The sequence below is a fragment of the Rhineura floridana genome, chromosome 2 (assembly GCF_030035675.1).
Source record: "Rhineura floridana isolate rRhiFlo1 chromosome 2, rRhiFlo1.hap2, whole genome shotgun sequence".
In the NCBI taxonomy this organism is placed as follows: Eukaryota; Metazoa; Chordata; class Lepidosauria; order Squamata; family Rhineuridae; genus Rhineura; species Rhineura floridana.
The window spans coordinates 218,074,478-218,146,566 of NC_084481.1; the positions used below are offsets into that span (position 1 = coordinate 218,074,478).

The window sequence follows — 72,089 nt, forward strand, 5'->3', positions numbered from 1 at the left end:
AACTCTTGGTTTTTTTCCTTGCCATACAAATTTAGAGATATCTTTTTGCCATTGTTTAAAAGGTAAATCAGAGGATATTACAGGTATTGTTTGAAACAAAAACATCATTCTCGGTAATACATTCATTTTTATCACAGATATTCTACCCATTAATGACAATTGTAGTTTATCCCATCTTAGCAAATCTTTCTTAATCTCTGTCCATAATTTTTCATAATTATTATGAAACAACTTTGAATTTTTATTTGTCATAATGATACCTAAATATTTCAACTTTTTCTCTATTGTAAAATCTGTCTTGTCCATTAACTCTTTCTGTTCCCTTAAAGTTAAATTTTTCACCAACATCTTTGTTTTTTGATTGTTGATCTTAAATCCTGCTAACGGTCCAAATTCTTTTAATTTGTCCATCAATACATTAATTCCTTCCAAAGGATTTTCTAGTACAATTATCAAATCAGCAAATGCTCTCAATTTATATTCTTCTTTTTTTATCTTTAATCCCGAAATTCTTTTATCTTGCCTTATATCTCTAAGCAGCACTTCTAAGACCAAAATAAATAAAAGGGGAGATAAAGGACATCCTTGTCTTGTACCCTTTTGTATTTCACATGAATCCGTTAAATCTCCGTTAACAATTATCTGAGCCTTCTGAGATGTATAAATCGATCTAATCCATTTTATAAAATTGTCTCCAAAATCCATTTGCTCCAAAACCTGAAACATAAATTTCCAATTCAAATTATACTGTCTTACTTTCTCATGTTACTGTTGATGGGTGGCTATATACAACATCCTTTCCCAACCTGCTGCCCTTCCAACGTTTGGACCTCAACTCCAGCAGTCCCAATCGGCACAGCCATGCTACCTGGGGCTGATGGGAGTTGTAGTCCAAAACATCTGAAGGGCACCAGGTTGGTGAGGGTTGATATAACGTACAAGGAGGTCTTCTTTGGTGTCAGAAAATAGTTGCCCAGTTGCATATTTTCTATCCTTCAGGCAACACAACTTATTTATTTACATGGCATGGAAAAAGTGGATAGAGAAAAGTTTTCCTCCCTCTCTCATAACGCTAGAACTCAGGGACATCCAATGAGCTGGATGTTGGAAGGCATTGTTCACACAGCATATAGTTACACTATGGAATTCGTTCCCGCATGAGGCAATGATGGCTGCCAACTTGGATGACTTAAGCATAGAAGCATAGGATCAGAGCTTGGAAAAGTTACTTTTTTTGAACTACAACTCCCATCAGCCCAATCCACTGGCCATGCTGGCTGGGGCTGATAGGAGTTGTAGTTCCAAAAAGTAACTTTTCCAGGCTCTGCATAGAATAGTAGAGTTGGAAGGGGCCTACAAGGTAAGGCCATCAAGTCCAACCCCCTGCACAATGCAGGAATCCACATCAAAGCATTCCTGACAGATGGCTGTCCAGCTGCCTCTTGAATGCCTCCAGTATTGGAGAGTCCATTACCTCTCTAGGTAATTGATTCCATTGTCGTATGGCTCCAACAGTTAGGAAGTGTTTCCTGATGTCCAGTCGAAATCTGGCTTCCTGCAACTTGAGCCCATTATTCCATGTCCTGTACTCTGGGACAATCGAGAAGAGATCCTGGCCCTCCTCTATTTGACAATCTTTCATGTACTTGAAGAGTCCTATCATATCTCCCCTCAGTCTTCTCTTCTCCAGGCTAAACATGCCCAGTTCTTTCAGTCTCTCTTCATAGGGCTTTGTTTCCAGTCCCCTGATCATCCTTGTTGCCCTCCTCTGAACCTGTTCCAGTTTGTCTGCATCCTTCTTGAAGTGCAGAGACCAGAACTGGATGCAGTATTCAAGAAGAGGCCTAACCAGTGCTGAATAGAGGGGAACTAATACATCATGTGATTTGGAAACTATACTTCTGTTAATGCAGCCTAATATAGCATTTACCTTTTTTGCAGCCACATCACACTGTTGGCTCATATTCAGCTTGTGATCAAAAGAGCTTGTGATTTAAAAGAGCTTTAAACAAATTCTTGGAGGAAACAACTGTCAATGGCTACCAGCCATGATGGCTATATTCTACTTCCATAGTCAGAGGCAATATGCTTCTGAATACCAGTTGCTGGAAGTCACAGGAGGGCAGAGTGCCCTTGTGCTCAGGTCCTGCTTGTGGGCTTCCCATAGGCCTCTGGCTGTAAGACCCTCTCCCTGCTTGCTGGCCTCTTTCCACCTGGCCTGGAAGGGTGGGGCCTTGATTGACTGCAGCTGTAAAAGGTATCACTTCCTGAAGATGCCAGAGACCACCTTGACTGGGGGGTGTTGTTTAGGGGCTTCTGTTTCGGTAAAACTTTAATTTCTGATGGTTGGTTTTTTGTTTTGCTGTTATTGGGATTATGCTTCTATATTTTATTGTTGGGTTTTATTAGGAATTATAAGGATGTATCAATTTATTGTATGTTTTTTATGATATTTTTGTTAACTTATTGACCATTTGAATTTATTTCTTACAGTGAGTTGTGTAACTTTTTTTTTCTGTTCATGTTGTGAGCCGCCTTGTGCATAAATTGTTATGGAAAGGTGGCATACAAATAAACCGTGATGATGATGGTTGGCCACTGTTGAGAACAGGAAGCTGGATTAGATGGGCTACTGGCCTGATTCAGCAGGGCTCTTCTGTTGTTACTGACTTTCTTACACAAGTTACACTGCCCTTCTATAGATCTTAGCACTGCCCTTCTATACAACCCAATAACCACCGTTCTCTGGGCGGTTTGCAATAAAGGTTAAACCATAGACAATAGCTGCAGTCTAAAACAGAAAAAAACAGCACAATACAAAATCAGGATAAAAACGGCGACAGAAGATAACAGCAGAGTAAAAGTCCTAAGGCAATAGTCCCCAAGTCTTTTTTTCCCATGGCCCCCTTGAAAATTGCTGAGTTGTTGAAGACCACTTAATTATTTTTCTGCTTTTTGTAGCAATTGTAACGCTCTGTGCTAGAGGCAATAGGATTTTTAATTGCATTTTTATTGCTTTTTATTTCATATATCGTATTTTATTGTATTACAACCTGCATTCCACAGAATTCAAATTGTAATACAATTATAAGAAATAAAATAAGCAATACAAATACAATAAAAAAAAACAATATTAATGTTTAATGTGGACATGCTGTGGCACACCAGAATGAAGTTCATGGACCACAGTTTGGGAACCCTTGTTCTAAAGGACATGAATATGTTGTGTGAAAAGCAGTGGCTCTAGGGAGGGCCCAGTTACTGAAAAGGCCCTGTCTTTACCCACCCACTTCACCACATTCAGCATGGGTACCTCCAAGTCGATTATGACTTATGACGACCCTATGAATAGCATATGTTATAAACCACCTTGTTCAGATCTTGTAAGTTCAGGTCTGTGGCTTCCTTTAGGGAATCAATCCATCGCTTGTTTGGCCTTCCTCTTTTGCTACTCCCTTCTGTTTTCCCCAGCATTATTGTCTTTTCTAGTGAATCATGTCTTCTCATGATGTGTCTAAAGTTTGATAGCCTCAGTTTAGCTTCTAATGATAGTTCTGATTTAATTTTTTCTAACACCCAATCATTTGTCTTTTTTGTGGTCCATGGTATCCGCAAAGCGCGCCTCCAACACTACATTTCAAATGAGATGATTTTTCTCTTATCCCCTTTTTTCACTGTCCAACTTTCACATCCGTACATAGAGATTGGGAATACCGTGGTCTGAATGATCCTGACTTTAGTGTTCAGTGATACATCTTTGCATTTGAGGACCTTTTCTAGTTCTCTCATAGCTGCCCTCCCCAGTCCTAGCCTTCTTCTGATTTCTTGACTATTGTCTCCATTTTGGTTAATGACTGTGCCATGGTAACATTTTCACATCCCAACATCTCCAAATTTCAGCCAGTTGCCACTTACTGGTTTCCTGCTGGAAACAAAAAACCAAGTGGGGCATAAAATGTCCTAGAAATTTGGAGACGTTTAATGGATGACATCTTGTGACAATGTGGTAGAATTGTGTAGGTCTGCTTCTATGTAAATTACACAATGAAAACTGTGCCAGGGATACATTTTTGCCCCACAAAATCAGACAAAGGAGCCATAGGAACCTTTCTTGTTTTTATCATTTATATCTGATCTTTCAGGGGAGCGTGCCCGAGGTATTGACAGAGTCGAGAGAATCCCACGACTTGCAGGAGAAGGGAAAAAAATCTTGAGAACAAAAAACCCTAAAGGTTCAAAAAAGCCCTAAACATCCTAACAAGGCCTGAGCATGCTCAGTGGGCACAGAATGCTAATGGAGGGGGCAGAAATCTGGAGGGAGGATGAAATGGAATGGAGTGTAGTCCTGAACAAAGAGCACTCCACACAGCAAAGTTTTCTTGCCTTTGTATGTATACTAATAGCAATCTCAATTTTCCAAGTGCCAGTTCTTGGTCATAGCTATGCCATACATTAGCAGCACAGGTATACCACATTAACAGTCATGGCTTCCCCCAAAGAATCGTGGGAGCTGTAGTTTAAGGGTGCTGACTTCACAGAACTACAGTTCCCAGTGCCCTTAACAAACTACAGTTCCCAGGATTCTCAATGACTGTTAAAGAGGCATAACAGTGCTTTAAATTTATGGTGTGGATGTGGCCATCAGCATCATCCAAGCACAAAAAGGAGCCATCAGCAGGCTCAGGAGAACCTGCAAAATTTGCAGAAGTATGAAAAACTTAATGGGCGTCGGGGGTGGTGGTAATACTCCAAAACAGAACAATAAGGACTGACCATACAGGTGGCAGGTTAGGGAGAGGGAATGGAATGGAGTGTCATGGAAACAGAAGCACTCTACACTGCAATTGGGTTAGAGACAGAGTGGGGATGTCTGCACCACCCCAGATGAGGGGGGTCCTTGGATGTCTGAAGACTGAGTCTTGGATCCAAGCTTTTAGATGCAGGCGAATCTTCTGAAACATCGTGAACTTTTGTATGCTACTATTTAACATTTTGTGTTGCTGTTATTATCTCCCATTTAGTTTAAGCTATGGACTGCCAACATTCTGGGGGCCTGTGGGCACATTTGCAAAACAGAGAAACCAGAGCTTGGAAGATTACTTTTAAAAAGTAATAAATCACAGTTACAATTACTTGGCCGAAAAAGTAGTAATTACCGTTACAATTACAATTGCTCTGAAAGTAACTGATTAGTTTACTTTTTCTCAAAAGTAATCACTACAATTACATTTCAGTTACTTTTTAAAAAAAACTCCTACAAGGTGCTGGCCTTGGCTGCTGCACATCTAAGAAGCCTAAAACAATATTAAAAATAAACACACACACACAGGGGGTAGTAGAATAAAAAAAATTATCCATAAGATTAACATAATGGCATAACAGAATCTCACATCCCCCCAAGCAATGAAGATACCCCAACTCTTGAAATCAAATTTTACACTTGAAATGCTTTTATAATATGTTTCTGTTATGTCTCAAAAGAACAAGATGCTCAAAGAGCATGTCAGACAAGGAATGTCTTTTTACAGTCATTACGTTGCCACCAGTACTGAACAGGCGTTCTACTGCGGCGCTTGAAGGCATGCCTGTGTCGTGCTGCAAAAAACACCGCAACACACGTGGAAAGCCATGGAGTGATGACACTTCCCTGCTGGGAGACCTCAGGGTACCTCACCAGTTCCTCCTCAGCAGTGTCCACTGCTGACTTCTTGCCCTGGAGCAGAAAGTTAAAGAAGTCATCTTCTAAGTCATCTCCTTCCTGGTTTTTATCTGAAGACTGATCACTGTCCTCATTAAGTACACCCATCTTTATTTCAGCTTTCAGCAAGGCTTCCATTGTGTATCTAAGAAAGAGAGAGGATATGTTAACACATATATGTTAGGAAACCATCATCTGCTCTTCATTTCCTGATGCTTGTCATGTCCCCTGGTTCAGGGTCCAACCTGAGCCTGTGGATGATGACATGGAAGGTAGGAAGGTGACCAAGTCACCACACTCATGGGCAGAGCTTGGAAAAGTTACTTTTTTGAACTACAACTCCCATCAGCCCCAGCCAGCATGGAGCTGGCTGGGGCTGATGGGAGTTGTAGTTCAAAAAAGTAACTTTTCCAAGCTCTGCTCATGGGGCAGCACAGCAGACCCTTAAGGATTACCTGCAGCAACCCAAGGTTGTGATGAGGAGCCCCAGGAAGAAAAGGACCAGCCCCTGCCTACCACCTTAAGCCCTCTGATGCCTCCCTTGAGACATTTCCCTTGGAGTAATCCACCCAAAGGGCTTCCCTAATGTTCTTACTTGTTGGTATGGGTGGTGGCCTGACACGATTCCAGCCAATCTAGTTTGAAGCGAGGGTGTAGGCAGGCTGCCAGAAGAAGCCTCTTGTCCTCCCAGATAGCTGCAAACCGCTTTCTTAGGGCTTCGCGCACACCTCTCAGCAGCTGAAAACAGTATGTGTACCTCTCAGGTTTGTTTTCCAGTCCTTCTAACTTGCGGTCCAGATTGCAGAGCGTTGGTAGCAAATACCCCATGAACATGCCGTTCTCCCGTTGCAGGATATCTAGGGACTGGGCTAGTGGCTCCATAATCTCTGTGTATTCCTGTACCACTTCAATCTCGGCAGCTGTGATCCTGGACAAGGAGCAGCGGTCCATTATGGCATGCATTTTTAGTGGCACAGTTGACAGGAGCTCATGTAGTTGCTTCAACGCATCAAAGGTGGAATTCCACCTGGTCTTATTCGGTACCTTCAGATACACACCACATTGCGCATGGATATACTCAGCAATCTGGGCTGACTGGTTCTGCTTGGACCACAACTTGCTGCACTTTCCCATCAAGGAACGAAACTGTTTCTTGAAAGGACCAAGAAGACTACTTTTGGAGGAGTCAGAAAGCATGGCCTCTATGTCTTGTGTTGCCACAAGGTTGAGGGTGTGGCTAGCACATCTCTGGTGTGGTGGTAAAACAAAATCCTCTCCTGAGTCTGCAGCTTCTTCCTCTGCCTCAGGTCCTGGGTCCAGGATCTCACAGATAGGCACAAACTCCACCTCAGCCTCCTCCTCCTCCTGGTTATCACCATCATCGTCACTGGTGCCTGCAGCTTCCACTGGTTCTTTGGCCATGAAAACTCTGAACGCTTTCACAAAGTTGGAGCCATTGTCTGTAGTAGTGCACATAACTTTGTTGTGGATCCTGTACTGCACATGTACATCATGCAGTGCTTTTGAAAGGACATCGTATGTATGGCGCCCCTTCAGACGCTTACAAGCCAAGGCCCCGACCTCACGTTTCAGGGTAGTTGGGTTGATCCAGTGGGCTGTTACCCCAAAGTAACTCTTCTTGCCATTGGTCCAACAATCTGCAGTGGTTGCTATATATGCCACAGCACCCATTCGGTTTGCAAGAGTTTCTCTCATGTGGCATGCTCTCTTCTCAATTCTGTCTCTCAGAGTCTTGGCACATATGATGGTGAGATCTTTGGGGAATCCAATGCGAACCAGATTAATGAATGATGGTTTGTCCACAGTCTGAAGTGGTAATGTCTCCTCTACAATGAAATCAATGATTCTCCTGTCGAGATTGCTCTGGGTGACAGGCTCCCTGCCAGATCCCCACCTCTCAAGGGTTGTCTGCTGCTGCTTCAGCATTTTGGGAGGAGGGGTGTCATGCATTGGTTCAGGAAGGCCACGTCTCCTTGCCTTTATTGCTTCTTCAATTGCTCTCAGCTTCTCAGGGTGTGCCCTCTGAGGAAGAAGAACAAAGCATGAATCCAAGAAAAAATGGAAGAGGAACTTCACAATTTAAACATAAATAGACAATGGACACTCTTTGAGGACCAGCATGACAAAGGCTTACCTCAAAATGTTTCTTCACATTGGATGAGGAGGAAACAGCTGATCTCAGAGTTTTGATCCTTGGAAGGCAGTAATTGCATCGTACAACAACATTTTTCCCACTCTGGCTCACAAATATACAAGCTTTCTCAAAGCCAAACCATGGTACTTGCTGTTCTGCAGATGTGGCTGTGGGCAACTGGCACTGCTTCATGCCCTCCTCCTCCTCGTGCACAGGGCCTCCTTTCTGAACCTCACTTTCTAGTTTTGCCTCCTCAGGATCAACAAGCTGTGACTCAAGTGGCCGCACTAACTGACTGCTGCTCTCAGCAGCAAAACCTGCAACAGGCGTCTCTGTAATAAACAAGAGATAATGCTCCTATATGGGTGAACTTCAGCTGTGATGTGCCCCCATCTCTTCCCCATGCTGCAAGATGCCCCAGTCAGAGTGGAAGTAAGCAGGTCGATAGCACAATTAAAAGAGATCCTATTTGCATCATTTTTGCTCACTAAATAACCCTGCCTGGGCCAGTCTAACCTACTATCTCACAGGGTTGTTGTGAGAACAAAATGAGACTAGGGTTCAAATCCCCACATAGCCATGAAGCTCACTGAGTGACCTTGGGCCAGTCACTGCCTCTCAGCCTCATGAAAACCCTATTCATAGGGTCACCATAAGTTGGAATCAACTTGAAGGCGGTACATATATATTTTTATTTTGAATATGATGATTATGATAATAAATATGCAGCATTTCAAATTAATTCTGTATGAGAAGCATTCCATGCCAAGCTTGGAAAACCAAGGATGAGGTATAAAATGTAGACAAAAATACTTTTGACAAAATGCCGTTTATCTTTTATATTTTATATATATGAGCCTGGGTAGGGAACATTTAATCTAGCCTACTTGCTTTCAGCAAGAAGGGTTAAGTGCCTTCAGGCTAGGGCAGTCACCAGAAGGCCACAGCAGAGACAAAGGAGCCTAGTGTTGTAGAGATGTTAGATGGGAGCTTTGGGGAGTAAAGATGGAGGCTCCTGAAGGCTGCAATTCTAAACACACTTACTAAGGGATTAAGCCCCATAGAACTCAACAGGACTGACTTCTAAGTAGATATAGTTTGGACTGTGCTGTTGGTAAACCTTGACTAGGGTTCTTCTGCAAAGACATCCATATCCAAGCAGGGTTGGCAACCCCCTGCCTGGAATACCCTGCCCTTATCTTTTAATGTGGCTGCTCCAAATGTTTTTACAGATTTGACCCTTTACTTCAGAAAGAGGTCTGAAAAATGAGTAAGAGTAAGAAGTATCTTTTAAAATTGTTCTTTTCAATTCACTCTTGAATGAACATCATACCTAGGGCAGATCCACACCATTCCTTTAAAGCACATTCAACACCCATTTGAAGCACATGAATCCCACCACAGAATCATGGGAACTGCAGTTTGTTAAGAGTGGTGAGAACTATAACTGTGAGGGGGAAATGACACTTCCCAGAATTCTTTAGGGGAAGTCATGCGCTTTAAATGCGAGTTGGATGTGCTTTACACATATTGTGTGAATCCACTTAATAAATTTTGCCTGCATGTAAATTGTTTTAATTAATTTTTCAAAATGGAAATAAGCTATAAAGTGTAGTGGGTGACCATGGGCTACTCACCATTTCTCAGCCTATCTGCCCCTCAGGATGAAAACAATGGAGAACCATGACTACCCTAAGGCATACTTAAAATGTAAAGGAAGTATTGTACAACCATAGTATGCAATTGGATACTTATAGGGACACAGCATGACAAAACTGGGTGGAAGTAATGAGTGGGGTACCACAGGGCTCGGTCCTGGGCCCAGTGCTCTTCAACATTTTTATTAACTACTTGGATGAGGAGGTATACAGAGCATGCTTATCAAATTTGCAGATGATACACAATTGGGGGGCATAGCTAATACCGTGGAAGACAGAAAGAAAATTCAAAGGGACCTTGATAGGCTGGAGCATTGGGCTGAAAACAACAGAATGAAATTCAACAGGGATAAATGCAAAGTTCTACACTTCGGAAAAAGAAACCAAATGCACAGTTATAAGATGGGGGATACTTGGCTCAGCAGTATGACATGCAAGAAGGATCTTGGAATTGTTGTTGATCACAAGCTGAATATGAGCCAACAGTGTGATGTGGCTGCAAAAAAGGCAAATGCTATATCAGGCTGCATGAACAGAAGTATAGTTTCCAAATCATGTGAAGTATTAGTTCCCCTCTATTCAGCACTGGTTAGGCCTCATCTTGAGTGCTGTGTCCAGTTCTGGTCTCTGCACTTCAAGAAGGATGCAGACAAACTGGAACAGGTTCAAAAGAGGGCAACAAGGATGATCAGGGGACTGGAAACAACACCCTATGAGGAGAGACTGAAGGAACTGGGCATATTTAACCTGGAGAAGAGAAGACTGAGGGGAGATATGATAGCACTCTTCAAGTATTTGAAAGGTTGCCACACAGAGGAGGGCCGGGATCTCTTCTCAACGATCCCAGAGTGCAGGACACAGAATAATGGGCTCAAGTTGCAAGAAGCCAGATTTCAACTGGACATCAGGAAAAGCTTCCTAACTGTTAGAGCCATACAACAATGGAACTAATTACTAGAGAGGTAGTGGGATCTCCGACACTGGAGGCATTCAAGAGGCAGCTGGACAGCCATCTGTCGGGAATGCTTTGATTTGGATTCCTGCATTGAGTAGGGGGTTGGACTTGATGGCCTTATAGGCCCCTTCCAACTCTACTTTTCTATGATTCTATGAAAATATTTATATAAGCATGACTATCAAATATGTTTATTTATATAACCTGTAAAAATATTTATAGTGCAATCCTGTTTGTTTACTCAGAAGCAAGTCCCAATGTATTCAATGGGGCTTACTCAACCAGGGAAAACTGCAGCCTCAAGTGATAAGGAACTTGTTCTTTTAACAAGTCCTTTAAGTTGAGACCTTATCCCAGTCTGCGTCTGTGTTGAAATTGCTTTTTAATATGTTTTTAAACTTTTTCTTAAAAAAATGTTTTTAAAGCTTTTAAAAATGTTTTTAAAGATGTTTTGTTTTAATATATTTTAAAGTCTGTTTTTATGATTTTTAAAGTGTTTTTAGTGCTTTTGTTTGCTGCCCTGGGCTCCTACTGGGAGGAAGGGTGGGATATAAATCAAATAATAAAAATAAATAAATAAATAAACTTCATTCATTTTTTTAAAAAATGAGTATTAGTTTCCTACATAATAAAAACTGTGATAAACCCTGCCTAATTTCTTTAAAAATAGGGTTGGAGGGAGAGAGATTTACAACACAAACACAAGTCTGCACTATGTTTACTCACAAGTCCCATTAATTTACAGCACAATCCTAACCATGTCTACTCAAAAGCAAGTCCTAATGGAGTTCAATGGGGTTTACTCCAGGTACATGCTTTACTCCCAGAAATGGCTTTACTCCCAGAAAAGCAGATATTGGATTAAATACTTTTATATTTCATAGCCCAGGGTCTGACTCTTGGACAGAAGAGGAAAAAAAACATTAAGCCATATTACTTACGCAAACTGCAAAAAACTCAAAGCCACCATATTCTGACGTTCAGCCTAGGCATGCCAGGATCAACAAGTCACAACTCTGGCGTCATTGGCTACAATCATGAAAGGACAGGGTTACAGCCAGAGTTTTAAAAAGTTACTTTTTTAAACTACAACTCCCATCAGCCCCAGCCAGCATGGCCACTGGATTGGGCTGATGGGAGTTGTAGCTAGAGCATGGATCTGTTTAAAAAAAAGTTGTGCAGGGGGGGTTACGTTTTGGTGTATATCTCGGGAATTAGACTACCTAGAAACTTACTTTTTTTTTTAAATTGAAGCGGAGAGTCCGGAGAGTAAGGGGTGGTAGCCAGAGAGCCGGAGCCCCCCCCAAAAAACCAGAGACTCCAGCTGGAAACACACACACCGGGGCACACACACACACACAAATCATCGTCACTCACCTCCACAGCTCTTCACCATTCTGCTGCTGCCTTCCTTGCCCTGGCTTTTTCCTCCGGCGTCCATTTTTTCCTCTCAGAGTCAGACGGTAGCAGGCCCTGCCTATTCACCTCTTCCCTCATGCCTCCTAACACAGATCACGAGGGAAGAGAGAGTCTGCGCAGAGGTCCAATCAGTGTGAGGCACATGTCTTGTGTTAACCAATCACAGCCAGGAGCTGACTTCCCCTTGTTCCCGCCCCCAAGTAACATCCAACCTAACGTGGAAACGTTAAAGTTGCAGCTGAAAAGTAGGGAAATTACTAGTCGTTCCTTTACTTGCCAAATGTAATGGAATTACCCACTCGTTATTTAAAATTGTAACTAATTACAAGTAACTCGTTAAAAATAACGAGTTACTTCCAAGCTCTGAGAGAAACTGTCATGGGCACCGCACACACACACTAACAGCCAAGCACACACTGAAACCTATTCTATTGGCTACAATAGAATGTTCTTTCAAGCCTAATTTCAATGAAGGGAGGGGGCCTCTGCAAGCTCATGGGCACCACATTGGCAACCACTGGGTTAAGCTGTTAAATTAGGTTTGCTTACTTGTATTGCTTGATTTTTTTGTATTTATTTATGTATTTATAAATACAGAGCCAGTGTGGCGTAGTGGTTAGAGTGTTGGACTATGGCCTGGGAGACCAGTGTCTGAATCCCCACACAGCCATGAAGCTCGCTGGGTGACCTTGGGCCAGTCACTACCTCTCAGCCTCAGAGGAAGGCAATGGTAAAACCACCTCTGAATACCACTTACCATGAAAACTGTATTCATAGGGTCGCCATAAGTCGGGATCGACGTGAAGGCAGTCCATGTATTTATTTATTTCATTTTAATTTATTTGTTTCATTTATAGACTGCCCATAGCGAGTGGCTCTCTGGGCGGTGTACAAAAAAGTTAAAATACAAAATATCAATAATAAAATCAGACAACAAACAATAAACACAAGCAGCAACAAAATAAAAAATAAAAAATAAAAAATAAAAATATAAAATTATAACATAAACGCTTAAAATGCCTGGGAGCATAGCCAGGTCTTAACCTGGCGCCGAAAAGATAGAAGCGTAGGCGCCAGGCGTACTTCTTTGGGGAGGCTGTTCCACAGTTCGGGGGCCACTACAGAAAAGGCCCTAGATCGATGTATTTGGTTACAGCCTTTATATACCGCTTCATCATTAACATTTCTGCTCCATGTACATAAAAATAAACCATACAGAGAATAAAACAATAAAAATTCACTCTAAAATCAAACACAAACATAAACCCAAAGGCTACTGTGAAATGCCCACTTGTCATGCACCACAAGTTCAGCAAGGAGGGTGGCTGTCTATTCTCAGTCAGGAGGGAGTTCCACAGGCTTGGGCCCACAGCACTGAACAATGGCTTCTATTCGTTATGATCAGTGCATCTGAACCATGGGGGGGGACGACCACCAATGGAGACTTCCCCAAAGATCTCAGTGATCAGGCAGAGATATTGCTAAGAACATAAAAACCAACAACAAAAAATTCTATAAATACATTCAAAGCAGGAGACCATCTAGGGAGACAATTGGACCCTTGGATGATAAGGGAGTCCAAGGTGTACTAAAGAACAATAAGGAGATTGCAGAGAAGCTAAATGAATTCTTTGCATCTGTCTTCACAGTGGAAGATATAGGGCAGATCCCTGAACCTGAACTAACATTTGCAGGAAGGGATTCTGAGGAACTGAGACAAATAGTGGTAACGAGAGAGGAAGTTCTAAGCTTAATGGACAATATAAAAACTGACAAATCACCGGGCCCGGATGGCATCCACCCGAGAGTTCTCAAAGAACTCAAAGGTGAAATTGCTGATCTGCTAACTAAAATATGTAACTTGTCCCTTGGGTCCTCCTCCATGCCTGAGGACTAGAAAGTGGCAAATGTAACGCCAATCTTCAAAAAGGGATCCAGAGGGGATCCCGGAAATTACAGGCCAGTTAGCTTAACTTCTGTCCCTGGAAAACTGGTAGAAAGTATAATTAAAGCTAGATTAACTAAGCACATAGAAGAACAAGCCTTGCTGAAGCAGAGCCAGCATGGCTTCTGCAAGAAGTCCTGTCTCAGTAACCTATTAGAATTCTTTGAGAGTGTCAACAAGCATATAGATAGAGGTGATCCAGTGGACATAGTGTACTTAGACTTCCAAAAAGCGTTTGACAAGGTACCTCACCAAAGGCTTCTGAGGAAGCTTAGCAGTCATGGAATAAGAGGAGAGGTCCTCTTGTGGATAAGGAATTGGTTAAGAAGCAGAAAGCAGAGAGTAGGAATCAACGGACAGTTCTCCCAATGGAGGGCTGTAGAAAGTGGAGTCCCTCAAGGATCGGTATTGGGACCTGTACTTTTCAACTTGTTCATTAATGACCTAGAATTAGGAGTGAGCAGTGAAGTGGCCAAGTTTGCTGACGACACTAAATTGTTCAGGGTTGTTAAAACAAAAAGGGATTGCGAAGAGCTCCAAAAAGACCTCTCCAAACTGAGTGAATGGGCGGAAAAATGGCAAATGCAATTCAATATAAACAAGTGTAAAATTATGCATATTGGAGCAAAAAATCTGAATTTCACATATACGCTCATGGGGTCTGAACTGGCGGTGACCGACCAGGAGAGAGACCTCGGGGTTGTAGTGGACAGCACGATGAAAATGTCGACCCAGTGTGCGGCAGCTGTGAAAAAGGCAAATTCCATGCTAGCGATAATTAGGAAAGGTATTGAAAATAAAACAGCCGATATCATAATGCCATTGTATAAATCTATGGTGCGGCCGCATTTGGAATACTGTGTACAGTTCTGGTCACCTCATCTCAAAAAGGATATTATAGAGTTGGAAAAGGTTCAGAAGAGGGCAACCAGAATGATCAAGGGGATGGAGCGACTCCCTTACGAGGAAAGGTTGCAGCATTTGGGGCTTTTTAGTTTAGAGAAAAGGCGGGTCAGAGGAGACATGATAGAAGTGTATAAAATTATGCATGGCATTGAGAAAGTGGATAGAGAAAAGTTCTTCTCCCTCTCTCATAATACTAGAACTCGTGGAGATTCAAAGAAGCTGAATGTTGGAAGATTCAGGACAGACAAAAGGAAGTACTTCTTTACTCAGCGCATAGTTAAACTATGGAATTTGCTCCCACAAGATGCAGTAATGGCCACCAGCTTGGATGGCTTTAAAAGAAGATTAGACAAATTCATGGAGGACAGGGCTATCAATGGCTACTAGCCATGATGGCTGTGCTCTGCCACCCTAGTCAGAGGCAGCATGCTTCTGAAAACCAGTTGCCGGAAGCCTCAGGAGGGGAGAGTGTTCTTGCACTCGGGTCCTGCTTGCGGGCTTCCCCCAGGCCCCTGGTTGGCCACTGTGAGAACAGGATGCTGGACTAGATGGGCCACTGGCCTGATCCAGCAGGCTCTTCTTATGTTCTTATGTTCTTATGATATATGGGATTATGTGATCCTTAAGATATCCAAGGCCCAAACTGTTAAGGGCCTTGTACATTAATATAAAAACCTTGAACCTGGCCTAGTAGTGCCTTCAAGTCAATTCTGACTTATGGTGACCCTGTGGCAGAGCTTGGAAAAGTTACTTTTTTGAACTACAACTCCCATCAGCCCCAGCCAGCATGGCCACTGGATTGGGCTGATGGGAGTTGTAGTTCAAAAAAGTAACTTTTCCAAGCTCTGCCCTGTGGATATGGTTTTCATGAGGCTGAGAGGCAGTGACTGGCCCAAGGTCACCCAGTGAGCTTCGTGGCCGTGTGGGGATTCGAACCCTGGTCTCCCAGGTCATAGTCCAGCACCTTAACCACTACACCACACATACGGGCAGCCAGTGCAAGCTTTAAGCACCAGAGTTATGTGCTGGCAGTAGTCTGTCCCCATCAGCAGCCTAGAAGCATCATTTTGTACCAGCTGGAACTTCTGGACTTATTTACTGATATTATGATTATTTCTACTTGATTCTAATATGGTTTTTGAATCATTATATTAATTGTTCATTTGATATGCTGTGAGCCACTCTGGGCACAATTTTGTGGGAAAGTGACATACAAATAAACAATGATGATGATGACTCATCTGCAATCTCCACTACATCTTGTGCTGCTGGACGCTTCCTATTTTGAATCACAACCAATACCCCAAATAAACTTATTAAAATTTCACAAAGAAAGACCTAAACAAATGATCCTTCAAAAAGGCATCTCGCACAGCATGATGCAGCTGTTTTCATTAACACATGCGAGCAGACTGAGGGATGTGGGGAGCGCATACTTTCTTTGGCATTTTCTTTGGCAGCTATATTCTCTGTGAACTTTGTAAACTGTGTGAAGATGGTCATAAATGTTTCAGATGAGCCTCATTAACCAGCAAGCAAGGAATGGGGCCTGGTGATAAAAGGAAAGGTAAGAATCCTTGCTGTCGTATCCTCTTTATAGTACTCAGGTGGCTGCACACTTCTTTAACCCCATGATGCTAAAATATTTTTGGCCACTTATCTCTTTCTAAAACCCAACACCCCAAACCTATGAACCAGCATTGCCTCCTCCTCCTCCTCCTTTTCCTCCTCCTCCAGCTCATATCGCACATTACTCTGTTTTCCTTTATTATTCCTGGTTCAGCATTCATCTCTAGCAGGAGCGGTCCAAGATGTTTTGTTGCTTGAGGAAACGGACAAAATGGCATCCTTCCACTTCACAGGCAGAATCCAGCTCAAGTGGCTCTAGACTCTCACTTCTGTAACAGGTGTGGGGAACCTTTGGACCTCCAGATATTGCTGAGCTACAACTCCCACCAGCCCCAGCAGTCATGTCCAATGGCCAGGGATGATGGGAGCTGCAGTTCAGCAACATCTGGAGGGCCAAAGGCTCCCCCCACCATTGTCCATCACCTGGGGCAGCAGGCTAGCTTAGGAATCATACAATCATAGAATAGTGGAGTTGGAAGGGGCCTATAAGGCCATCAAGTCCAACCCCCTGTGCAATGCAGGAATCCAAATCAAAACATTGCTGCCATCAACCAAGATGGCGGCAAAGGCTTCAGCCTCTAGGGGAAAACTCGGCCGCCATCTTCATTGATGGCAAACCTGGGCGTGCAGTGCACGCAGCCACAAAAAACAGTGGAAAGGTAGGTGAAGTGGGGGGATGGTGGGCGGCTCGGAAGCTGCTGTCCTGCGATCCATGGCTACTTCTGTGGATCACAGAAGGGAAGCGGAGGGGCCCAGGGCAGGCTGGTGCCCAAGGGCCCCGGCATGCCTGGGGCCAGCCCTGGCTGGTACACACCTGACCTCCAGCCAGTTGTGTCGCTGCTGCTGACCAGGACGGAGGTCAGAGGTGGCAGCAAGTTTGGCTCAATGCAAATACTCCGGTGCAGCCAATCCAGTGCTTCCACTGGCATGTTTGCCGCCACCTCACCCCTCCACTTCCTGGTAAGCAGCAGCGATGGAGCCAAGCACAAGTCAGGCGAGTGCTGCCATCCCACCCCATTGTCCGCTACTGGAGTCAACCAGAATGTCAAAAAGCAGTGACAAAGCAAGCCTTAGAGTTCTCCAGAACTCTCCATCGGGCTGGATTATGCAAAGCTTGGGATAGGGGGAAGAGGGTAGGGGAAAAATAATGAAAAATCGGCTTGATGTTGTAGCAACACAGTCTGCATCTAGACTCTTTCCTAAGGTAGAGATTTCAGGCTCTGGTAGGTGCTGTGGATCTCAGGTCACACCTAGGATTATGGGGCAAAAAAAGCTGGCAGTGCTGGTAGGGATGGAGGAGAATTTGATTCAGTTCACATTTGAAACTGAATCTATCAAATTTTCACTTTCCAAAACAATGTGAGAACCAAACCACAGCCAGTCTTCAAAATTCGCACGTCTGAATTTTGCAATGCATTTCTCCAATTAGAGGAAAGCATGTTAGAAGAAATTGATTGCAAAAATACAGACATTAGTCAAAACTGCATATAGGAAAATGTATTCATTAGGAGAAATTTGCATTCAAATGCTGAAGAATTTTTGTAAACATTTTTTTAAAAAATGCAAATTGCTGCCAAAATGTGGAGAACTGAATTTAAGATTAGAGAAATTGAGAAAACCTAAATTGATAGGTCCTCCCATTCTTAAATGCAGATACATATTAAATACAATCTTAGAAAATGACAGGCAAGTGGAAATTTTAAATACCTGACTGCCACATGAAAATGTAAACCACACCAAATTTCTCCCCCATCCCTATTAGTACAGAATCCAAAAAGTCATTACATTTAACTTTACCGACATACCTTTACCACACTTCCTTTTTCAACCCAAAATTAAGAAGCAGCAGTTTCTGTGCCTAGCATTCTGGGAAAAAAGGAGTTTAAATTAATAGACTACAGAGTAAGCCTTGTAATGACTAGATAATATGACATGAAACATTGCCACTTTGCAAATTAGGGAGTGTCATTAAAGGCTGTGTAGGAACAAGTTCACAATGGGAACATTATTGCCTGCAATTCTTGCAAAAACACTGCCAGTTTGAAGAATAAGAGGTAGTTAGTTGGCAGATTAATAGGAATATATAATACTTTCTAAAGCATACCACCAGTGTGTGGATTTCAGTGCAGAATGTTTATTGTGGCAGTGCTACTACAAAATCACAAACTGCTGACTTTGTAATTCACATGAGTCATTAAAATAAAAAGACCACAGAAATGTTTCAAATATAATTCATTCCAATCTGTGCCAGTAGAATTAGGACCAATTCAATCTTACTTTCTCTTCCCCTCATTTTAAATGATGTACAGCTAAGATGTTTTGAAGTATAGACTTGAAAAAATTTAAGTTTCAACAGGAAGTTGAGTTAAACTCGCATTCATATCTGTTATATGCACCATGTTGCTGTGTGAAGTGCTCCTGTTCAGGGTTCCAGTCAGCCATGCCCTTTTCTAGGTGACTCCATTCCATCCTGCCATTTTCCATTCCCACCCACCCTGAACAGTCAGCCAGCATTCCACAGTCTTATTTGGTAAATGTATTAAAATGTTTACTCATGATCTTTCATATGTTCAGGAAACATAGGCTTTAGCTTGAAGAGAAGAGATAGAAGTAGGTAGTAGATTTTAGTCCATCATTGGGATGTTGTGTCAGAGAAGCCTCTTTAGATTCCTCTCTCCTGTGGCTTAATGGAGAATATGCAAAAAGTGAACAACAACTCTCAAGAAAGAAGAGGAAGAGAATGGGGAAATACACCTAGTCAACAGGAAATTACAGTAAACAAGCCTAGAGGTGTCCCCAAATTCTGGCTAGAGGAGACATTTCCCTACTAAAGCTTGCATATCCCAGCAAGACTAAGGAAGAGGAAGCTGACAGGCAGGCCCACCCTCGGACTGGATGGAAGTAAAAAGGCAGGCAGGCGGGGGACTGGCTGAAGGCTGACTGAGGTTGGTGGTCTGCCACCTCCGTGATCTTCCCTTGCCCTACCCCAGGTGAGTTTTAGAGCTATTGAGATTACAAGGAAATGGGGGAGATAGTGGCACTGGAAGGCACTTTACAAGTGCTCTCCAAGGTTTTGCGAAATGTTAAAAACAAACCTTGAGCCTTTACTAGTGACTCGAACACTCACAAAGGTTGAGCCCTTTTGAGGCTAGCAGCAAGATGTCTGTACGTGCCCATAAGAGGCATCCATTTCTCCCTTGGATATGGGGCTGATGGGAGTTGTAGTTCAAAAAAGTAACTTTTCCAAACTCTCTATCTGGGAAGAGAGATGAAACCTCCAGCACAACACTTCTTGCGACTCATGCGAGAAATGTTTACAAGACATCCTCAGACCAGCAAAAGTAGGCTCTGCTCTGGAAATAGGGACACTTCTAGCATGCGAAAACGGCACAGACCGGCTGCTTCCAAAACACATTTCATGAAACACACCATTGATTTATGCCCAGAAGGAGCAAACAAATGAATAGACACAGCTCTTCTAGCTGTTCCAGTGCTCAGGCAAGAAGCCGTTGGCTTGTGAACCTGACTTCCCTTCCCTCACCTGCTGAAACCTTAAGCCATCAATTTTTAAGTGTCTGCTTTTTCAAGTGGCGCTTATAAATATCATCTCACATGTCACGGGCATATTCATAGGAGTTTCGGTATCAGTTTTTCCTGCTTTTTCACAGTTTGGATAATTATACACTGCACTGAGCAAAGTCATCCGAGATGTGTTGATAGCACAAAAATAGCTGTTTGTTTCTAATGGAGTGTGTGAGAGAGAGAAAGAAGGGGGGGGGGAGAAGGAGATAAGGAAAAAAAGAAGAGGGGAGCCAATAATAACTGTACGATGGCTGGGCCTCAAGTGGTGCTGACCTTCAATCACATGAAGTGGAAATCGTTAGCAGAAACAGAATACTTCTATGCAAGGATTACATCACCTGCTGCAATGCCCAGTAGTGGCCTATAAGTTATCTGTGTAAATACATTTCATTTCCCACCTTTAGAAGTGAACAGCTTTTGCCAAACCTGTTGAGTCTTCCTAAGTTATTGCAACACTTGGTCACTCTCTGCTGATCAGACTTAGGAAGTCCTGGCGACATGTAAGGCTTCCACGTTGCAGAGAAACGCAGGGAACATTTTTGTTGGTGTACATTCAGCATGGTGGACAGTCCTCACCATGGCCTCCTGTAAACTGAGAGAGGACAGAGACTTTAAATATGTAAATCTTTGTCAGGACCTCATCCTGGAGAACAGAAAGATGAAGTGAAGATCAGCTGTTTGTTTTTTACAGATATGCGTGCATATATATCCTACAATAGGCATGGAAGGATCTGTCAATTTTGGTTCTCTCAGTTTCTCATTTTTCCAAGCTTAAATTCGGTTCTCCACATTTCTGTAGCAATTTGTGATTTTTAAAAAATATCCTCATGAAAATTCTCCAGGATTTTCATGAGAATTTCTCCTAGTAAACACATTTTTGTATGCAGTTTTAACTAATGCACACATTTTTGCAAGCAATGTCTCCTAATGCAATGCATTTTTGTATGTTATTCTCACTAATATATTCATTTTAATGCACACTTTCCTCTAATATATGCATTTTTGTAAACACTGCTTAGTTGGAGTACTACATCACAAAATTCGGATAAGCATGAATTTTGAAGGATGGCTGTGTTTTGGTTCTTACGTTGTTTTGGAAAGTGCGGATTTGATAAACTTGGCTTTAAATGCAAACTGAATCCAATTTCTCGACCATCCCTATCCTACAAGATCCCATACTCATTCTTGTTAACTTTTCACATTGCACATAGGCGACTGTCTTTTATCAGGTCTAGTCATCTAGCCTATAGGCACCCACATGTTGGCATGGACATCTGCACTGAAGAATCATGTGTGTGAGCAGGTTCCCCTCATGCAACTGATGTGTAAAGGTACCAATAACACAACCACTAGACAATTAATGCTCTTGGTTGTTCATCCAAAAGCCCACAAGGCCCTCAGGGGATTTGATTCAGTTTGCAGTTAAAGGCAAACCTACCTAATTTGCACTTTCTGAAAAAATAAAGGAAGTGAAATGCAGCCATCCTTCAAATTTTGCATTTCTCTGAATTTTGGAATGCAGTTCTCCAGCTAAGTAATGTGTACGAACATGAATAAACTGGGGCAAAGTGTGTGTGTGTATATGTATGTATGTATATATATTGTATTATGTATATATGTGTGTGTGAAAATGTGGAGCACTGAATTTAAGAGTGGGAAAATGAGAAACAGAAATTGACAGATCTTTCTATCCCTACTTTCAGTGTTCCCTTTAATGCAACTGGAAACTGGAAACATGGCATCAGAGTAAGCAGACATCAATTCTACTGTCACTTTTAAATTGCAACTTTTTGGGGGGGGAAGTTGTTGGGAGGCGGCAAAAGAGTAAACAGAGAATATGGCATATGAGAGAGAGAGAGAGAGAGAGAGAGAGAGAGGAACTACTCAGAGTAAACTGTTTTTATGTACTATAAGTCATAGCGTTATTATATTGTTGTCATATGTTCTCTGAAAGTTGGAATTGCCACTGTGTACGATCATATGGGACTATAATTACTTTTACAGATACGTGAAAGTCTTTTCAAGTCTATGAAAAACCATGATCGCTCTCCAGCCTCTATGTTGCTTGCATCCAAATTCAAGCCATTTTTATTGCAAGTCTTTTCTGTGTAGCAAGATAATTTATGGGAACTCATGAGCAAAGCCTTTTGGGGACACTTGTGCCAACTGCAGTTGACATAGGTGATATTTAAGCAGAAGACGCTAAAAAGATAAACTGAGATTGACAACATTGTGTCACCTTGGCAACAACCTCTTATGATTACCAGGATCAAATGCTGAGGGTGTATCATACAAATGAGTGACTAATCAAGAAACATTGTTGCTATCCCACTTCCCTCAACTTTATCACTGCCACTCTGTTCTGAAAAGGGGCATGGATGAACCCACAGAGATGTCAAAGAAAAGTACAGAGGAAGCATATTTAATCAGTCAAAAGATACCTTATCTCATATCCGAGTCTGCATCTGTGTTGAAATTGTTTTTAGGTTTTTTGTTTGCTTCCCTGGGCTCCTTCTGGGAGGAAGGGTGGGATATAAATTTAAATAACAATAACAACTACTACTACAATAATATGGTGGGTCATTTCCAAATAGGCTAGCAAGATTATCTGAGGTGGCACAGCAGATACCTGCAAGAAGCGTTCGTTCACCTGTGGTTCTCCAGATGCCGTTCTGCACAAACCACTGACCATGCTGACTGAGGTTGAGGGGAGTTGGACTCCAACACCATCAGGAGGGCCACAAGTTCCCCATCTCTGATGTTACAGCTTTAGCTGTTTCATAAGGTAGCGATGAGGAAACAGGAAGAACAAGGGACTCACACTTCTTCAGTACAATCCTTTAGAAAAGACAAAGTTGAACACCTGGATCTGTCCCTGCAGTCAGTGTTTGTCACAGGCCTGAGGCCTAGTTTGCACAGGCTTCTTTGGAGTTCAGGTGTGGCACATAGGGTTGCCAGGTTCCTGGCCTGAGACTGATCCTGTATCTTTAGGAGAAGAGAAAGTCAGCCAGGAGGTCTTCTGTATCTGTAACAGTTGTGCAGGGGGAAGGGAGAATTCCACCTTGTGGTTTTTCTCATTACAGTGTTGCAAGAACACCTGCACTTGGCTGACTTTCTCTTCTCCTAAAGATACAGGATCAGTCTCAGGCCATGAACCTGGCAACCCTAGTGGCACAAGAAATTAATTTCAGTTTGTATTTAAATCCAAATTTATCAAATTTGGTGTGTGAAGGATCTCTAAGTGGTTCAAAAAAAAATAATTAAAATTATTAATAAAGTTAAAAACAAGTAATTAAAAACATATTTAAAAAAATTACTACAGCTACTAACTAAATAAATTTAAAACAGATCAACATCTATGTGTTGGAGAGACATATTAGAGGACAATTTTTTAAAAAATGAATATATTCATGAAAATAACATACAAAAATGCATCGTATTAGGAGAAATTGTTTGTACAATCTGTGCACTAGTCAGAACTGTATACAAAAATGTGTATATAAGAACAAAGTTGCACTAAAATACAGAAGAATTTTCCTGAGGATTTTAAATTCTTTTTTAAAAAATCACAAATTGCTTCAGAGATGTGGAGGACTGAATTTAATTCTGGAAAAATAAGAAATTGAGAGAACCGTAATTGACAGATTGTTCCATCTCTAGACACAGGACAATGGGCATTTTGGCAGGAGGCATGGTTTTGAACAAGTTGTATGTAAGTGACTGGATCAGGCAAACACAAACTGAGGGCCACAGGCAGGAAATGTAGTCACAGACAGACTGGAGGTCCAATTGGATTGGACAAGGCAAGGTGTGTATAATTATCCAGCTGTAGCTGTATTTCCTTGCTTGCGTGTTATGTTTGCTAATCTTTATGAGCTGCCTTAGGGGCCTCTTTGACTGAAAGACAGCATAGAAATAACTTCAATGGGTCTACTCTGAGTTGGACTAACACTGACTATAACCCTATTAGGCTGCAATCCTAACCCCACTTACCTGGGAGGAAGTCCCATTAAATTCAATAGGGCTGAGTAGGCATAATTAGGAGTACACAGTACCTAGTGTCATGGCCCCGTCAGAGGACTCATCAGACGAGGATGACTCAGGAGTAACAGCAGCAGACCCAGAAGCAGCAGACCCAGAAGGAGAAACAGAGGAAACTCCTGAGAACCCAGCTCCTTCTCCCCCTCAGCTGCAGAGCACCCCAGACACAGCTGAAGCCCTTCAGCCAGACGCAGACAGTGAACAGGATACTCCCCCTCACCTGCAGAACATAGACAACAAGGTCAGGCAGAAGAGGGGCAGGCCTGTCCACTTAAGGCCAAAACGCTGAGGGCTCACACCTGCTGACAAACCTGCTCCTTAAAAGTCAAACCTTGGTTTCAGTTTGTTGCTGACTACAATGTCAGGTGTGGCTTCATGTGTTTCTAGTTTCCCTGAACCTTATCTTGTACTGACCCCTTGGCAATTGAACCCGGACCTCTACTGACCTCGCTTCTGGACTTCTGGCTTGGCATGTAAGCTTAGGACGGGCCTTGCCCTTATCATGCTTCATTCTTGTTAGCCTGGCAGATTTACAACCAGACTGCCAGCTAAGGACTTTCCTGCCCTGATAACTACCCAGGAATTTCCAGCCCCCACCGGCACTGCTGTCTCAGTGCAGAGCTGACACCTAACTCAATTCACATAGAGCATTGATCCAGCCTATTGAGTGTCACTGACAACTCTGTGTGATCTGAGAGTGTGCTCCAGAGTACATCCACCATTCCCTTGTGTGCCTGTGTATTGCCTGAAAAGATCAGCAGCGGTATGCAAGCTCCCTTTCACTGAGAAACCCCAATGAACTTCTGAGGATCCTTAGGTTTCCCTGGAAGACCACTGCACTTAGGCCCCATCTATACTATACATTTAAGGCAGTATCATACCACTTTCAACAGCCATGGCTTCCCTCAGAAAATCTTGGGAACTGCCATTTGTGAAGAATGTTGAGAGTTGTCAGGAGACCCCTATTCCCCTCACGGAGCTACACTTCTCAGAGTGGTTTTAACAGTCAGTCCCTCTTTGCAGGGAACTCTGGGAACTGTAGCTGTGTGAGGAGAACAGGGGTTCCTTAACAACTCTTAGCAGCCTTAACAAACTCCAGTTCCCAGGATTCTTTGGGGGCAAGCCTTGACTGTTTATAGTAGTATGAAACAGCTTCAGATGGATACTGCAGGTGGGGCCTTAGCGAGACCACCTTATTCTTCCATTTTTTTTGGTACCTTCCTGCCAGTGCAGTAGCAGCCAGTGGAGGCTGGCCCATTAGGGCAGATGCGGCATTGCCCCACCAACCTCAGTCTGCTCTCAGCCAGCCTCCACCCGCCTGCCTCTTTACTTACAACCTATCCAAGGAGCAGCCCTGCTGGTCAGCTTCCGGCTCCTTAGTCACAGTGTTGCCCTTGTAGAATTCAGGAGGGAGGAGGATGGGGGCAAACTGAAATTAGTAGGGTCTGCCTGTTGTTGCACCTGGCTCCACCTCTTGCTGGGTTCCCTGCCTTCTAACTTACCAGTCCCTAATGGGCACCAGTCACCACAGGGAGCAGCTGTTGATCCACCTTTCTGCCAACCAAAATTGCATGATTGTTATCTGCAAGGTGAGCAAATCTCTCTAGTTTTCCAGAAATGGAGCATCTGAGAGAGACCTCTGTCTCACTATCCATTAAACATCAGTATTGCTTTGTACTAGCCTTTCATCATCACTTTAGGAAGCCCTAGACTTTTCGTTTTACGGATGTATAAAGCAGTTCTGTGAAAGACATACTGATAAACACTCCAATGAACAGAAATATATATTAAAAACACTTTAATAATCAAACAAGCCCTTTCAATATTTGCGAACTAACGGTGTGGCTGTAAACAGTCATTTTGCTTTTACAGATTATGACACAGCTTCTGTCTTTTATATTATGGCCTTTGCCATTGCAATTGAAATGTGAAAAGAATGTTTTTTGGATCTCTTTTTTTATATAACAACATGTCTCAATACATTTAAACAGCTTCAGCTTAAATCCTAGATTCACTATGGTGAGCAGTATACCAGGGGCCGTCCCTCTCTGCTCTTCTGGTTCAATCCTCAGAAGATGATCAAGAACTTTGACTGCATTTGCCAATACTTCCTTTTCTGCTTTGGGGCTGAGTTTGCTGGACTAGATGGGCCACTGGCCTAACCAACAGGCTCTACCTATGTACAGTTCCAAGATTTCAGGCAGGGTATTTCTCCCAGCCCTCACTGAAGATGCCAGGGATTGAACTTGGGACCTGGGACCTTCCACGGGCAAAACAGATGCTCTACCACTGAGCTATAGCCCTGAGCTTTGATATGTATTTTGTAGAACAACAACAAAAAAGTTTATGTAGTGCTCAACTGAACCCTCCAGCAATTTTCAAGTGGCCCATGGAGGGAAATATAGGTTTGAGAACCACTGTACTGAACAACGGACTGATTCCAATGCTTGGTTGCACTGCTGGGATGGTTGCCACCCAAACCCACTTCTGTTTTGGACTTTACACAGGTGCCAGGTCCTCTGTAACTTGTTTCTCGAGTAGATCTGCTAGACTGCATTGCAAATCCCACACCTGCTGCTCACCTCTCTGGGACTGAGATCCCTCACCTGCAAATCCAATACCTGCCACTCACCTCTTTGGATTGAATTCCCATGCATATATACACACTTACTGATTTTCCCATTGTTGGTCCCGGGATGGTAACAGAACAACTAAGTTTCCCCCACAAGAGGATTGGTGTTACTGATGCTAGCAACAAGAATGACATTTTGTGGCACAGGCCAGAATATATATGTCATTCCCTCATGGTAGAAAAATGGCATTTAGTTTTGCATGTATTTGACCATTTGGTCCCTTCTTCACTATATGTTTAAAGCAGCATTAGATCACTATAAACTGCCATGGCTTCCCCCAAAGTATCCTGGGAATTGTAGTCTGTAAAGGGTGCTGTTAGGAGACCCCTATTCCCCTCCCAGAGTGGTTTAACAATCAATTCCTCTTCCCAGGAAACTCTGAGAATTGTAGCTCCATGAGGGGAATAGGGGTCTCTTAACCAGGGCTGGCGCCAGGAATGAGTGGGCCCTTGGGCACCAGCTTGCCCTGGGCAAACAGCTCCTGCCTGTTTCACCTACCTCTCTCTTGTCTCATGTTGCTGCATGCGCTGCACGCACAGGGCTGCCATCAACCAGGATGGCAGCGGAGGCTTCTCTAAGGATGAGTTTCAGTCTGTGCAGCTTGAGGATGTTGACAAGATCCTTGGACTGGTGCGGGCGACCACGTCGGTGCTGGATCCTTGCCCCTCTTGGCTGCTGAAAGCTGGTAGGACCGGAACCGCCGACTGGGCCAAGGAGGTAATCAATGCCTCTTTGCGAGAGGGAGTGGTCCCTGACTGCCTAAAAGCGGTGGTAGTGAGACCACTCCTGAAGAAACCCTCCTTGGACCCAGATAACCTGAACAACTATAGACCTGTGGCGAATGTTCCGTTCCTGGGCAAGGTTCTGGAGCGGGTGGTGGCCAGCCAGCTCCAGGGGCTCTTGGATGACACTGATTATCTCGATCCGTTTCAATCCAGTTTTAGGCCTGGGTTTGGTACCGAAACAGCCTTGGTCGCCCTGTATGATGACCTTTGTCGGGAGAGGGACAGGGGGAGTGTGACCCTGTTGATTCTCCTTGATCTCTCAGCTGCTTTTGATACCATCGACCATGGTATCCTTCTGGGAAGACTCAAGGAGTTGGGAGTTGGGGGTACTGCTTGGCAGTGGCTCCGCTCCTACTTGGTGGGTCGCCACTAGAAGGTAGTGCTTGGGGAACATTGCTCGATACCCTGGACTCTCCATTGTGGAGTCCCGCAGGGATTGGTTCTGTCCCCCATGCTTTTCAACATCTACATGAAGCCGCTGGGTGCAGTCATCAGGAGTTTTGGAGTGCGTTGTCACCAGTACGCTGATGACACGCAACTCTATTTCTCCTTTTCATCTTCTTCAGGTGAGGCTGTTAACGTACTAAACCATTGCCTGGCCGCGATAATGGATTGGATGGGAGCTAACAGAATGAAGCTTAATCCAGACAAGACCGAGACGCTGTTAGTGAGTGCCTTCTCTGCCCAGATGGTGGATGTTCACCCTGTTCTGGATGGGGTTACACTCCCCTTGAAAGAACAGGTTCGTAGCTTGGGAGTTCTTATCGACTCTTCCTTGTCTCTTGAGGCTCAGGTAGCCTCAGTGGCAAGGAATGCTTTCTACCATCTCCGATTGGTAGCCCAGCTACGTCCCTATCTGGACAGTGACAACCTCGCCTCAGTCGTTCATGCTCTGGTAACTTCTAGATTGGACTACTGCAATGCGCTCTACGTTGGGCTGCCCTTGAAGACAGTTCGGAAACTACAGTTAGTCCAGAATGCAGCAGCCAGATTGTTGACGTGGACAAGAAGGTCCGCTCATATTACACCGGTTCTGGCTCATCTGCACTGGCTTCCTATTTGTTTCCGGGCTAAATTCAAAGTGCTGGTTTTGACCTATAAAGCCTTACACGGCATGGGACCGCAATACCTGGTGGAGCGCCTCTCCCAATATGAAACTACCTGTACACTGCGCTCAACATCTAAGGCCCTCCTCCAAGTACCATCCCATCGAGAAGCTCGGAGGGTGGTGACTAGAAATAGGGCCTTTTCGGTTGTGGCTCCCGAACTATGGAATGGTCTCCCCGATGAGGTGCGCCTGGCGCCGACGCTGCTATCTTTTCGGCGCCAGGTGAAAACCTTTTTATATTCCCAGGCATTTTAATGCGTTTTATTATATGTATTGTTGTATTTTGCACCTGTTTGATTATTTTTGTTTACCTTTGTTGGCTTGATTTTATTGTATTATTGTATTTATATATTCCTGATTGCTTTATTTTATGTACACCGCCCAGAGAGCCCTTGGGCTGAGGGTGGTATATAAATTAAATTAAATAAAAATAAATAAATAAATAAAAATAAGGGGCTGATGTCCCCGCAGCCATCTGGGTTGATGGCATGCATGTGTGATACGCTATGTGCGTGCACATCCCTGCCATCAACCAAGATGGCAGTAGGAGCATCAGCCCCTTAGAGAAGCCTCCACCGCCATCTTGGTTGATGGCAACCCTGCGCACGCAAGCTCGCACAGCCTCAGACAACAGGAGAGAGGTAGGCGGAGCAAGCGAACGGGTGGGCAGCCTGAAAGCTCCCTCCCTGTGATCCATGGCAGGCAGCCTGCTGCAGATCTCGGAAGGGGAGCTCTACTTCCCCACTCTAATGAGGGGCCCTTCAGGGGCCCCTGTGGGCCACGGGACCTTCTTAACAACTCTCAGCACCCTTAGCAAACTGCAATTTCTAGAATTCTTTGGGAGAAGCCATGTCTGTTTAAAGTGGTATAATGCTGCTTTGAACAAGTGCAGATGGGGATGTTTTTCTTTAGTTTAGACAACATTTTTCTGCTTGGGGAAGGGCTGTAGAGCATGTGATTTGCATGCAAAAGGCCCCAGGTCCAATGCCTAGCATCTCAAGTTAGGTCTGCGAGATATCCTTGCCTGAAATCCTGGAGAGCTACTGCCACTCAGTGTAGACAATATTGAGCTGGATGGACCAATGGTCATGAGAAGCAGTTAGGGATGTTAGAGAATTCTGACAAAAACAGAAACAGGAGTGGAAATTTCCGATGTTCACATATTTGTCCCACGTTTGCAAGGGAAAACAATCTGGTGAATACAATTGGTATTTGCTGTTGTTGCTTTCAATCCACAAACGATATGACATTGATCATGGTTTCTCCCCCCGCCCATTTGCATTCCATTTCCTTTGCATTTAAATGAGCAGGGTGAACTAACATAATGACAACGCAATGTACATAATTAATTATGTAAATTACATAAGTTATGCAATTTTGTGGACAGTGAGACAAATTTTTTTTTTTTTCAATAATTTTTATTCAGATTTTCATAAAACATACAAGACAAAATCATAAAACATTCAAAGACAAAAAACAAAATCAAAAATAGTTAAACAAAAAGAAAAAAAGAAAAAAAAAAACAAAAATAAAAAATAAAGAGTAAAATATTGACTTCCCATTTGTCAAAGATCAAATCAGTTATAAGTCTATAATATATAACAATCCTGTCTCTTAAGTCATATTATAAAATCACTTTCCTCCAGTAGTTATCTTACTTAATCATCAAATCTCATAAACATTACTTTATTCTTTCCACAAAAAGTCAAAGAGAGGTTTCAATTCTTTAAGAAATATATCTATCAATTTTTTTTCCAGATAAGCATATCGATTAATCCATCTCATTACTAATTATGATAATCTTATTGTCATAACCATAGTCAAAATAAACATTTCAATTAATCCATCACATCAGAATCTGTTAAGTTCAGTAATTTCAGTAGCCATTGTTCTATTATCCCTATTAGTTCCATTTTCCATCTTCCATCTTCAGTAGTCTTGTTAAGTCCAGTAATTTCAGTATCCAATCTTCCATTATCAGTATTCCATAATAATCTTGCTGTCAAAGCCATAGTCATATAGTAAGAGTCTGATGGGAATTACCTCTATCCCAAATATTTTCTTGCCATCCATTCTGAATAGGTTGCTGAAATACTGCTGTAAAATCATATCTCTGTTCTTTTTTTCAAAATACACTGGGTCATCTCTTGAAAGTTTTTCCATTGTCACATGGCTGCAGTTAATTCCATAGATTTTCTCTATATTGGGCTCCATCACATCATTCCAGTCCAGAAGATTATCCATGCCATTGATAACTTTATCTCTAGAATCTTCATTAATTTCTTCAGAGATAACATTGAGTTCCAAACAATAGATTTTATTTCTAAAGTCCATAGACTCCAAGTCTTGTTCCTGTTCCACGTTTGTTCCAATCTCCGGGATCTCCTCTCTCACAGGGACCCCTGTTCCAGTCTCCAGGGTCTCCTCTCTCACAGGGACCCCTGTTCCAGTCTCCAGGGTCTCCTCTCTCACAAGAACCCCTATGTCTTTAATCTCCTGTGTCTCCAAACAATAAATTTTGTTTCTAAAGTCCATAGACTCCAAATCTTTTTCCTGTTCCACGTTTGTTCCAATCTCCGGGGTCTCCTCTCTCACAGGGACCCCTTCCAGGGTCACCTCTCTCACAGGGACCCCTATATCTTTAATCTCCTGCTTCATTTTACTCAATTCAATTTTCAGCTCCTTACAACCCTGTCGCAGGTTTTGTTTCGTTATCTCAATCTCATCCATTATTTTCTGAAACATAGTTATTTCCAGCTTCTCAGCCACTTTCTTAATTGCCATTTTAAAAGAAAAATATAGGAAAACCACTTCTTATTTCAGCAACAATTGGGTTAATACTCCAAACTTGGTGACATCACAGTATAAACAGAGCAGACAGCCTTATCTCTCCATGTTTAAGTAAACAAAATGCAGTTCCCAGGATCGAAACAATTAATGGCGGTCGTCAGAAAACAGATTCGTCAAAATAAAATAGACCAAAAAGAGAGTAGTCTCAGGCAATATAATATTCTTCAAAATAAAAATCTGGAATAGAAATCCCTCTTCAGTGTATATCTTTAGAATGCAAATCCAGGACAGCTTTTTGCAACAAAAACAGAGATAAGCTATTAATTAGTGAGTAGCAGAGAGAAGTTATGGCTCCCCAGTGAGATGTCAAAAACCGATCAATCTGGCAAATCTCTTTTAAACAGCAACAATTTAAGTCAAGTAAAAGAAAAATATAGAAAGAAGGGTGCTTGCCTGTTAGTGCGTTCTCTCTTAGAAGATAAGATGAACGTTCGCTTTTCCAGATAGAGCTTGTTGTTAAAAATCCGTCCCACCTTCGTCGGCTGGACCTCGTCCCATAAATTAATGAGATCTGGTCGTCCCAACAAAAATAGGCTTTGAGGTTAATCTCTTCGTTTCTCCCTACCCGGGAGAAGTTTAATCAGTCAAAAAAAAGAAAAAATCTGACTGATATATCTGAATAAGCTTCTTTTGAGGCAGGAGCCCGTCTCAAAAGCAGGCACAGGCTAAGTCACCCTTCCCGGAAGTCGACAGTGAGACAAATAATGTGGTTTGTGGTGGAAGACAAATTGCAGCAGAATAGAAACAGTGCTGCATGTAGCGAATACAAGGTGGAATAGAACACAATGCTTTCTTACATCCCTACTGGTAGCAGGCATTGATAGCCTTCTCTGTGAATATATGCAACCCTTTTAAAATTGTCTAAGTCGGTAGCCATTGCCACATCTAATGGCTGTGGATTCCATAATTTAATTATGTGCTGTGTGAAGAAGTGTTTCATTTTATCTCTCCTATACTGGCACGACTCCTAGAGGAGGAGGAGGAGGAGGAGATAGTAGTGGTGGTGGTAGTAGTAGTATTCTGAGGAATCTATTTATAGTACCTTGATGCATAGTGTGGGTCACCTTGGTGCAGGAGTTGAACATGTGTACACACATGGATGATGATGATGGTAATTAAATAGATTTATTAGTTGCTTGTTACCCAAAGGTCTCAAAGTGACTTACACCAAAATTAAAAACCAAAATAAATCTATCATACCATAAAACAAAATAATAAAAGAAGAACCACCCCCAAACAGCCACAGAAATGTTTGGCAGCATACTATATAAGTCTTTACCAGGCACTGAAAAGATGTCCATGATGGTGTCAGGTGGACCACACTGGGAAGCACATTCCACAGAGGCAAGCCATAACTGAAAAGGCCCTCTCCCTTGTCACCGCCCTCCAAGCCTCCCTCAGCATCTATCTCAGTCTTGTCTGGATTAAGCTTCAGGTTATTGGACCTCATCCAGTCCGTTATCACAAGCAAGCACAGGAATACATAAACCTGGCACCCATTAGCTGCTGGGCCAAGTTCAAGGAGCTGGTTTTGGTGTACAAACCCAATACAGTTCGGGACTAGGATACCTGAAAGATTGTCTCACCCTTTACCCAGTCAGTCACTGCACTCTGCAGGTGAGGGCCTCCTGCAGATACCATTTTATCAGGAGGTCCATTCCACACAACATAGGATGCGGAACTTTAGTGTTGTGGCACCTACCCCTTTGGAATTCCCTCCCCTTAAATATTAGACAGGCACCATCTCTGTTATCTTTTTAGCACCTACTGAAGACCTTCCTCTTTCAACAAGCCTTTTAAGTAGAGACCTTATCCCAGTTTGTGTCTGTTTTGAAATTGCTTTTTAAGATGTTTTGAAAGATTTTTTTTAAAAGATGTTTTTAAGATGTTTTATTTTTAAAATGTTTTTAAGATATTTTGTTTTTGAGACGTTCTTAAGATTTTTTAGTATTTTTTTGTTTGTTTGGGAGGAACGGTGGGATGGTAGTTTAAAAATGATGATGATGATTTACATTAGGGATGGGGAAGCTGTGGCCCCTCAGATGTTGTTGGGCTCCAGCTACCATCAGCTCCAGCCAGTGTAGCCAATGGATAGAGATGATGGGAGTTGTAGGCTGTGGAGAAATGCTGTATATATGTCTGTTTAGTTTCTGTTTAGAACAAAAAATATATATTCCGTGACCCCTGTGACTGTCATGAGGCCTTGTGTTGTTACGTTGTTACAAGGCTGCTTAGCGGTGGCAGCTTGATGACAGGTTCTGAGAGGAGGGAGGCATGATCACTTTGAGAATGTATTAGGTGGGGCCTGGATCAGGTAAATTCCTTCTGATTGGTCTGGGATTGGCTGGAAGTTCCAGTCAGTTGGAAGTAGGGATGAGATTGAATTTTGCAACATTTGAATTAATTTTATTCACTTTTCCCCCCCTCGCGGATCAGGTTTTTTTTCTAGTGGTTTTCAGCACCACCTAAAAATATTCATATTAATAATGATATTAAAAATCATTTTAAAAATCTATGAAGAATGATATTTTTAAAAACATCAACATTAATATCAATATTTTTGCAGAAAAAAACCCAAACCAGTATTTATCACAAATAGTGAACATTAATTCCTTACGAAGTGGTACCACTTCGAGGCTGGTGTCAGCAACGGCATCTCTTGGGTCTTTAGAAACTGTTAGCAAGTATCAGTATACCCTGATGGAAATAGTATCCCTTTAATAAACCTATAGTCTTAGTTTAAGGTTTATCCTGTCTCTGAAGCCTACTATGCACGATACTAGGAGGTTTTGCAAGCATTATTGAATGAATTGATGGCAGCTGGAAAATTAAGGAAGCCTGTATTTATGCAAAGTGAGGCAGAGGAACCTGGGATCCCTGACATAGACCAATGACAGCTGGAGGGCCATAGCCTCCCCAGCTCCAATTTGCATCATTTACAGTTCAGGTTCTGCTTGAGTCTGGTTGGCCACTGTAAGATGGGCCTTTGGCCTGATCCAGCAGGGCTCTTCTTCTTACAGCCTATGTAAGAGTAGCAGAAATTAGCCTGCTTGTTCCAGTTAACACTGTCCTTTATCCTCATCAGTTTGAGACATGGAAGCACATGTGATGTCCTTCCTCGACCTCTTCTTTTATCGTGCTGAGCAAAGGGATTGAAGAAGAGTGTATAAATAGGAGCCCAACACAGTAGAGCAGAGCATCTAAAATAAATGCTTAGCGACAGCACAAGAAAGATCTGGTCCCATCAGAGGAGCAGATATGTGTTCTGCCTCTATGCTACACAGCTGACAGATCACCCCAGATTGCTCCTTTTCATTTAATTCTCCCTGTCTCACAGAGGCACACAGGTGCTAAATTTAAAAAGATATCTCTGGGCAGAGTCAGCATTCTACCAGCAAAGGCTCATACTGGATTAATATTAATTATTTGTAAAGGACAAAATGTGAAGATTAAAAAACACCAATGTAAATATTTTCATGTCATAGTGGGGACAGAGGAAGAGGCGAGAAAGGATGAGTCTTTCTGTAAGGATCTGGGCGGTAACCCAAAGAGGCTGCCTTCATGCCCTACTGTAACTAATGGCAGAGCTTGGAAGTAACTAGTTACAATAATAATAATTTAATTTGTGGGTCACCTATCTGGCCAAAGGCCACTCTAGGCGACGTACAATTTAACAACAATACATTACATCATAATAAAATACATCATAAAATACAATATAACAATAAAACAATAAAACAATTCCAGTACAGAGTAGTAGGCTATTGGTCGTAAAAATTTAACCCTCCCTGTAAGTCCCAAAGGCCTGTCTGAAGAGCCAGGTCTTCAAAGCTTGGCGGAATACATTCAGGGAAGGGGCATGCCGAAGGTCATACGGGAGGGAGTTCCAGAGAGTGGGGGCCGCCACTGAAAATGCCCTCTCTCTTGTCCCCGCCAACCTAGCTGTTTTAGTTGGCGGGATTGAGAGAAGGTCCTGAGTGGCTGATCTTGTTGGGCGGCATGGTTGGTGGCACTCCATCAGGTAAACTGGGCCGAGACCGTATAGGGATTTAAAGGTTAATACCAACACCTTGAATTGGGCCCGGAAATAACTGGAAGCCAGTGTAGGTCGAACAACACTGGAGTGATGTGTTCCCGGCGGCGACAGTTTGTAAGTAGTCGAGCCGCAGCATTTTGTATAAGTTGTAATTTCTGGACCGTTTTCAAGGGTAACCCCACGTAGAGCGCATTACAGTAATCCAACCGAGAGGTGACCAGGGCATGTACCACCAGTGGGAGCTGATGAGCAGGAAGGTAGGGCTGCAGTCTACGAATGAGGTGTAATTGATACCAAGCTGTCCGGCTCACTGCCGAAATCTGAGCCTCCATGGACAGCTTGGAATCAAGAACAACCCCAAGGCTGCGGACCTGGTCCTTCAGGGGCAATTTCACCCCGTCGAACACCAGGTCAACATCTCCCAACCTTCCCTTGTCTCCTACGAGTAGCACCTCAGTCTTATCAGGATTCAACTTCAGCCTGTTCCTTCCCATCCATCCACTCACGGATTCCAGGCACTTGGACATGGTCTCCACAGCTGACTCTGGTGAAGATTTAAACGAGAGATAGAGCTGAGTGTCATCCGCATATTGGTGACACTGCAGCCCAATCTCCTGATGATTGTCCCCAGCGGCTTCATATGGATATTAAATAGCATGGGAGAGAGGATAGAGCCCTGTGGCACACCACAATTGAGAGGCCAAGGGTCTGAAACCTCCTCCCCCAATGCTACCTGTTGATGCCTGTCGGAAAGAAAGGAATGGAACCACCGTAGTACAGTGCCTCCTATTCCCGATTCCTCCAGGCGATGTAAAAGGATACTGTGGTCGACAGTATCAAAAGCCGCTGAGAGATCGAGGAGGACAAGAAAGGTGAATTCTCCCCTATCTAATGCCCTCCTCATATCATCAACCAGAGCGACCAATGCTGTTTCATTTCCATGTCCAGTCCTGAAACCCGATTGGTATGGATCCAAATAATCCGTTTCATCCAAGTGTGTCGACAACTGATTAGCCACCACTCGCTCAATGATCTTGCCCAGGAATGGTAGATTCGAAATTGGGCGAAAGTTATTCAAAACTTGGGGATCCAAGGAGGACTTCTTCAAGATGGGCTTTACAATTGCCTCCTTGAGTGCTAATGGCATTACACCCTCCTCCAAGGATGCATTGACCACCGCCTTAATCCCCTCGCCCAATTTCTCTTTGCAGCTCACAAGGAGCCACGATGGGCAAGGATCAGCTAGACAGGTGGTAGGCTTCACAGTCGAGAGCACCTTGTCCACATCCTCAGAAGGAAGAGGTCAAAACCGATCCCATTTGACCAGGTTGCAACTGGCCAACTCTGTTTCATTTACTGTATCCACAGCGTACGGAATCGAGCTCCATAAATGTTCGATTTTGTCGGCAAAGTGCTTTGCTAATTTGTCACAGGAGGCCTTAGACTGTTCCAAGGGTTCCTGAGCAACTGGACCGACCAGGCTTCGGACCACTTGGAACAACCTCCTGGGACAGCACTCTGCGGACGCAATAGAGGCAGCAAAGAACCTCTTCTTTTCTGCCTTTATTGCCACTTGGTAGGCAGTTACTGCTGCTCTAACCTGTGTCCGGACATCTTCGGAACGGGATTTCTGCCACCAGCGTTCTAGTCGTCTCACCTCCTGTCTCAGATTTCGCAACCGTGGAGTATACCAAGGTGCTAACTGAGTTCTATTCAGGGGGAGAGGACGTTTCGGCGCCACGCGGTCCAGAGCCCTGGTGATCCCCTCATTCCACTCCATCACCAGGGTATCGACCGTGCGGCCTTCAGCAGGTTCCAATTCCCCAAGCGCAGTCAGGAATCCTTCTGGATCCATTAGGCGTCTGGGGCGGTCCATTCTAATAGGTCCTTTTCCCCTACAGAGGGTGTGTGGTATCGAGAAGTCTATATTTACCAGATAGTGGTCTGACCATGACACAGGGGTGGAAGAAGCCACCCCCAACTTCAGAACACTTCCCTCCCCTCCCAGGACAAATATAAGGTCGAGAGCATGACCGGCTACATGGGTGGGCCCAATATTACTAAGGTGCAGTTCCCAGGAAGCCATGGTTTCCAGGAAATCCCGAGGGGCTCCTATGAGAGTGGCCTCAGCATGTACGTTGAAGTCCCCGAGAATTAACAGCTCTGGGGACAACGCATGTACAGCCGAGACCACCTCTAGCACCTCGGCCAGGGAGTCTGCTGTGCAGCGGGGTGGGCGGTACACAAGTAGGATCCCCAAACTGCCCTTCGGGCCCAACCTCCAGTTCATGCAGTCAACAAACTTAGTCCTATGAAGAGGAGGTCTGGTAAAAACTAGAGACTCCCGATAGATGACTGCCACACCCCCTCCCCGCCTTCCCACCCTCGGTTGTTGTGCATAACGGAAACCCGGCGGACACATGGCCTCAAGAATGGGAGCTGAGGCCTCATCCAGCCAGGTCTCCGTAATACATGCCAGGTCTGCTTGCCTATCCAAGATTATATCATGGATATGCGATGTTTTTTGTACTACAGACCTGGCATTACACGTAATTAACGAATTACTTGTAATTTATTACTTTTTTGAGTAACAAGTGGGTAACTTCATTACATTTTGCTGGTAATAGAATGAGTAGTAACTTCATTACTTTTGAGGAGTAATTGTAATGTTTCCAGCATTACTTTTGTGCATTACTTGGGGGGGAGCAGGGGAAGTCTTCTGCTTCTCTGATTTGTGAATAAAAATCATGTGCTTCAAATTGGACTTCTGTGCAGCGTTGTTCTTCCTTCATGCTCTATGGGTGCTTAGGAGGCAACGAGGGAGGAGGTGGAGAGTGAGACGACATGGAGAAAACAATTGTTTAAAAATTGACAGGAGTGGAAGGAGAAAAGAGCTGGATGCAATATATATATACAAAAAATGTGTGTTGGGGTATCATAAGAACATAAGAACATAAGAAGAGCCTGCTGGATCAGGCCAGTGGCCCATCTAGTCCAGCATCCTGTTCTCACAGTGGCCTACCAGGTGCCTGGGGGAAGCCCGCAAGCAGGACCCGAGTGCAAGAACACTCTCCCCTCCTGAGGCTTCCGGCAACTGGTTTTCAGAAGCATGCTGCCTCTGACTAGGGTGGCAGAGCACAGCCATCATGGCTAGTAGCCATTGATAGCCCTGTCCTCCATGAATTTGTCTAATCTTCTTTTAAAGCCATCCAAGCTGGTGGCCGTTACTGCATCTTGTGGGAGCAAATTCCATAGTTTAACTATGCGCTGAGTAAAGAAGTACTTCCTTTTGTCTGTCCTGAATCTTCCAACATTCAGCTTCTTTGAATGTCCACGAGTTCTAGTATTATGAGAGAGGGAGAAGAACTTTTCTCTATCCACTTTCTCAATGCCATGCATAATTTTATACACTTCTATCATGTCTCCTCTGACCCGCCTTTTCTCTAAACTAAAAAGCCCCAAATGCTGCAACCTTTCCTCGTAAGGGAGTCGCTCCATCCCCTTGATCATTCTGGTTGCCCTCTTCTGAACCTTTTCCAACTCTATAATATCCTTTCTGAGATGAGGTGACCAGAACTGTACACAGTATTCCAAATGCGGCCGCACCATAGATTTATACAACGGCATTATGATATCGGCTGTTTTATTTTCAATACCTTTCCTAATTATCCCTAGCATGGAATTTGCCTTTTTCACAGCTGCCGCACACTGGGTCGACATTTTCATCGTGCTGTCCACCACAACCCCGAGGTCTCTCTCCTGGTCATCATCATTGCTGGGGGTGGGGTGAGGGGATGTGAGATTCTGTTATGCCATTCTGTTAATCTTACAGATAAAAAAAATTATTCTACTACCCTCTGTGTGTGTGTGCTTATTTTTAATGTTGTTTTAGGCTACTTAGATGTGCAGCAGCCAAGGCCAGCAGCTTGTAGGCAATTTTTTTGAAAAAAAGTAACTAAAATGTAATTGTAGCAATTACTTTTGAGTAAAAGTAAAGTAATCAGTTACTTTCAGAGCAATTACTTTGTAATTGTAACTGTAATTACTACTTTTTGGGGGCCATGTAACTGTAACTGACTTTTTAAAAGTAATCTTCCAAGCTCTGACTAATCGCCAAAACTGCCTGGGATGCTTAACATGTCATTAGGAACATTGGAAGCTCGCTTATACTGAGTCAGATCATTGGTCCATCTCACTCAGTATTGTCTATGCTAACCGGCAGCGGCTCAGTTGGCTCATATTCAGCTTGTGATCAACAATTCCAAGATCCTTCTCACATGTAGTGTTGCTGAGCCAAGTACCTTCATCTTATAACTGTCCATTTCATTTCTTTTTCCTAGGTGTAGAACTTTACACACCCCTGTTAAACTTCATTACGTTGTTTTCAGCCCAGTGCTCCAGCCTATCAAGATCACTTTGAATTTTGTTTCTGTCTTTCAGGGTATTAGCTATCCCTCCCAATTTCATATCATCTGCAAATTTGATAAGCATTCCCTGCAACCCCTCACCCAAGTCATTAATAAAAATGTTGAAGAGCACTGAGACCAGGATCTACACTTGTTACTTCCCCCCAGTTTGAGGAAGAACCATTGATAAGCACTCTTTGAGTATAATTCTGTAGCCAACTATGGATCAGCATGGTAGTTGTTCCATCCAGCCCACATTTAGCTAGCTTGTTAGTCTGAATATCATGGGTCACTTTGTCAACAACAACAACAACAATTTATTTGCATTTAGCCATAGGCCATAGCACAACAAATTTCCAGAAAATAGAATACAATAATAAAAATGGACAATATAATATAATATGCAATTATATTGACAAGCCTAAACTATAGAACAGAGTGAAGTTCATTGCTGATCGGTCTTACCATGGAGGGCTCTAATATGTTTAGCCGCGAGAGCAAAGTTGGCTACCGCCATGGTAACTGTACTATAATTATCTGCCAACAAGTCAGCTATTATGGTATCAGGAGGAAGGTCAGCTCGAGGATTAATAAAGGGGGATAGGAATTTTTGTCTGGGAGCATTATATAAAGGACATTTTAGAATATAATGACCAAGATCCTCAATCTCCTTGTTTCCACAAATACAATAATGTTCACTTCTCGGCACCCCATTGTATCTGCCCTCCAAGAGGGCTGTTTTCATAGTTTGAAATCTAATTTCAGTGTAAACTTTCCGTATCTTCGGGTTAGTAAGAATGGTAAAATAGGAAGCGATTACATGATTTGGTTTAAAGGAAGGGAACCATCTCGAAAAAGGAGATGTTACTATGTGAAGCCTATCTTGTACCTCGTGAAAATTAAAGATCCAATTGCTCAGATCCTTTGGGGGAAGTGTTTGGAGATTACTGGGGGAGAGGTTATAAGAATTGATTAATGTTAGAGTAATTTGGGCCCATCCTCCGGATTGTATTTGTTCTTGCCAGCATGATCTAACGATTGAAGATTCATCAAGATGTATAATTTTTCTCCAAAACCTCAATGCCGCCCAATCCATTTTTCCTGACAGTGGGTAAAGCCCCGTTTCAGCCCTTACATGGGCAGAAGGCGTTCCTCGGGGAAGGCCCAAAATTTGTTTAAGAAATAAATTTTGAAGGGGTTCTAGGGTTGACTTAAGGGCATAGCCCCAAATTTCTGTCCCATATAATAATTTGGGTAGAGCTTTAGCACTAAAGATTTTTATCATCGGGGGAATTAACTGGCCGCCACGAGTATAAAAAAACCTTTTTAATTGTCCTGTTATTCTGGCATTTGCTAATTTGATATCCTCTGCCTGGGGTTTCCAGGAAAGGTTATTGTTCAGAATTATGCCGAGATATTTGAATGACTGGACCTGCTCTAGAGGGATACCATTTAAGGTCCAAGTACTTTTGATCTTCCTGTTCTTTCTACAGATCATGATTTTAGATTTTGGATGGTTTATCAGAAGATTGTTGATCCGACAGTACTCCTCTAGGCGAGCTAACATTCTATTTAAACCAATCTTATTTAAAGAAAAAAGGGCCAAATCATCAGCGTATAATAACGCGGATATTTTTTTATTACCAATTGATGGGGGGAAGAACTTAAGTGAGGATAGGGTAGGGATTATGTCATTAATAAAGAAATTAAAAAGAAAAGGTGCCAAGATGCATCCCTACTTCACCCCTCTCAGGGATGGAATTTCACGTGATAGCGCTCCATTTCTACCCAGGCGTACTCTTAAACAATTAGAATGATGGAGGGACCTAATTAGCCTAGCCAATCTTTTGTCTATATTAGATTTCTCAAGTTTGTGCCACAGAATCTCCCTGTCCACCCAGTCAAATGCCGCAGCGAAGTCTATAAACGCTATGTAAAGGGATGAGAATTTTCCTTTTTGGGCTTTAGATATTAAGTGCTGTAGTATATAGACTTGGTCTATCGTGCTCCTGTCTTTTCGGAATCCCGCCTGTTCCTGGTGGATGATCGAAAACTTAGTATCCCACTCTGACAGTTTATTTAGGAGGAAACGCCCATATAATTTTGCTGTGACATCGAGGAGACTAATAGGTCTATAGTTTCTGGGGTCTGCTGGATCCCCCTTTTTATAAATTGGTACTATAATACTAGTGCACCAGCCCCGGGGAAAGTCTCCTGTATTATTAATATGGGTGAATAGATTTGCTAGCAGTGGGGTCCACCAGGTAATTTCTGCAAGAAACATCTCAGGCGGCAGCATATCTTCCCCAGGAGCTTTATTTGAGTGGAGTGTTAGAATCAAATCCCTTACCACGGCACAAGTGACTGGAGGCCATATTGGCAAGTCTGGGCTCATAGCTGGTGGGCGGGACTGTGTCAGTGATGCTGGAGCAAAAAGGGCGCTAAAATGTGTCACCCAGGTATCAGGGAGGATTGGGGGAATGGGTACCAAGTCGCTCTGAGTAAATCCTCTCTGAACCAATTTCCAAAATTGGTGATCTTTCTTGTGTTGCAAGGCTAGGCCTAAGTCCCTCCAGTTATTTACAAAAAAGAGTTGTTTTTTCTTTTTAAGGAGGCCTTTATAGGCCCTCTTTAGTGATAAAACACTATGAATAACATCGTCTGATGGATATCGACGCATGATTTTGATTTGGGCTGTCAGCTCTCTTTTCTTGGCACGACATTCCCCATTGAACCACGAGTTCAATCCCCTTGAAGATTTAAGGGGAATAGAAGTAGACACTAGGTGTTTAATGGCCGTAACTGAACGATCGTAAATTGTCAGGATATCCTCCGAAGAGAGGATCGCTTGTTGACGGAGGATTAAGAGTGAATCTGATTGAAGGAATTGATTTACTAACATTTCGATATCTAGTGTCCATTTAAGACGTCGAGGCCCGAGGAGGGTGTCTAGAATAGGATTAAAAGTTTCTGGCCTATGTGAGGAGACAGGAAGCGATAGGCATAGACGAATTGGGAGATGGTCGCTATCTACTCTACTTAAGACTGTCAAGTCATTAATAAAAAGCACCAAGGTAGGAGATCCTAAGAAATAATCGACAACGCTGGCACCTCTAGCTGAGACGAAGGCGAAGCTTCCATGAGACGAATCAAGATATGTCCCGTTGAAGCAAATTAAGTGCTGTTTACGCAATAATTTAAATAGTGCTTTTCCATTTTGGTTTATGGATTTGTCTCTGGATTGTCGTGGGAGAACTGAATGGTCATCAAGAGAGATGCCGGGTAAGGTGCCTAAGAGCGGGTAACTCTGACCCAATCTTGCATTAAAATCCCCACTAATTAATAGCAAGTGTGACGGGTAATTAATTAAAAGGTTTTCCAAGTATATTTCAAAATTATTCCAACTTTCTGAGGCAATTTGGGGAGGAGCAGGGGGGAAATAAACATTTAAACAAATAATAGAAAGGCATGAAGAAAACGTAACAATTAGTGCTAAACAAAATTCTGGGGAGGGTTCAGAGGGGGGAGTAACCATCACATCCAAAGAAGTCGCTATAAATGTTACTAAGCCCCCACTTCCTCGGCCCCTTGGAGCATTTCTTGTTGCAGGTTTAATCCAACTTTTGAAGCCTTGCAACACGGGGATGTTAGAGTCTCGGATCCAAGTTTCTTGAAAAGTTAGAATATCAAATGATTATATAAAATGAAGGAAATCAGGGTCATCCACTTTGTTGTACCAGCCTGCAATATTCCACGAGAGGAAAGATAGATTAGAAGATGCAGGTTTGAGGGGCTTCTTGAAGGCAGCTACAAAGGAGGTCTCATCTTGGCGATCGGGGCTTTGAAGAGAAAAAGTGGAGATGACCTCCTGGGGCAATAAATTTGATTGAGACTGTCAGGTCTCTGTATCGCTTGATTCAAGGACTTCTATTGACTCTGGTATTAATGTACAGACATTTGATAAAAAAGGACCTTGTGGGAGACTTGCAATATGTGAAATAGGAATTGACTTTGTTGGTGTTCCTAATTCATCCGGGTCTAGATAGCGTCTTTGGAGCCATGTAAGATCTGATGGGTTCAGAGGCCTCTCTAGATACTGCTGAGGGCTATTTGGGTTTGGCCTATCCGTGCGAATTAGTGGCTTAAGAGAAGTTACTTCCAGAGCTTGGAAGTAACTCGTTATTTTTAACGAGTTACTTGTAATTAGTTACAATTTTAAATAACGAGTGGGTAATTCCATTACATTTGGCAAGTAATGGAACGAATAGTAATTTCCCTACTTTTCAGCTTCAACTGTAACGTTGCCACGTTAGGGTGGACGTTACTTGGGGGCGGGAACAAGGGGAAGTCAGCTCCTGGCTGTGATTGGTTAACACAAGACATGTGCCTCACACTGATTGGACCTCTGCGCAGACTGTCTCTTCCCTCGTGATCTGTGTTAGGAGGCACGATAGAAGAGATGAATAGGCAGGGGGAGCCTGCTAGCGTCTGACTCTGAGAGGAAAAAATGGACGCCGGAGGAAAAAGCCAGGGCAAGGAAGGCAGAATGGCGAAGAGCTGTGGAGGTGAGTGACGATGATTTGTGTGTGTGTGTGCCCCGGTGTGTGTGTTTTCGGCTGGAGTCTCTGGTTTTGGGGGGGGCTCCGGCTCTCTGGCTACCACCCCTTACTCTCTAGACTCTCCGCTTCAATTAAAAAAAAAGTTTCTAGGTGGTCTAATTCCCGAGATATACACCAAAACGTAACCCCCCCTGCACAACTTTTTTTTAAACAGATCATGCTCTAGCTACAACTCCCATCAGCCCAATCCAATGGCCATGCTGGCTGGGGCTGATGGGAGTTGTAGTTTAAAGTAACTTTTCAAAGCTCTGGCTGCAACCCCGCCCTTTCATGATTGTGAGTAAAGTGCAGACTTGTGTTTGTGTTGTAAATCTCTCTCCCTCCAACCCTATTTTTAAAGAAATTAGGCAGGGTTTACCACAGTTTTTATTATGTAGGAAACTAATACTCATTTTTTTTAAAAATGAATGAAGTTTATTTATTTATTTTTATTATTTTATTTATATCCCACCCTTCCTCCCAGTAGGAGCCCAGGGCAGCAAACAAAAGCACTAAAAACACTTTAAAAATCATAAAAACAGACTTTAAAATATATTAAAACAAAACATCTTTAAAAACATTTTTAAAAGCTTTAAAACATTTTTTTTAAGAAAAAGTTTAAAAACATATTAAAAAGCAATTTCAACACAGACGCAGACTGGGATAAGGTCTCAACTTAAAGGACTTGTTAAAAGAACAAGTTCCTTATCACTTGAGGCTGCAGTTTTCCCTGGTTGAGTAAGCCCCATTGAATACATTGGGACTTGCTTCTGAGTAAACAAACATAGGATTGCACTATAAATATCTTTACAGGTTATATAAATAAACATATTTGATAGTCATGCTTATATAAATATTTTTATAGAATCATAGAATAGTAGAGTTGGAAGGGGCCTATAAGGCCATCAAGTCCAACCCCCTGCTCAATGCAGGAATCCAAATCAAAGCATTCCCGACAGATGGCTGTCCAGCTGCCTCTTGAATGCCTCCAGTGTCGGAGATCCCACTACCTCTCTAGTAATTAGTTCCATTGTTGTATGGCTCTAACAGTTAGGAAGCTTTTCCTGATGTCCAGTTGAAATCTGGCTTCTTGCAACTTGAGCCCATTATTCTGTGTCCTGCACTCTGGGATCATTGAGAAGAGATCCCGGCCCTCCTCTGTGTGGCAACCTTTCAAATACTTGAAGAGTGCTATCATATCTCCCCTCAGTCTTCTCTTCTCCAGGTTAAATATGCCCAGTTCCTTCAGTCTCTCCTCATAGGGTGTTGTTTCCAGTCCCCTGATCATCCTTGTTGCCCTCTTTTGAACCTGTTCCAGTTTGTCTGCATCCTTCTTGAAGTGCAGAGACCAGAACTGGACACAGCACTCAAGATGAGGCCTAACCAGTGCTGAATAGAGGGGAACTAATACTTCACATGATTTGGAAACTATACTTCTGTTCATGCAGCCTGATATAGCATTTGCCTTTTTTGCAGCCACATCACACTGTTGGCTCATATTCAGCTTGTGATCAACAACAATTCCAAGATCCTTCTTGCATGTCGTACTGCTGAGCCAAGTATCCCCCATCTTATAACTGTGCATTTGGTTTCTTTTTCCGAAGTGTAGAACTTTTACTTCCACCCAGTTTTGTCATGCTGTGTCCCTATAAGTATCCAATTGCATACTATGGTTGTACAATACTTCCTTTACATTTTAAGTATGCCTTAGGGTAGTCATGGTTCTCCATTGTTTTCATCCTGAGGGGCAGATAGGCTGAGAAATGGTGAGTAGCCCATGGTCACCCACTACACTTTATAGCTTATTTTCATTTTGAAAAATTAATTAAAACAATTTACATGCAGGCAAAATTTATTAAGCGGATTCACACAATATGTGTAAAGCACATCCAACTCGCATTTAAAGCGCATGACTTCCCCTAAAGAATTCTGGGAAGTGTCATTTCCCCCTCACAGTTATAGTTCTCACCACTCTTAACAAACTGCAGTTCCCATGATTCTGTAGTGGGATTCATGTGCTTCAAATGGGTGTTGAATGTGCTTTAAAGGAATGGTGTGGATCTGCCCTAGGTATGATGTTCATTCAAGAGTGAATTGAAAAGAACAATTTTAAAAGATACTTCTTACTCTTACTCATTTTTCAGACCTCTTTCTGAAGTAAAGGGTCAAATCTGTAAAAACATTTGGAGCAGCCACATTAAAAGATAAGGGCAGGGTATTCCAGGCAGGGGGTTGCCAACCCTGCTTGGATATGGATGTCTTTGCAGAAGAACCCTAGTCAAGGTTTACCAACAGCACAGTCCAAACTGTATCTACTTAGAAGTCAGTCCTGTTGAGTTCTATGGGGCTTAATCCCTTAGTAAGTGTGTTTAGAATTGCAGCCTTCAGGAGCCTCCATCTTTATTCCCCAAAGCTCCCATCTAACATCTCCACAACACTAGGCTCCTTTGTCTCTGCTGTGGCCTTCTGGTGACTGCCCTAGCCTGAAGGCACTTAACCCTTCTTGCTGAAAGCAAGTAGGCTAGATTAAATGTTCCCTACCCAGGCTCATATATATGAAATATAAATGGCATTTTGTCAAAAGTATTTTTGTCTACATTTTATACCTCATCCTTGGTTTTCCAAGCTTGGCATGAAATGCTTCTCATACAGAATTAATTTGAAATGCTGCATATTTATTATCATAATCATCATATTCAAAATAAAAAATATATGTACCGCCTTCAAGTTGATTCCAACTTATGGTGACCCTATGAATAGGGTTTTCATGAGGCTGAGAGGCAGTGACTGGCCCAAGGTCACTCAGTGAGCTTCATGGCTATGTGGGGATTTGAACCCTAGTCTCATTTTGTTCTCACAACAACCCTGTGAGATAGTAGGTTAGACTGGCCCAGGCAGGGTTATTTAGTGAGCAAAAATGATGCAAATAGGATCTCTTTTAATTGTGCTATCGACCTGCTTACTTCCACTCTGACTGGGGCATCTTGCAGCATGGGGAAGAGATGGGGGCACATCACAGCTGAAGTTCACCCATATAGGAGCATTATCTCTTGTTTATTACAGAGACGCCTGTTGCAGGTTTTGCTGCTGAGAGCAGCAGTCAGTTAGTGCGGCCACTTGAGTCACAGCTTGTTGATCCTGAGGAGGCAAAACTAGAAAGTGAGGTTCAGAAAGGAGGCCCTGTGCACGAGGAGGAGGAGGGCATGAAGCAGTGCCAGTTGCCCACAGCCACACATGCAGAACAGCAAGTACCATGGTTTGGCTTTGAGAAAGCTTGTATATTTGTGAGCCAGAGTGGGAAAAATGTTGTTGTACGATGCAATTACTGCCTTCCAAGGATCAAAAATCTGAGATCAGCTGTTTCCTCCTCATCCAATGTGAAGAAACATTTTGAGGTAAGCCTTTGTCATGCTGGTCCTCAAAGAGTGTCCATTGTCTATTTATGTTTAAATTGTGAAGTTCCTCTTCCATTTTTTCTTGGATTCATGCTTTGTTCTTCTTCCTCAGAGGGCACACCCTGAGAAGCTGAGAGCAATTGAAGAAGCAATAAAGGCAAGGAGACGTGGCCTTCCTGAACCAATGCATGACACCCCTCCTCCCAAAATGCTGCAGCAGCAGACAACCCTTGAGAGGTGGGGATCTGGCAGGGAGCCTGTCACCCAGAGCAATCTCGACAGGAGAATCATTGATTTCATTGTAGAGGAGACATTACCACTTCAGACTGTGGACAAACCATCATTCATTAATCTGGTTCGCATTGGACTCCCCAAAGATCTCACCATCATATGTGCCAAGACTCTGAGAGACAGAATTGAGAAGAGAGCATGCCACATGAGAGAAACTCTTGCAAACCGAATGGGTGCTGTGGCATATATAGCAACCACTGCAGATTGTTGGACCAATGGCAAGAAGAGTTACTTTGGGGTAACAGCCCACTGGATCAACCCAACTACCCTGAAACGTGAGGTCGGGGCCTTGGCTTGTAAGCGTCTGAAGGGGCGCCATACATACGATGTCCTTTCAAAAGCACTGCATGATGTACATGTGCAGTACAGGATCCACAACAAAGTTATGTGCACTACTACAGACAATGGCTCCAACTTTGTGAAAGCGTTCAGAGTTTTCATGGCCAAAGAACCAGTGGAAGCTGCAGGCACCAGTGACGATGATGGTGATAACCAGGAGGAGGAGGAGGCTGAGGTGGAGTTTGTGCCTATCTGTGAGATCCTGGACCCAGGACCTGAGGCAGAGGAAGAAGCTGCAGACTCAGGAGAGGATTTTGTTTTACCACCACACCAGAGATGTGCTAGGCACACCCTCAACCTTGTGGCAACACAAGACATAGAGGCCATGCTTTCTGACTCCTCCAAAAGTAGTCTTCTTGGTCCTTTCAAGAAACAGTTTCGTTCCTTGATGGGAAAGTGCAGCAAGTTGTGGTCCAAGCAGAACCAGTCAGCCCAGATTGCTGAGTATATCCACACGCAATGTGGTGTGTATCTGAAGGTACCGAATAAGACCAGGTGGAATTCCACCTTTGATGCGTTGAAGCAACTACATGAGCTCCTGTCAACTGTGCCACTAAAAATGCATGCCATAATGGACCGCTGCTCCTTGTCCAGGATCACAGCTGCCGAGATTGAAGTGGTACAGGAATACACAGAGATTATGGAGCCACTAGCCCAGTCCCTAGATATCCTGCAACGGGAGAACGGCATGTTCATGGGGTATTTGCTACCAACGCTCTGCAATCTGGACCGCAAGTTAGAAGGACTGGAAAACAAACCTGAGAGGTACACATACTGTTTTCAGCTGCTGAGAGGTGTGCGCGAAGCCCTAAGAAAGCGGTTTGCAGCTATCTGGGAGGACAAGAGGCTTCTTCTGGCAGCCTGCCTACACCCTCGCTTCAAAGTAGATTGGCTGGAATCGTGTCAGGCCGCCACCCATACCAACAAGTAAGAACATTAGGGAAGCCCTTTGGGTGGATTACTCCAAGGGAAATGTTGTCTCAAGGGAGGCATCAGAGGGCTTAAGGTGGTAGGCAGGGGCTGGTCCTTTTCTTCCTGGGGCTCCTCATCACAACCTTGGGTTGCTGCAGGTAATCCTTAAGGGTCTGCTGTGCTGCCCCATGAGTGTGGTGACTTGGTCACCTTCCTACCTTCCATGTCATCATCCACAGGCTCAGGCTGGACCCTGAACCAGGGGACATGACAAGCATCAGGAAATGAAGAGCAGATGATGGTTTCCTAACATATATGTGTTAACATATCCTCTCTCTTTCTTAGATACACAATGGAAGCCTTGTTGAAAGCTGAAATAAAGATGGGTGTACTTAATGAGGACAGTGATCAGTCTTCAGATAAAGACCAGGAAGGAGATGACTTAGAAGATGACTTCTTTAACTTTCTGCTCCAGGGCAAGAAGTCAGCAGTGGACACTGCTGAGGAGGAACTGGTGAGGTACCTGAGGTCTCCCAGCAGGGAAGTGTCATCACTCCATGGCTTTCCACGTGTGCTGCGGTGTTTTTTGCAGCACGACACAGGCATGCCTTCAAGCGCCGCAGTAGAACGCCTGTTCAGTACTGGTGGCAACGTAATGACTGTAAAAAGACATTCCTTGTCTGACATGCTCTTTGAGCATCTTGTTCTTTTGAGACATAACAGAAACATATTATAAAAGCATTTCAAGTGTAAAATTTGATTTCAAGAGTTGGGGTATCTTCATTGCTTGGGGGGATGTGAGATTCTGTTATGCCATTATGTTAATCTTATGGATAATTTTTTTTATTCTACTACCCCCTGTGTGTGTGTGTTTATTTTTAATATTGTTTTAGGCTTCTTAGATGTGCAGCAGCCAAGGCCAGCACCTTGTAGGAGTTTTTTTTAAAAAGTAACTGAAATGTAATTGTAGTGATTACTTTTGAGAAAAAGTAAACTAATCAGTTACTTTCAGAGCAATTGTAATTGTAACGGTAATTACTACTTTTTTGGGCCAAGTAATTGTAACTGTAATTTATTACTTTTTAAAAGTAATCTTCCAAGCTCTGGTTACTTCTTCCAACTGTAGGTGTGTTTCCTTTTCTCTTTGTCGATTTTTTATAAAGGATGCAAGCCTATCCATTCTTGTTAGGATCTCTGTTTGTTCAAAAGGTGGAAGGTCCTCAAAAGATTTAATTAACTGTAGCTCCTCTGGTAAGAAATATTTATCCTGTTGGGTTTGAGAGGATACTGTCTCCAAAGATGGTAGAGTCTCCCGAATCGACTTATCTATATTCCTGGGCACCAACCTCTGTGTGTCTGAAGTCCATAAGAGGTTGGGGCTTGCTTAAGGAACAAAACTTCGAGGGGGCCAACAGATATGGAGGGGCCTTATTGGTAAAGAGTCTTGTAAATGATACTCCAATCTCCTCGAAGATCAGTCTATTTTCGAGAATATTCCTTACTGAGGACGAATTTGAAAAAGAGACCACAGTCCTTGAGAATCCTTGCTGAGTTGGAAGAATTTCGATTCTTTTGATGAGATCTATATGTGAGTGAGTCGGAAGCCAAGAGTCTAAAAATTGCTTTAGAAATCTTTTCTTTGCTGGATAGTTATGATGGCCATTAAATTTCGGGTGGTTTATTATTACCAACGTGGTTGTACTCAGTACTAAGTTCCAACAAGCTCCAACCGGACGTTTCGTCTCCTCCTCGCCGATTAAAAGACCATCTATTTGACTTGTAGTAAGTTGAATAGGATTCTGTATAAATGTTCGCATCGTGGGGGGGGAAGACTTTTTGTTGTCTTCCGTAATTTTGACAGGGACTATTCCAGATGAAGCTGAGGGAATTTTAATTTCTTTAACCGGCTTTGGATGAGGGCACAGAGGCAGGGTTACCGGTTTTACCTCCTTCGAAGATTCAAGTAATCTAAATAATGGTTTAAAATCCATTTTTTTGAATTTGCAACGTCTTGGGTTTTTTATATTTTTTGATTTTTTCACTTGTTTGCTGGCCTGTTTTTTATTCCCTCTTTTGGAGACTGGTTTGACCGCTTTTTTGCCTTTTGGCTTTTTATCTTTGATAGAAGTAGATGGTTCAACACTCTGTTTTAGATTGAGATATCCCACACCCTCAACTAGGATGGTGAGGAGATTATTACACTCCGAGATGAAGGTTTTAATTAGATCGAATTCTTTCAAGATTAGGAGAGACCACCCTATTGGAGAGGGGTTGACTGGAGTGGGAGTCGAGTCTAAAGCGATGTTCGATTTTGAGGAATATGATTTTCCAAGGGAATTATCAGGTAGGGTCTCACTCTTAGAGTCCTTTTGGTGAAGGAGGCCAGTTTCAGAAGCCTCAATTTCCCTTGCTAAATTTAAGGGAGCAGAGGAGTCTAGGACATCGTTGAAACTGTAGTTGAGGTTTTTATAATTTAGGGACCAATCGAGGGCCTGGGATGTTTGTATTGGGGAATGTAGGACCGCAGGCGAGGGAGCTTCTGTTGGGTCAGATTTCGGAAGAAAAAAGTGGGTAATTTTGGCTTGTCGACGATTTAAAGGGGCCAACTCTGTTTCTGGCAGCAAGCCAAGGTCTTTATATCTTTTCCTCGTAAAGACCAATTTCAATATCCCAGTTACAATAAGCTAATAATTAGGTTGAGTACAATAGAACTGTTCTTTCTTCTGCCAGCAGTTAAAAGATTAAAAGGTTTCTTGCAAACTTACTTGCTTGTTTGCTAGCTTGCTCTTTAATCATTAGACGCTGGAAGAAACTTCACTCCCGATTAAAACTTAATAACTTCTTATCTTCTTATCACTTTGTCAAAAGCTTTGCTGAAGCTGAGATATACTATGTCCACAGCATTCCCACAGTCTACCAGGGAGGTTACCCGATCAAAAAATGAGATAAGATTAGTTTGGCAGGATTTGTTCTTGATAAATCCATGTTGGCTTCTAGTAATCACTGCATTGTTTTCAAAGTGCTTACAGACAGACTGCTTTATGATCTCCTCCAGAATGTTGCCAGGGATTGATGTCAGACTGACTGATGTGTACTTTCCAGGCTCCTCCTTTTTGCCCTTTTTGAAGAGAGGAACAACATTAGCCCTCCTCCAGACATACAGCTCTTCACCCATCCTCCATGATTGTGCAAAGATACTAGACAGCGATTCTGAGGGTTCTTATTTATTTATTTATTGCATTTGTATACCGCCCCATAGCCAAAGCTCTCTGGGCGGTTTACAACAATTAAAAACATTAAAAGCAAATATACAAATTTAAAAACACATTTTTAAAAAGCAATTTAAAAACACATGCTCAAATGCCTGGGAGAAGAGGAAAGTCTTCAGCTAGTTCCTTCTATACTCTAGGATGCAGTTCATCAGGGCCTGTAGATTTAAACTTGTTCAAAGTAATTAGGTATTACTTGGCCATTTGTTTATCAGTCTCAAGCTGCAATCTTGCCCCTTCAACTTGTACTTCGTTTTTGTCAGGAAGGTCACAGACTGAGCCAAGGTAGGAATTGAGCCATCTGTTATCAATTTGCCATCCTCAGTGAATAAGTAAACCACAATTTCCTTTCTCTGTTTTACTATGGATGTACCTGAAGAAAGCTTTTTTGTTGCTTTTAGCATCCCTCGCTAACTTCAGCTCATTCTCAGCTTTAGCCTTTCTGACGCCATCCCTGCAATTCTGTGCTACCTGTCTGTACTCTTCCTTTGTGGTCTGGCCTTCCTTCCACTTCCTGTATGTGTCCTTTTTTTGTTTTCATGTCTTTTCTAATCTTTTTGTAAAGCCACACTGGCTGCTTCTGCTGTCTTCCATCTTTTTTCCTTGTTTGGAATTGTTTGCAATTATGACTTTAGAATTTCCTTTTTTTAAAAAGACATTCCCACCCATCTTGCACTCCTTTTCTCATTATGGTCTCTTACCATGGGACCTTACTTATCACTGTTCTAAGTTTATTAAAATTTTATGTCACCCACCCTTTATGTTATTTTGTATGTTATGTTTGAAAATTAAATAAAAATTTAAAATAAAAATGTTCTGACACTAACTGGGTTTTTTTTCCTTGTGCAACTTACCCTAATTTGCATTGGAAATTTTGGCAGAACATATTGTTGCTCAGAAGTCAGTTCTGCCAATTTCCAGTTACCATTTTAATTCAGATTATTAAACATTTAATATTGTAAAAACAAACTTGAAGCTTACCAACAAGATGTATTCTCAAATTTCATCTTTGACATTGACGCTGCTGCTAATACATCACATGCAACTGAACTATGGACACTTTACTGCTTCATCATGTACCCTTCACTGTTAGTGTTGTTTTAGCTTCTGATGATATTATAGTGGATGTAGCAAACCCACCCATCACCCACCCTAACAATAGCAAGAGATAGGAATTTAAATTCGAAAATTCCTATGAAATACATTTTAGAAACAAACAGGCACTAACCAATAAACGTCTGAGGATTGTAGCTCTAATGCTCCTGGAGGATTACACAGTATGTGTATGCAGGGCCAGTTCTAAAGGGCGGCCAGGTGGGGCACTGGCCTGAGGGCCCCTGGAGCTACAGGGTAACAGGGGGGCCCTCAGCGGCCCCTCCACTCCCCTTCCGCGATCGGTGGCGATCCGCAGGCCCCCACAATCCCCCTACTTACCCGTCTCCTGCCTTTCAGTATTGCCCTTAATGAAGATGGCGGCCGTGGTTTCCCTAAAGTACTGAAGCCCCTGCCGCCATCTTAGTTGATGACAGAGATGTATGCGTGCAGCACGCATGAGTGCCATCAACAATGATGGCGGCGGAGGCTTCATCCCCTTAGGGAAACTGCAGCCGCCATCTTGGTTAATGGCAATAGTAAAAGACAGGAGACAGGTAGGTGGGGATGTGGGGGGCCCGCGTGAATGTGAATGCACACACACACCAGGGCCCAGGGCAAGCTAATGCCCAAGGGCCCCGGCATGCCTGGAGCCGGCCCTGTGTGTATGCTTGTGATGAGTGTGTGGGCTTCATGAATTTGTCTTGGTCAAGTCAAGCAATATAGACCATTCTATATGATCAAGTATAAAACGGAAATAAATAGAGAATGAAAATGTAAATTATCATGCTCAATGTATCATGCTTAGGTCTCAAGTTGTGGCCCTGAAACTGGGATGCTCCTGACCTGGCAATCCTAGTGTACATGCATTTGGCCCACATATGAAGGGGCTCTACATAGGGTTGCCATATTGCCCGGTTAGCCGGGTTTTACCCGGATTCTATGCATGCCACCCGGCACCTGGCTAGCCCTTTAGGTGGCCCGGATTCTCAGCTTTAATTTAAAAAAAAAATTAAGTTTCTAGGTGGTCCGGTTCTCAAGATATACATAAAAAAGTCAGCTGCCCCCCAACTGTTAAATCTTTCTTTAAACAGTACTCTATAGCACTTGGTAGCTTTAACCCCGCCCGTTCAGGATTGCAGCCAATCAGGGATTCTGTTTCAGTTTCATTGACCTAAGGCAGTGTCTAGAAAACAAAATGGTGGTTTCACCCCCTGTTTATCTGAAAATCTCATAAATTGGGTAAGTATATACATTTCAGGTTTTTTTCCTCTTGTGTGCAGGAGTCAGATCTTGGGCAGTGTTTTGAAAACCTTCCCAATGCTTGCTTTTTGTAAAAGCAATGCTAATCCCATATGCCCAGAGTAAATCCCATTGAATTCAATAGGACTTACTTTTGAGTAGACATGGTTATGAATGTGCTGAAAATCAATGGGACTTTGGAGTGAATGTAAAAAAGAATTGTGTTTGTGCCCTCCAGTCCTATTTTAAAGCAAGTAGGCAGGGCTTACTTAGGTATTACAGTTTTTATTCTGTAGGAAACTAATACTGATTTTTTTAAAACTAATACTGATTTTTTTTAAAACTAATACTGATTTTTCTGCAATGACCAACTGGTTTGACAATAAACTATTATATGGGCTGTATGTATTTATACATCTGCAGTGTGTGCATGTGCGTGTGCGTGTATGGAGTCTTTCCAACACCCCTGTGAGGTAGGGTTGGAAACCAAGGCACCTCACAACAAGAAATAAAGCCATTTAAAATCCAATGACCATAAAAACAAGTATAAACAGTTGCAAAACAGTGTAAAGTGGCATGATTAGGAATTTTGGGTTGTGTGAATGAAGTTGCTTATCACTTGAAGTTGCATTTCTGTCCCTGTTTGAGTAAGCCCCATTGAATATGCTGGGACTTGCTTCTGAATAAATAAATCTAGGATTGCACTATAAATATCTTTACAGTTTGTGTAAATAATAAATATATTTGATAGTCATGCTTTTATATAAATATTTCTTCATTTATCATATTTTTGGTTGTGAGATACTTAGTTTTCTGCCTTACTCATAGGAATCTTGTTGTGGTTGGTATGGTATTACATTTAGGAAAGTGTTACTGCCTTTTGTGTTGTTTTTTTCCTATTTGCATTTCACTTATCTTTAACCTCACTCCGTTACAGTCATAGAAGCAACAGCAGCATATGCAAGATAATTAACTCCCATTAGTGATAAGAACAAGAATTTATAATTATTATTTCAATTAAAACAAGAGGCTTATCAATACTTTGAAGAGGACCAGATATTTATTTTCTTTCTGAGCCCAGGACTGGGTCTTTCATGATGCCCGGGGGGGGGAGCAGGAGAGTAGTCGATAAGACAGACATCCTGGCATTGGTAATCTAATTAGCAAGGTATGTGTGGGGTTGTTGCACACTTCCAGGCCCAGTTTCATTTTGAGTATGGAGGTGGAACCTGTGTAGATGTGGTTGATCAAAGGGAGAAGAAATTTTGAGTTAAGCAAAGCTCTGCTTTTATAAAACCTAAGAAACATACAGATACTTTGAATGTCTGAGTGCCTGCACCAGTGGAATACTGGAGGAACTTGTAAAGCTTGCTGCAACAGTATTTACAACTGAGCATGTGGTGCGAAAGACTCCTTTTCCTAACATTTTGGCTTCTTGTTTTTCTCCACCCACCACATCTTTGAAATATATTGTATATGGTTAACCGTACTGCTGCCCTGACTTACTTTATGTTTGTTGCTATTTTGTGTTTTTATTATGTTTTTATATTGATTGTGTATTTTTATTGTTTTTATTATATTTGTAATATTTATTATATTTGTAAGCTGTGCTGAGCTCTGTTTTTAACAGCAAAAGGGCAGGATATAAATTATCTTAATCAATCAATAAATACTCCATAGTGTTGGAAACTAGAGTCTAGGCATTTAAGGCTAAAAATGTTGCTTTTAAAAAAAAGATTTCTCACATCTTTCCCCAGTTTTTGGTGGTAATTCCTAGGCACAAAAACAAAACAACTGGACAATCCAAGTATTAATATGCAAATATTTGCATAATATGCAAATAATATGCAAATAATTTGCATAATATGCAAATACTTTACATAATATGCAAATTAACCTGCCCGGATTTGTGGAACTGGAATATGGCAACCCTAGCTCTACATGAGTAATCGTGTATGCACATTGAGCTACTCCATGTGTGGGGGGGGCATGATCAGGCCAGGATCATTGTGGGCGGGGAATCTATGGCCCTCTAGCTGTTGCTGAACTACAATTGCCATCATCCCTGACAATCAACCATGTTGGCTGGGGCTGATAGGAGTCGGAGTCCAACACCAACTGGAGGGCCACAGGTTCTCTGGTCCTGTTCTTTACACACATGCATCAATCTGTGCATACAGAGTCTGTTCACACATCATGGCCACTTAGGGATGGGAAAAAATTGATTCAGTTCGCATTTAGAGCTGAAGTGATCAAATTCACACTTTCCGAACCAATGTGAGAACTGAAACACAGCCATCTTTCAATATTCACACTGATGCAAAATTTGTCATCCAGTTCTATAACCAAGCAATGTGTACAAAAATGCATATTTTAGGGGAAAGTATCCACATAATGAATATATTGGTGAAAACAACACAAAAATGCATTATATTAGAATAAATTACTTGCAAATATGTGTACATTAGTCAAAACTGCATACAAAAAATGTATTTGGTAGGAGAAATTCACTCTAAAATGTGGAAGAATTTTCATGAGAATTTAAAAAACACACAGATTGCTGCAAAAATGTGGAGAACCAAATTTAAGATTAGAAAAATGAGAAACTGAGTGAACCAAAAGTGATAGATTATTCCATCCCTATGGCTGCCGTCAGGACAGGGCAGCCTGTGTGGCTTTACAATGCCCTTCACACACTCTTTCAATACAAGGGGGGGTGATTGTAACCCCTGGTAATGAGCCATGGTCGGAGTTTGGAAAGGAGGACATTGCTTGGAGTATGGTGAGCTGAGATAGGTGGGAGGCGGAGTTGAGGGCAGCAGGCAACTGCTGCTGGGCTTCTTAGCTGATAGTCAGAAGAGGAAGAGGGAAGAGTAGAGGGGATTACTTGTGGAAATGGTTTAGGATAGTGGTCCCCACATTTCCCCCCCAAAGGACCACCTGAAGATTGCTGAGGGTCTTGCACTTCGTTATTTTTCTGCGTGTTGTAGCAATTGTAATGTCTGTGCCATATGCTGTATGATTTCTAATTGCATTTTTACAGACATGCTGCAGACCACCTGAATGAAGCTCATGGACCACTGGTGGTCTGTGGACCACAGTTTGGAAACCCCAGGATTAGGAGGTGACAAACTTTATCAACTGCATTCATCCCAGACTTGTGAATTTATTTTCATTGTTCCTCAAATAAAAACACTGTCTGTTGTTAACCTTGGGAAATTGTCAGTGAAACCCACACTTAAAGAGTCTGAACACCTACCCGACGTGTACACCTACACAGTACTATTGGCACAGTACAGCAGTGACAACAATAAATTACAGTACTGGAACTGTTTGGATAGAAGACAGAAGTTGCCAAAGCACAACAGAAGGGGAGAGTTAGGGACAGAGCAACTTCCATCTGTTGGCAACATAGAAGTATTACGAATATAAGTACAGCCTTGTTAGATAAGTCCAAGGCCCAATCTAGTCCAGCATTTGTGTTCCTAAACTGGAACTCAGATGTTTCTGGGAGCTCACAAGCATCTGAATGAGGCTGGATGCTCTCCTCTGCTGTTTGTATCTTGCATCTGCTTTCCTAAAATATGCTGCATAGAGGTTCCATTTAGCTCAGGTGTGGGGAACCTTTGGCCCTCCAGATGTTGCTGAACTCCCATCAGCCCCAGCAAGCATGGCAAATAGCCATGGATGATGGGAGTTGTGGTTCAGCAACATCTGGGGGACTGGAGAAGACCTGCCCTGGGAGTGAGTACTTGAGTATCTGTGTGCTTTCTTGCTCACTCCCTAGGCTGCTGTCTCTTGAGGCAGCTGAGGTCCCAGGTAAGTGCTGTAAGGACTGGGACCCCCTGCCTGACCCTGACTCCAATCTTGCAGCCTCTTGCATCAGCTCCTGGCTGGGTCAGGTGGCATAAAAACCTGGCTGCCCTTGGGTGGTGGATCTGCTGCTGGCCGGGTCACCCCTTAAGGAGTTCCAAGGGTGAGGGAGCTACCCCCTTCTATTTTTAAAACTAGAGGAGATTGGAAGTTGGGAGAGTGTATGGTGCATGTGTAGTTCCTGAACAGGGTGAGAGCCTGTGCAGTGAACTGAATGATAGAAGAAAGTCACTAGATGCCTTTAGAGTAAGAGTCTGCAACTGGGAGAAGGCTGACCTTGTGTGAGATGGGGGGGAGTAGATGTGCCCTGTGTGAAAGATATTGAGTGGGTCTGATTGTTCCCAATTCTTGCAGAGGCCTACTGGGATAACTGGTTCAGGTAGGTTTTGTTGGTGGGCTCTTGTTGTGTCCATATCATGTGTTTAGGAGGACTGAACTGATAATAGTCTTAGTAAGGAGGAACATGAGTGATGCCACCCCAATTTCAGTGATCATTGGTACAGGGAGGTATAGCCATGGGGAGGTGGTAAACTACCATAGAAGACAAGGGCAAGGCTATCTACACCTCATTCCTCATTTCCACTTCTCTCATGGACAGATTCCTCATTGCTCATCTGCTGTGCCCACTGGTCTGTGTGTGCTGTTTTTTAATGCCAGATCAGTACACAATAAAACCACATTCATCCATGGATGGAGGTGCTGATTTGGTATGTATTACTGAGACCTGGTTGGGTGAGCTGGGGGAGGAGTTGTTCTGACGCAGCATTGCCCACCTGTATACTCAGTGCATCATCAGCACAGGCTACAGGGGCATGAGGAGGGGTTGCTTGGGTCCACAGAACTTCCATCTCTGTCACCAGGAAACCTCTCTTTCTTAGAGTTGGCTGTGCGGGCCTGCACTGCGTGTTGGGCCAAGGAGACAGTAAACTAGGGTTGCTGCTGTTGTACCATCCACCCTGCTGCCCGGCAGCTTCTCTGACTGAGCTGGCAGAGGACATCTCAGTTGTAGTATTGGAGAAGCCCAGAATGATACTTCTGGGTGATTTCAGCGTCCATGCCAAGGCTGCCTCTAGTGTTCTGGCTCAGGACTTCATGGCCTCCATGATGACTGTGGGGCTGTCTCTTTTTTTTTTTAATAATTTTTATTCAAATTTTCATACAACATACAAAACTAAACATTCAAAGACAAAAAACAAAATCAAAAATAATTGAACAAAAAGAAAAAAAAAAACAAAGAATAAAATATTGACTTCCCATTTGTCACATATCAAATCAGTTATAAGTCTATAATATATAACAATCCTGTCTCTTAAATCATATTATAAAATCACTTTCCTCCAATAGTTATCTTACTTAATCATCAGATCTCATAAACATTACTTTGTTCTTTCCACAAAAAGTCAAAGAGAGGTTTCAGTTCTTTAAGAAATATATCTATCAATTTTTTTCCAAATAAGCATATCAATTAATCCATCTCATTACTAATTATAATAATCTTATTGTCATAACCATAGTCAAAATAAACATTTCAAACAATCCGTCTCATCAGAATCTGTTAGGTTCAATAATTTCAATAGCCATTATTCTATTGTCCCTGTTAGTTCCATCTTCCATCTTCCATCTTCGATAGTCCTGTTAAATCCAGTAATTTCAGTGTCCAATCTTCCGATAGTCCTGTTAAATCCAGTAATTTCAGTGTCCAATCTTCCATTATCAGTATTCCATAATAATCTTGCTGTCATAACCATAGTCATACAATAAGAGTCTGATGGGAATTACCTCTATCCCAAATATTATCTTGCCAACCATTCTGAATAGGTTGCTGAAATACTGCTGTAAGATCATATCTCTGTTCTTTTTTTCAAAATGCACTGGCTCATCTCTTGAAAGTTTTTCCATTGTCACATGGCTGCAGTTAATTCCATCCATCACATCATTCCAGTCCAGAAGATTATCCATGCCATTGATAACTTTCTCTCTAGAATCTTCCTTAGTTTCTTCAGAGATAACATTAAATTCCAAACAATAGATTTTATTTCTAAAATCCATAAGCTTCAAATCTTTTTCCTGTTCCACGTTTGTTCCAGTCTCCAGGGTCTCCTCTCTCACAGGGACCCCTATTTCTTTAAGCTCCTGTGACATTTTGCTCAATTCAATTATTCCAGTCTCCAGGGTCTCCTCTCTCACAGGGACCCCTATTTCTTTAAGCTCCTGTGACATTTTGCTCAATTCAATTATTCCAGTCTCCAGGGTCTCCTCTCTCACAGGGACCCCTATTTCTTTAAGCTCCTGTGTCATTTTACTCAATTCAATTTTCAGCTCCTTACAACCCTGTCGCAGGTCTTTTTCCTGTTCCACGTTTGTTCCAGTCTCCAGAGTCTCCTCTCTCACAGGGACCCCTATCATTTTGCTCATTTCAATTTTCAGCTCCTTACAACCCTGTCGCAGGGTTCGTTTCGTTATCTCAATTTCATCCATTATTTTCTGAAACATAGATACTTCCAGGTTCTCAGCCACTTTCTTAATTGCCATTTTAAAAGAAAAATATAAAAGAACCACTTCTTATTTCAGCAACAATTGGGTTAATACTCCAAACTTGGTGACATCACAGCGTAAACAGAACAGACAGCCTTATCTCTCCATGCTTAAGTAAACAAAATGCAGTTCCCAGGATCGAAACAATTAATGGCGTCGTCAGAAAACAGATTCGTCAAAATAAAATGAACTAGGAAAAAAGTAATCTCAGACAATATAATATTCTTCAGAATAAAAATCAGGAATAGAAATCCCTCTTCCGTGTATATCTTTAGGGTGCAAATCCAGGACAGCTTTTTGCAACAAAAACAGAGATAAGCTATTAATTAGTGAATAGCAGAGAGAAGTTATGGCTCCCCGGTGAGATGTCAAAAACTGATCAATCTGGCAAATCTCTTTTAAACAGCAACAATTTAAGTCAAGTAAAAGAAAAATATAGAAAGAAGGGTGCTTGCCTGTTAGTGCGTTCTCTCTTTGAAGAAAAGATGAACGTTCGCTTTATCAGATAGAGCTTGTTGTTGAAAATCCGTCCCACCTTCGTCGGCTGGACCTCGTCCCACAAATTAATGAGATCTGGTCGTCCCAACAAAAATAGGCTTTGAGGTTAATCTCTTCGTTTCTCCCTACCCGGGAGAAGTTTAATCAGTCAAAAAAAAAAAAAAATCTGACTGATATATCTGAATAAGCTTCTTTTGAGGCAGGAGCCCGTCTCAAAAGCAGGCACAGGCTAAGTCACCCTTCCCGGAAGTCGACTGTGGGGCTGTCTCAAGTTGTCACCGGCCCGACGCTTAGGGCAGGGGACACCCTCAACTTGGTTTTTGCTTCAGATGGAGGAAGGGGTGGTCTGGAGATTGGGGGGTGGATGTCACCCCATTGTCATGGTCAGACCACTTCCTAGTAAAGTTTAAACTTACAGCTCTGATCCTCCCCTGCAGGGATGGTGGACAGATTAACATGGTCCACTTCCAGAGACTAATGGAATCCACTGGATTCCTGAATTTCCTGGGGGAGTTCCCAGCAGATAGAGCAGGTAACTCTGTTGAAGCCCATATCATGTTGTGGAACAGTGAGGTACGTCAGGCTCTTAACACGGCTGCTCCTGAGCATTGTGGAGCCTGGTTTGCACCTTTGCACCTTGAGATCTTTAGGTGACGCGGACACAAGATAGGGCTTTTTCAGTGGTCGCCCCGAGGTTGTGGAACCCTCCCGAGTGAGGTACGATCAGCTCCCTCCTTGCCGTCTTTTTGGTGACAAGTAAAGACTGTTTTATTTCAGCGGGCATTTGGGACAGAGAACGACCAGGATTAATGTCTTATAGGCTTGGTGATCATATTATATGATCTTATTATTTTAAATTGTTCGCTGTTTTAACTTTTATCTTATAGTTTTTAATTTTCCCTTATAGTTTAATTCTTTTTTAATAATATACTCTGTATGTTTTAATGATGTTGTTTTTAGTTGTAAGCTGCTCTGAGTCCTATTGGAAAAGGGCGGGGTAAAAATAAAGTTTTAATATTATTATTATTATATTATTTGTACACCAGGGAACTAAGGGCAATGAAACAGGCTGGACGACAGCTAGAGTGCAAGTGGTGAAAGACATGCTGTGAGGCTGATCGGGCACGAGTAAAACATCTTAACCATGCCTACTGTGTGACGGTGAAGGCGGCGAGGAAGGCCCACTTCTCTGCCACCATTGCCTTCTCAACTAGCCATCCAGTGAGCTTTTCCATATTGTCAGGGGTCTGTTGACATCAACTCCAGGAAATGGAGTTTTAGAACCTTCGGAGGCCCACTGTGAATTGTTTGCAAGGCACTTTGAGGGTAAAGTTGCTCACCTCCATAGCAATCTTGATGCCCCATCCACATCTACTGTAGTCCCCAATGAGGTGTCCAGTGCAGCGTCTGCTGCAACTTCTTGGGAATGGTTTCAGTTGATGTGGCCTGATGATGTGGAAAAGGTGCTTTACAGCGATGCGGCCAGCAAATGTGTCATCTCAACCAGAGCTTGGAAAAGTTACTTTTTTGAACTACAACTCCCATCAGCCCCAGGCAGCAGGGCTACTGGATTTCCAAGCTCTGATCTCAACCCTTGCCGTTCTTGGCTTATTAAAGCTTGCCCAAGGGGTTTGACAGAGTGGATTCAAGGTGTGGTCAATGCATTGTTGCAGGAGGGAGTGGTTCCAGCCACCCTGAAAGAGGCAGTGATCTGACTGCTCTTGAGAAAGCCCAAGAGGTCTTCTGTATGTTTAAAGGTTGTGCAGGGGGAAGGGAGAATTTCACCTTATGGTTTTTCCCATTACAGTGCTGTAAGAAAACCTGCACTTGGCTGAATTTTCTTTTCTCTTAAAGATACAGAATCATTCTCAGGCCCTGAGCCTGGCAACCCTAAGCCCACCCTGGACCCATTGGTTTGCGACAACTACCCTTCAGTCACAAATACCCCCCTTTTTTAGGGAAAGTGATTGGGAAGGTAGTAGCACAGCAATTGCAAATACTCTTGGATGAAACATATAATCTTGACCCATTCCCATCTGGGTTCAGGCCCGGTTATGGGACTGAATCAGCCTTGGTCCCCCTGATCTTTATCGGGATAACCTTTATCAGGAGAAGGACAGCGTCCTGCCCAAAGTCGAGAAGATCAAGCTCAGACTGCTGTGGCTTTTTCTCTTTTTATTAAAGTAATAGATAGATCCAAAGCAGTTTGCTTCATTAACCTGACTATTCTTTCTAAGAACTTTGCACTGCTCTAACTCTGACTAAGCATGACCTCATGACTCTAAGACATTGACTCAGCAATTTGGTTCCCCTCCTGAGTCCCCTTATGTAGGCTTAGATCGTGCATGCAAACAAAGACTCTGACTCAGCTTAGTCTGTTGAACTTCCTGCCTCAAGCACTTCCGAGCGCAGGGAGAAGATGGTTTGATCTCAGCCTCCTCCTCCGACAGAGGGGGTCTGCTAGCTGTCAGTTCGGGCGAGGGAAGCTGGGCAGCACTCAGCTGGGAAGTGTCTGACATGCAAGGTTGAATCTCTGGTGGTAGCAGTGGCGTGTCCAGTAGGAGAGTGTCAGATGCACCAGTTGGCGCTTGCACAGGGGGAATCAGGAGCTGAGGGGGCTGAGCTGTCAAAGACAGGGGCTAGGATGCCCTGTGAGTCCACCCCACTGTCTGCCCCCTCCCCGGGGTCCCAGTCCAAGTCCTCATCCTCTCTTTCGACCTAGTCTATCTTCCCACTCTCTGCATGGCTCATGAGAGACAGGGGGAGTGAGACCCTGTTATTCTTACTTGATCTCTTGGTGGCTTTTGGTATCCTTCTGGGCCGACTTGGTGAGATGGGTATTGGAGGCACTGTTTTACACTGGTTCTGATCCTATCTCCAGGGTCATTTTCAGAGAATAGCATTGGGTGATTGTCTTTCGGTTCCCTGGCAGTTGTGCTGTGGGGTGCCGCAGGGTACCATCTTGTCCTCCATGCTGTTTAACATCTATATCAGCCTTTCCCAACCAGTGTGCCTCCAGGTGTTGTTGGACCACTACTCCCATCAGCCTCAGCCAGCATTGCCAATGGCTGAGGCTGATGGGAGTTGTGGTCCAACAACATCTGGAGGGACACTGGTTGGGAAAGGCTGATATATATGAAGCCATTGGGAGTAGTCATCAGGAGATTTGGGGTGAGGTGTCAGCAGTACGCTGATGATACCCTGCCCTATTTCTCTGTAACACCTGAATCGGGAGAGGCCATGCAAGCCCTGGACCACTGCCTGGATTTGGTGGTGGGCTGGATGAAGGCCAATAAACTGAGTCTGAATCCTACCAAGCCAGAGGCGCTGTGAGTTGGTGGTTCCCAAGTTTGGATAATTGGTCAGTTGCCTGCTTTGGATAGGGTTGTACTCCCTCTGAAAGAGCAGGTCCGTAGTCTGGGGGTGCTCCTGGATCCATCTTTGTCACTAGAGGCCCATGTGCCCTTTTTGGCTAGGAGTGCCTTTTACCAGCTTTGGTTGGTAAGACAGCTGGTTACTGGACCGGGATAGTCTGACCACTGTTGTACACGCACTGGTAACCTCCAGGTTGGATTACTGTAATGCACTCTATATTGGGCTGCCCTTGCGGTTGGTCCGGAAGCTGCAGCTGGTGCAAAATACGGTGGCAAGACTGCTCACTGTCCCAGGATATTGCCAACATGTCCCAGGCTATGGTCTGAAGACACATAAGGTCAGCTCCCTACTGAAGCTAAGCTGGGTCAGGTCTGGTCAGTGCCTGGATGAAAGACTGCCTGGGAACCATATGTAAGCCGCCTTGGGTTTCTATCATGAAAAGAATGGCAGGGTATAAATGTAATAAATAAAAATAAATAATGTCACCCCGCTGCTGAAAGAATTACAATGTTACCTATTAGTTACCAGGCTAATAAGTTCAAGGTTCTCTAGTTTTAGTGTACAAAGCCCTATCCAGCTTGGGACCAGGATACCTGAAAGACCGTCTTTCCCTTACATACCGAGACAATGAGTACACTCTGCAGGTGAGGCCCTCCTGCAGATATCATCTTATCAGGAGGTCTGTTCCGCACAACATAGGAAGCAGATCTCTAGTGCTGTGGCACCTACCCTTTGGGATTCCCTCCCCTTAAATACTAAACAGGTGCCATCTCTGTTATGTTTTTGGTGCCTACTGAAGACCTTCCTCTTTCAACAAGCCTTTTAAGTAGAGACTTTATCCCAGTCTGCATCTGTTTTAGAACTGCTTTGTAATATGTTTTTAAAGCTTTTTTTAAAAAAAGATTTTTTAAAGATGTTTTGTTTTAATATGTTTTTAGGGATGTTTTGTTGTAATATATTTTAAAGTCTGTTTTTGCGATGTTTTAGAGTGTTTTTAGTGTTTTTATTTACTGCCCTGGGCTGCTACTGGGAGAAAGGGCAGGATATAAATAAAATAAATGAATAAATAAAATCTGGAGGACCAAAGGTTCCCAACCCCTGAATTAGCTATTTTCTATATTCCAAGGATAATGAATCTGTTGTTGGACTCCAGCCTCACAATATCTAGAGGGCTGTATGCAAGCGCTAATAAAGGTCAATGTAAGGTTTTGCCAGGGTTGGACAGATCATGTAACCAGGAACTAAGGATGGGACATCTATCATTTTCATTTGTTTTGGTTTCTCATTTTTCCAATCTTAAATTCAGGTCTCCACATTTCTGCATTTTTGTAAGCACTGTTTGGTTGGAGAACTACATCACAAAACTGGGATATGTGCAAATTTTAAAGGATACCTGCTTTTGCTCTCACGTTGTTTCAGAAAGTATGGATCTGATAGATTCAGCTTTACATGTGGACTGAACTGATTTTTCTCCTCCATCCCTATCAGGAACATAAGTTGAGGTCACAAAAGGAAAAGGTACAGCTCAATTTTATTGATTGCAAATGCACTACAAATGACCTCCAGGCTACCATCCAATTAAAAATAAATGATCTGAAGGTTTCAGTCTTGACAGGGGATATATTTACCAATCGGTGATGGCTCACTGAAACCAAACTTTTGCAAAGGGGGATGGCCAGTCCTCTGATCTTGAGGCAGAAGCAAGTTTTGGACCTGTCAGTGCAGGGCAAGGCTTGTAGTCTATTGTCCATAGAGTTCTTCAGAGCCTTGTCTTCAGTAGGGATGGGGAAGAAATTCAATTCAGTTTGCCTTTAAAGGGAAACCTCCCTAATTCCCATTTTCCAACAAAAATATACAAACCAAAACACTGCAACCCTTTGAAAATCTCACTTCTCCAAATTTTTCAATGTAGTTCCCCTGCCAAGTAATGTGTACAAAAATGCATACACTGGGGTAAACTGTGCATTAAAATTTATTTATTTATTCAATTTATATCCTACCCTTCTTCACAATAGAAACCCAGGGCAGCAAACAAAAACGCTAAAAACACTCTAAAACATCTTAAAAACACACTTTAAAATATATTAAAACAAAACTTATTTGAAAACATATTTTCAAGAGAAGCAAGAGAAAGACCAAGCAAACGGTGGGACTGCTGCTCAATGAGGATGGCAAAATGTTGACAGATAACAAGGAAAAGGCAGAACTGCTCAACGCCTATTTTGCCTCTGTTTTCTCCCAAAAAGGGAACAGTGTGCAACCTTGCATCGGTAGCAATCTCAGGAAGGGGTTGGGATTGCAGTTCATGATTGATAAGGAGATAGTCAGGAAATACCTAGTTAACCTAAATGAGTTCAAATCTCCAGGGCCTGATGAACTGCATCCCAGAGTATTGAAGGGACTTGCGGATGTACTCTCGGAACCTCTTGCCATCATCTTTGAGAAATCCTGGAGAACGGGAGAGGTGCTGGAGGATTGGAGATGGGCAAACGTCGTCCCGCTCTTTAAAAAGGGTAAAAAAGAAGATCCGGGGAATTACAGGCCGGTCAGTCTGACTTCAATACTGGGAAAGATATTAGAACGGATAATAAAAGAGTCCATTGGCAACTATCTAGATGACAATGCTGTGATTAGTAGGAGCCAGCATGGGTTTGTCAAGAAAAAATCCTGTCAAACTAATCTCATCTCTTTTTTTGATCGGGCCACTAGCTTAGTAGATGGTGGAAATGCTGTAGATGTCATCTATCTAGATTTCAGCAAAGTGTTTGACAAAGTCCCCCACGACCTTTTGATTAGCAAACTAGTCAAATGCGGACTACATGGAAATACTGTCAGGTGGATTCACAACTGGTTGGAAAACGGTACTCAAAGAGTGGTCGTCGGTGGCTCTGCTTCAGACTGGAAGGAGGTTTCGAGTGGAGTGCCACAGGGTTTTGACCTGGGGCCGATACTCTTCAACATTTTTATCAATGACTTAGATGATGGGGTGGAGGGAAGCCTTATGAAGTTTGCGGATGATACAAAACTGGGAGGGATAGCTAACACAATGGAAGACAGGAATAAAATCCAAAGGGACCTGGATAGACTAGAAAATTGGGCTGAAATTAATAAAATGACATTCAATAAAGACAAATGTAGGCTTCTGCATTTAGGCCACAAAAACAAAATGCACGGGTACAGGATGGGAAATACCCGGCTTAGCAGTAGTGCATGTGAGAAGGACCTTGGAATTGTAGTGGATCGCAAGTTGAACATGACCCAGCAGTGTGATGCTGCTGCAAAAAAGGCAAACGCGGTTTTGGGCTGCATAAACAGAGCTATAGTTTCCAGGTCGAGGGAAGTAATAGTCCCACTATATTCTGCATTAGTCAGGCCTCATCTGGAATACTGCGTTCAGTTCTGGGCGCCTCATTTTAAGAAAGATATAGACAAGTTAGAGCGGGTTCAGAAGAGGGCGACAAGGATGATAGCCGGTATGGAGAACAAGTCTTATGAGGAAAGGTTGAAGGAACTTGGCATGTTCAGTCTGGTGAAGAGAAGGCTGAGGGGTGACATGATTACACTCTTTAAGTACCTGAAGGGCTGTCACATAGAGGAGGGTACAGATTTGTTCTCTGCTGCCCCAGAGGGTAGGACTAGGTCTAATGGTTTTAAGTTGCAGGAGCGTAGATTCAGATTGGACATTAGAAGGAACTTCTTGACAGTAAGGGCAGTTCGGCAATGGAACTGACTGCCTAGGGAGGTGGTGGGATCCCCTTCACTGGATGTCTTTAAGCAGAGGCTGGACAGCTATCTGCGGGAGATGCTTTAGCTGTGGATTTCCTGCTGTGAGCAGGGGGTTGGACTCGATGGCCTACAAGGCCCCTTCCAACTCTATGGTTCTATTCTATTCTATTCTATTCTATTCTATTAAAAAAAAAGCTTTAAAAACATCTTAAAAAGCAATTCCAGCACAGACGCAGACTGGGATAAAGTCTCTAGTTGAAAGGCTTGTTGAAAGAGGAAGGTCTTCAATAGGCGCCAAAAAGATAACAGAGGTTGTGCCTGTCTAAAATTTAAGGGGAGGGAATTCCAAAGGGTAGGTGCTACTAGAGTAAAGGTCCACTTCCTATGTTGTGCAGAATGGACCTCCTGATAAGATGGTATCTGCAGGAGGTTCTCACCTGCAGAGCACAGTGATCAACTGGGTATATAAGGGGTATGACGATCTTTCAGGTATTCTGGTCCCAAGCTGGAAAGGGATTTGTACACCAAAACTAGAACCTTGAACTTGGCCCTGTAGTTAATTGGCAGCCAGTGCAATTCTTTCAGCAGCGGGGTGACATGTTGGCGATACCCTGCCCCAGTGAGCAGTCACGCTGCTGCATTTTGCACCAACTGCAGCTGACACTATTTATTTATTATTTTATTTTATTTAAGAATAAAATTATTTAACAACATTTTATACTGCTTGATTGTGAAAGAGAACCAGTGTGGTGTAGTGGTTAGAGTGTTGGACTACGATCTGGGAGACCAGGATTTTAATCCCCACATAGCCATGAAACTCACTGGGTGACCTTGGGCAGTCACTGCCTCTCAGCCTCAGAGGAAGGCAGTTGTAAACCACCTCTAAATACAGCTTACCATGAAAACCCTATTCATAGGGTTGCCATAAGTCAGGATCGACTTGAAGGCAAGGCATTTCCATTTTGATTGTAAAAAAACTCTATGCAGTTTACAAAAAACATTAAATTTGTCGATAAAACAGTTTAAAAAAGTAATTAAGATTACTTCATTTCATTTAATTTATTAAAATTTAAAAACAATTGTACAGTTCTGAAAAGATAAGAAAAATATATGTGTACATATCTTAGTGCTGATGAACACATCTGGGTATTAATATCATATAATGCAGCACTGGGCTCCTACTAGGAGGAAAGGCACTATATAAATTTAATAAATCAAACCAATCAATTAATTAAAACATTAGTGAAAATAACATACAAACATGCCTTGTATGAGGCAATATTGCTTTGCAAAAATGTGTATACTGGGCGAAACTGCATACAAAAATGTTTCCATTAGGAGACATTCACACTAAGATGCTGATGAATTTTCATGAAGACTTTAAAAATAACGTACACTGATGTTGAGACTATGAGGAACTCAACTCAAAAATGAGAAACCAGAATTGACAGACTTGCCCAACCGTAGGCTTAAGTTAATGCAACCGGAGCTAAATTGTATCAGATTGTTCTCACTCATTTATCTTCCGCTCTCTTCCCCTTTTAGGCCCCCCTTTCTCATTATAGAAGAAGCTTTCCATCTCCTTGCAAAAAGTGATGAATGACCTCTATCTACCTTTGCGTTATTTTTGTGGTTATTTGCTATGGAGGCTGTAGAAATGGTGCAATGCATGCCTAAAATGCACTTGTAAGTGTATAGGTAAAAGTGGAAGTCTTCCTAAAATAATCTTTTCCCATAGGTCTGGAAATCTATGGGGTCTCTTGTTCACAGTCCTGTGTGGCACCTTTAAGACAAACCAACTCAGGCTGCAATGCTTTAAATACTTACCAGGGAGCAATCCCTATGGAATTCAGTAGGGGCTTACCTCTGAGTGATGTATAGTTATTCTGGCATAGATCCAAACTAGAAATTGTGACAACAGGGACTCCTTTTGAACCAATATTTAGGTGTAAATATTAATATAAATGCAGTGTTTAAGTGTGTGTGTGTGCCTGCATGCGTGCGTGTGTGCAAAGGAGGAGGATAGGAGAGAATTAGAACAACATTTCTCCCAGCAGAGAAGCAATTGTGACAGCAGGGACCCCTTCTGAACCAAAGAAAGACATTTTTCAGTTTAGTTAGGGGCTAACTATTAGTATTAGCATTGCGCAGGGGGTTGGACTTGATGGCCTTATAGGCCCCTTCCAACTCTACTATTCTATGATTCTAAAACAGCAATGTGTTTGTGTCTACATCAGTGGTACCCAATCTTTATGAGGACAGGACCCCCTTTGTAACCACAAAAATGTTTGCGACCCCCACATGTAAATTGTTGTAATTTTACCCTCTGTTACATAATGAAGCATTAAATAATGCCACTTTTTATTCCTCACAAATACAAATATGATGATGATTTTTATTACCTGCCCTTTCCAGGGCAGGTTACAGCAATACTCAATACTCAAAATCTTTATTGCATAGCCATAGGCCATCGCATCACCGTTACAGCACCGACACACATATTAAAACCACTAAATAAAACACCTGTAATACATTAAATACATAGAAATAATTCATCAGGGTCCCACTAGCCCATGGATAGCCAGACAACAGGCTATACATATATTGTTTATCTTTTGACAATCGCCGGGCAAGTACTCTCTTGCTATAGCAGGCACTTGCTTGCCATCTCTGCTACCCGCTTAGCCCGGAACTTTTGTGCTGCCAGGGCAAAGTGGGCTACCCTGTACATAACCCTAAAATCTTTGTCAGCTAAAAGAAAGGAAATGACATGACCCTCCTGGTAGGTCCCCTGCCATGGTAACAAACCTCTCAGGGATTTAGTCCGGGGATGAGAATACAGAGGACACTCCAGCATATAATGGGATAGATCCTCAACCACCGCTGTTCCGCATATACACAAGCGCTGATCCCATGGGACCTGCTGGTAGCGGCCTAACAAAACCGTGTTCGGCATCGTCTGGAATCTGAGCGCAGTGAAAGCTTGCCTTAAATTTATTGATATAGAATAGGTCAGGTACCTTGCTTGCAGATGGTCCTGTTTGAATTTTCCATACCACTTGGAGAATTTAGAGTTGATAATCGCCAGTCTATCTATCCAAGAACAGTGCAGGAAGATTATCTCCCGCAACCTCGCTC

At 42.8% G+C, this 72,089-nt stretch overlaps 1 long non-coding RNA gene across 1 annotated transcript; it reads right to left on the reverse strand.

The window, feature by feature from the left end:
- Positions 1-16,144: 16,144 nt before the first annotated feature.
- LOC133378438 (uncharacterized) lies at positions 16,145-24,203 on the reverse strand. Its single transcript, XR_009761028.1, has 4 exons — positions 24,003-24,203; positions 20,346-20,539; positions 18,171-18,231; positions 16,145-16,285 (listed from the first exon to the last, which is right to left on the reverse strand). It is a non-coding gene; the product is annotated as an uncharacterized LOC133378438 (long non-coding RNA).
- Between the last annotated feature and the right edge of the window lie 47,886 nt (positions 24,204-72,089).